Consider the following 72,089-nt stretch of genomic DNA (forward strand, 5'->3'; position numbering starts at 1 on the left):
GAGAAATCACAGGGCCCCGTGAGAGAAAGAGGGCATAGAGGTCCCTTTGAAAATGAAGGAACTTCATGAAGGAAGGGGCATCTGACCAGAGTTTTCGGAGTCAGTAGGCATTTTCCAGACGAAGATGAAAGGAACAGAAGAGCATGGGGTGGGGGGGGGGGGCAGACTTCTCTCCAGCAGAGGGAAAGACAGGCACAGAAGAAGAGGAAGAATGGAAGCAGCAGCACAAGGTGGAAAGGAATCTTCCAACCGGTGGACGTTCTTATAGTACAACGTTACAGAGGAGAGCCTGAAGGATCTTGTGCAGGTCTGCAGTGGACCCCTGCTTTTGTTTGTTTGTCTCTCTGTCCAGCGTCTTCCCTCTTTATTCTGGCAACGGTACTTTGAGTTTCCTCTGGGAAACTGCTGCTTCCTCACTCTGTACCTTTGTGGTTTGGGGCAGGAGTCTACCAAATTTGGGGCTCCAAAGGTAAGTGCACCACCATGTTTAGCCAGGCCCTCCTTTCTGGAACAGGAACACACCCAGTAGATTGTACAGGACAAATAACAGCAGTGTTGTAATAAACAGGCCCAGATCTCAGTGGTTGCTTTCTCTCACGTGAAAAATCCAACATATGTATTCCTGACGAGGTTGCTCTTCGAGATGTCTTCCCCCAAATGGTGACTTAGGAATCCAGGCTCTTTTTCCACCTAATAGCTGTGTCATACCCTGGGACCTCAGAGTCCCCTGGATCCCTGGTCACCTGCTGAAACCTCTGTACCAGCCAGCCAATGAGTGAAGGGGGAGGAAGTTAGAGGCTCCAGGCCTGGGGGGAGAAGCTTCACTCCTGCTTCCTCTTCATTGGTTGGGACTGGTCACATGGCCTGACCTAGATGCAAAGGAACCTGGGAAATATAGTTCAGCTGTATGCCAGGGAGGAAAAGAAGTAGTTTGGGGAGCCCATAGTATTAACTGATTCTGCCATACCCAGGCTGTCCTCTTCAGAGCCAATGAGCACAAGTCCTGAAACTGTTCTTCCCTAAAATTACTGGGAAAAGTTTTGAGGGAAGTGCAGGTGGGAAGGAGAGAAAGTTTGCTGAAGTGTCAGAATGAGGTTTGGAAGCTTCTGGGCCCTACAAGCCAAGAACTTACCTGAGAAGTCAACACAGAAACGAGACCTGAGCGATGGGGATGGACCAGGCCTTGACAGATGCCTAAGGCACAGTCACAAGAAGGCAAAGAAGGCAAGCGAGCTCCAGCTCTCGGGGCTCTGCAAGGGCAGGGTCAACAGTTCTGCAAAAACTGTTTGCCTCAAAGCCACCACCCTAGGCACCCAGCTGGCCTCACTCCTGACCCCACCCTGAGAAAGACAAATTCCTGGCAGTATTATTTGAACTCCTGGATCCATCTGGAACCAGACCCAGGCCTTGGAATTTTCAGCCACGTAAGCCAGTAAACACAGATATACAGTGTGTGTGTGTGTGTGTGTGTGTGTGTGTATACATATATATGTATATATATGTGTGTGTATATATATACATATGTATATATATTTTTTTTACCTAAATCCTTTTAAGTTACTATTTTGTGTTTTGCTAAAGTCCTGATAAATATGCTTTCATGTCTTAGGGACCTGGAGGAAGGTTTTAAGCAGGGCAGTGGCACAGATTTGTGCTGGGGAGAGGCCAGGGTGGATACACAAGCTATCAGCAACATATCCCAGATGTTGTCCCTGAAAACAGGCTGAGTCATCTCACCTCTCTGTAGATTTTTCTCTACATGATTAGTGTTCATTTTGCCATCAGTATTCACGTTTGATGCGAGTGCAAGTGCAAAAGATTTGTGTAAGGCAAGAGAGCCTTCGTGAAACTGTCTTTGAGGCTTCCAAGCTTCTTGCTTTCAGCTCAAATGTTTTGAAGCTGGCACTGAAGGCCAGGGCTCTGCTTCTGCAGCTTTTCTGCAACTCCCCCTGCCCGGGACCGAAAAGAGTTCAAATCTTGCAGCAGAAATATATGCGGGGATTTTAGCCTTAGGTCTTAGGGAAGAGGTTGACTGAAATGAATGTTTACCTTTGGGGATGAAATTGATACTGGGAAAGAACCCAAAAGTTTACATAGTCTGTTTGGGGGCACTGCCACTGTTGCTCCCATAGGTGGCCCCGGTGGGGCAGTCCTGGACGGTACCCTAAAGTCACTGTCACGGTAACCAATTTCCCTAGACGCTGATAGTCCCCGCCAGCATTTACCCTCTCTGCCCGGTAGAAAGAACATTTGGTGTTTGAGCATATGTCAAGACAGTGTCGGTGTTTCAGTCAAAGTAACAATGGCCTTGGCCTCGTTGGACACTAACAAGCAGGCGTTTAGCATAACAGTATTATTGTGACGCAGGCATGAGCTGGCAGGCCGTGGTTTCCATCACTCGGTTACTATGCAGATAGATCTGTGTTTACGCTGAACGTGTATGCCCTAGAACACGAGGATACATGCTGCCTTCTTGTTATCAAATACCAACATTTCTTCTCGTCAGCTATTTCTTCCTTTGGGAGGATGGAAAACAGACATTTCCCTTCAAGCTGCTCATGCTGATAAGTATCCCAGATCATCTCAAGAATTCCCACTTATCTTATCTCCTCGGCAACACTGCCAGGGCAGATGGCAGACTTCTCATTTAGAGAAGCCAGAAGGTCACTCGAGTTCCTGTAGGAGACGAGCAGTTTATATATTTTTTCTTCCACCTTGAAGTTTAGGTGCAGACTGTCCACGCAGGCACATCAATAGGGGATTTTTGTCTTTGGTGGCCAGAGTATCTCTCCATAGATCTGAGGGCGGCGTTAGGTGGATCTGCTCTCCTAGGTGAAAAATCCTGAAGTGATCTGTGTCTGATTTGCCCTGGCAGGAAAACCAAAGTAAAGCCTTTTCCTTGTCAGGATCTGTGAAACGTTTTGCTGCCTTGTCTCGTGGTCTTTATGAATTTGCACGGCATATATTTCTACGATAAAAATTCCCCATAATAGATTTCCCCACACCTTAGACTGCTTTATGAGAATTTTAGAGTCGAGCTATCATTCCTAAGGAGAACTCTTCTTTTTGTTCCAAGAGGTACATCCAAAAACTTTGTGCTTTGCATTATTTTTAATCATGATAATTCACCTGGGGATCCCTTAAAACTCTTTAATGAAGACATAATGAACAGTTATAGGTATAAGGACAACCAGAATATAAGTCTACACTAAACATACGGATCTGTTGTCATTAATCTAGGTATTTACCAGGCTTATCTCTTCTTTATTTTACCCCAAATACTACTTGAACTAATGGAGTCTACCTGCATTCAGAGAGAAGGAATTCTTCCTCCTTCATTGGAGTGATCAGAGCTTGGAAGAGGAGAAAAGCAGGGAAAATGAGCCCATTTTGGAAAAGAGTCGAGTGATGTTTACTCATACAAATTCCTAAGTATTTTGCGAGGTGACTTGGAAAAGTGGTGTTTACCCCGCTTGGAATGGCTTTCCTTCTCCCTCTGGGTTCTCAATAGGGCTGTCATCATAAAAGGCAGAATACCAGGCTGCTGTCATTCATTCATTCATTCATTCATCCAATATTTATTATTCTCCTACTATGGGCCAGGCCCTGTCTTATGCACTTGAGAGGCACTGGTGAAAAAAATCAAGAAAGTTGTCAGCCCTCATGATGCTTATCTTCTTCCCTGCAGCCTTTACCAGCCTTTCTTTTCTCTGAAGTGCTTCAACATTTAGAGGCTGAAACACTGAATTTAATTCTTACCTGTGTACTCTTGTGTGCAGTGACCTGTTTTTCACAAGCTAGACTTAGAGCATTGAGTTAAGTGCACACGCTCTGCAGTCAGGCCTGAGTCAGACTCCACCCCAAAGAGCCTCAGCTTGAGCAAAGACGCAAAACAAACTTCTCAACCCTATCTTCCTGGTTGGTGGAGTGGGGAAAACAGAGCTACAAGTCCACAGAGTGGCTATAAAGGATTATATGACATACTCATGCAAAATACTTGGCCCTGTGCGTGGCACCCTGGAAAATACACATTAAATGTTAGCTATTATTTGGTGTTGAGGATGAAACACTCTACAAATTCAAGTGGTCCGGAAATATCTTTACAACTGCCTAAAACTGCCCTCATCCCCATCCCACTGGGCAAGCTAGAAAGTCCCTCTCAGTCACTACTGCCTTCTCTCTCCCTAGATCTCTTAAGACTTGAAGAGTTTGGAAGTTGTGGGGAAGGAAGGTTCTCTCATGTCCCTTTTATTGCAATCATTATGGTGGCTCTCTGGTTTGGGGCCACCCACACATGTGCCTCCCTAGGAGCCCAATGCCGCCGCCACCATTCTTTCAGAGGCCCTGTGAATTCAGTGGGGTGCTTCCGGAAGACAATTCTTCTAGGTTCCTATTTCTCCAAGAACTCTACGCCTCCACCCTCTTCCTGGTGTGGGGGAAATCTCCGCTTCTCTTTTGTCGCCCTGAAGATAGACCACCATCAGTCCTTTGTATCAGGGACACCAGGAAAATGTCTTCATCAATCCAAGCTTTGACAAAAGCAAGGAGAGCCGAACTGCTTACTTCCAGAAACTTCACTTCCCTGTCGGGCCACGAAACTCCCCTGAGGCAAAGGAGCTGAAGGTAAGAAGAAGCCCCTGTGGAAACAGCGAGGGGCCTGGGAGGGGCAGCTATAGGGAGAACAAACTCAAACGAATATCTCAATACACTTCCTGCAACTTCAGATTGTTCTTGGCACTTGGGACCCTGTCTTGTGCCTTTTTGATATCACACATGCCACCTGACAAACAGCACCGAACACACAGGGATGAGCAAACCTATTCTGTGCACATTGGGGTAAGGTTTAAATGGTTGAAATGGAACTGGCTTACCTCCAGGACATCTTCTATGAGTCATAAACCCAGAGAGTCTCCTGTCCTGTCATTCCAGATGGCATTCCAGGAAAGGAATGTCTTGTCCATGGAGAGACAGTTACTGGAAGGGCCAGGAGGACTACTCCATCCAATAACAAGGTCCCATTGCTTGGACTCTTAGACTTTCTACCTTTCCTTTCATGCAAATGTGTGTGAGTAAATAGTATGGCTCCTATTTTGAGAGATACCGTGTCCCATTCCCCATCCTTGGACCACAAAATTCCACTCCTGACTGTAACGAAGTTCCTAGCCCTTTCAAATTTAACAATCACTGTTCTTTTTTTCCTTTTAGGTAACTTTTCTCCAATCTTTTTAAAATTCAAGAATAATTAACATACAGTGTTATGTTAGTTTCAGGAGTACAGCACAGTGATTCAACAATTTTGCGTTACTCAGTGCCCCTCATGATAAATATACTCTTGATCCCCTTCAGCTATTTCACCCATACCCCCGCCACCTCCCCTCTGCTAACCATCAGTTTATTCTTTATATTTCAGAGTCTTTTTTTTGTTTGTCTCTTTTTTTCTTTGTTCATGTGTTTTGTTTCTTAAGTTCCACATATGAGTGAAATCATACGATATTTGTCTCTGACTTATTTCACTTAGCCTTATACTTTCTAGCTCCATCCGTGTCATTGCAAATAACAAGATTTCATTCTTTTTTTTATGGCTGAGTGATATTCCACTGTATGTATACATCACATCTTCTTTATCCATTCACCTATCAATGGACGCTTGGGCTGTGTCCATATGTTGTCTATTGCAAATAAGCATAGGGGTGTGTATATCTTTTCAATTTAGTGCTTTTGTTGTCTTTGGATAAATACCCAGTAGTAGAATTACTGGATCATATGGTAATTCCATTTTTAATTTCTTGAGGAAAGTCCATGTTTTTCACAGTGGCTGCACCAATTCAATCTTGATAGAAAAGTTTCAGACTTTATCCTGGCGGGTCATGGAAGAAGAAGAAGCACATTCAGAATATTTGTTCAGAGGTGATAGAGAAGGAAAGATCACGTTCTTACCAAAGAATTTTTCCTTCATCGAGTTAGAAAGTATGCATAGGTAAGACCTGCTTGTGTTTTGAAGTATATGTTAGGGGAAAATATGCAGAGGGATAAAACGCATTTTGATTATAATCACACTGATTAAATGTACAGACTCTGTGACCAGACAGCCGGGTTAGAATCCCTGGCTCCTGCACGCCATCCCTCTGAACTTAGACAAGGTCACCTCCCGAGCCTCTGATTCCTCACCTGTCAGATGTGTTGCTATAAGTTACAGTGTTGCTGTAACTGTTGTAGCAGATGCTGGCTGTCCCCTTAAGCCCCTGTGGCACGCCTTCCTGTGAATGCCAATGTCTTCTTATTGTCGTCACCTGTGCAGAGGCTTTTTGGCATCAAGTTATGTTCCACTAGTGTGAGGCAGGCCAGAAATACCATGGAGTTAAGGGTCCCTGAGAGCAGTCCCTCTAACCCATGAAGGAAGGGGTGGGTAATAAATGTTCCGGCTTCCTTGCCTCGGTGGGAAGAGAAGGATAGCCCTGGGGCACCTGCTCTCCATCCTCTCTCAGAGGACCCCAACAGCATTGATCCCAACTGCCCACAGCAGTAACCACTCATGAAACTGCCGTAAGGCCACTATCACCTAGTTGTTTAGGGGAACAAACTACTTCCCCCAAATCCTAATCATAGAGAAACACAACCCAAAACAACTATTAAGTGATTTGTATTCTGAGATGTTTTGAACGGATTCTTACTCATGGGAAGCACTAGTGGTTAAAACAGAAAAACAAATAATAAATATGTAAATTATTTTGCCAGCCTGAGATAATCTAACTAGGGGATGGTATCCTCTACTGGCCTGCAGTAGGGAATCCAAGACTCCTACTGAAACTACTGCTACCTCAAATAACAATAACAATAACAATAATAATAATAACGCTTGAGAGCATCCGGCAACGGATAATTAGGCACCATTTTCGAGTACCTGTTATGTGCACAACATTTGAACTAGTAAGGGTGGAAGATGAGTCTTGATATTTTGCCTCCAGGCCCAGAAATTTCCTGACACGTACTCGCAAGTACATACATATACGCAGGTACAGATCTATAAATACGCTCTCAACACACACACTCACACACTACAGGCACAGAAGCACACATATATGTACATGCCTTCATTGGTGAGCAGTGCTTGGAAAGGCCATGGTCAATGGCAGAATAAGTTTCTGTGATAAACAGGGCTGACATTGAGTTGGTCCATGCGTTAAAAATACTGAAATATCACCTCCATACCAGTGGGTCAGTAGCCACTGCCCTGTATATTCCACTATTCACAACATTTAATTAGCAGAAAGCATAGTAGTAAATGTGCCATAAATGTGTGTTCTAATCCCGAGTCCAGAAATAACTGTCTTACATACCCATTAAGAGCAGATTTGCTAATGTTGTCGTGCTAAAATTAACCTTCAAATAAACAGCACAATTTTATAAAGTGACCCAGCAACCCACCATCAAAAATGATTTTAAGCCGGAGATCTGATAACCCTCAATTGGAAATATAATAATAAAATTGGAAATAATAATAATAAATTGGAAATAATAATAAAAAAATAATATAAAACCAAATAATGAAATTACCTTGAAATTAATTAACATCATTTTATAGTATGTCCTCTGTGTTCAAGAATTCATCACATATGCATATTAAAATCAACATTCGAAAACCTTAAATACAGAGCAAGCCATGACTTACATTTTTGAGCAATTAAATTCAATATTAATTAAATTCAAATTAGTTGCACTAATTTGATTTAACTTGAGCAAAACACCATCTATTACATTATCATTGTTAATCTGAATTTACAATATTATTAGAAGTTGACTTTGTAGTGCCATTTCTATTTAACCTGAGAACGTATTTTTTTTTTTTAACGTTTATTTATTTTTGAGACAGAGAGAGAGACGGAGCATGAACAGGGGAGGGGCAGAGAGAGAGGGAGACACAGATCGGAAACAGGCTCCAGGCTCTGAGCCATCAGCCCAGAGCCCAACGCGGGGCTCGAACTCACGGACCGCGAGATCGTGACCTGAGCCGAAGTCGGATGCCCAACCGACTGAGCCACCCAGGCTCCCCCTGAGAACGTATTTCAATTTTACAATTCCATAAGAGCCACAAGCCTAAGGTGGTAATATTTCGGTCTAGGTTCTTACATATTTAAGTGATATTATAGTAAAATTGATTTTCGGTGGTCTACAGCATTTTTCTTTTACAAAGGCTCAGAATCAGAGAAACAAGGGGGCCGTGGACTTTCGTGCCCACCAGCCCAAATTGGTACCCTAGACATGGGTCAGGCCCTTTGCTCACCCTTAAAATGGAGCTAGTCACTCCTCTGTCCCACTGCCCACCCCAACAAAACAAATTCTCTACGGGGATTTGATGGATGGTGTTGCTTATAGCCCAGCCTCTATCCATCTGGAAAAGGGCACTCAGTAAATGTAATTTCCCCTCTGTTTTCCCTCCCCTTTCACTGGAGAGATGGGTTCTTTTTTTATCAGCATTTTGTTTTGTTTTGTTTTGTTTTGTTTTGTTTTTAACCTATGAGCATTAAAAGGTGAGTCAGGTCTTTACCATTCTGGAATTTTGAGCTTTCCAGTCAGGGTCACTGCATAGTCTGCAGGCCCAGTACGAGATAAAGTTGTGGGGTCTTATTCCCAAAGCAGAGAACAATGCTGTGAAATATACTGAAACAGAAGTCTTTTCCATTCTTCCACAGTCTTTCTCCATCTGCCATGATGGTTTATGTTTCCTACTAGATGCTGTGCCCCTTGGGGCACTTGACCACACTAAGCCCCATGGCTACAGTTTTTCCCTGCCTTTTCCTTGGGCCCTCTCTCCAGGCCATCCTGCAACATCCCAGCCATCCCTATGTTTGTGCCTAGGGCCTGGCAGAGGCACTCGCTGGTTGGGATCAGGGGGAGGAGGAGGTTGGGCAAGACCTAGGGATCCAGAGGATGGAGAAGGAAGGCCAAGAACATGTCCCAAAGAGACAGTGGGACACTAGACCATGTATGAACCAACCTTTCAAGACCCAAGGCATGCTCCACTCGTGGTCCATCAGGTTTCATTTACAACACACACAGTCAAGACCATATTGCTAAGAGTTGCAAGATGGCAAGCACAGAATACTGAATTCTAAGAGCACCCCTTCTGAGGGCAGGGTTCTGTGCAACTTCATGACCAGAGATCCGTGAGGCCCATTCTGTTCCCGGTTACGGTGGCCAATAGCCATGCTTATGGTGATGGTTATTTCCTTAAGGTAGGGACTCTCCTAAGGACTGTACAGAAATCTGAAAATTCATTTCACACATGAAAAGTCTTGCAACCAAATGGGAGGAAATAAAAGGGTTGAAGAAGGGCTGAGAGTGGCAGAAGCCACCTCCTACACGGAACCCTCCTGAATCTCCACTACTTGGTGAATACCAGGCATGCTGTCAGCTGGCTCATCGCAGATCTGAGTAGGTCATTCACGGAGGCAGAGCTGGCTGGACCATGCAGGACAGAGCTCACATGGGGCATGTTTTCCTCCTGCTGCACATGGAGTTGTGGTACAACTCTCATGGAAGCTGCCCCCCTTTAGATACCCGGAATTTCCCTTGATGCTCTGTATCGAAGTTGGGCTCCATTGATCCATTTTTGGCTGTTTAGTTTTCTGTTTTGTTTCCATGCATTCTGTGGCTAAATATAAGATGATCCAGAACTTCTTCAAATATTCAATTCTGTTTAATCTTGCTTAGTCCCCAAAAAAGAAATCCAACGAAGTTCATGCTATTAACCACCAACGAGGCAAACTGAATTTTAGTCCAGAATCTTCTTCCCCCAGAGTGAAGACTTTGTAGCCCCAAGACCTAGTAAGGTGCAAGCACAGGGTACGCACCCAATGCATGTCTGTCAAATGAATCACTGAGTGAATGAATACACTGATCTAGGGCTTTGATGTCTGCTGTTGCCCAATTTCTTTCCCGTCACGATAACTAGGGAAAGTAAGGAGAGCAGGTATATTTCCCCATTGTGTGTATGAAGAAATTGAGGCTCCCAAGAGTTAAGTGCCTTGCCCAAAGTTATAGGGCTGGTATCAGAACATTGGATGTTTTGCTTCTCAAGTGAACAGAGCAAAATTCCACCGTCAGCCTGATCTAGGATGGCTGTGCCCACAGCCTACTTTTCTTACAAGGCAAACTGGCTGGTATCTTGTAAGTTTGGGCTTATTTATTTTGTCCTGTAAGTTTTGCCCTTCTGATGAGCCAGGACACATGTGGGGTGATCATGTTTCATTAGTTAGAAATGATGGTGAGCCCTCTCAAAAATAAATGATCATTGAAAAAAAAAATTTTTTTAAGGGTGCCTGGGTGGCTCAGTCAGTTGAGTGTCTGACTTCCGCTCAGGTCATGATCTCAGGGTTCGTGAATTCGAGCCCCTCATCGGGCTCTGCTGACAGCTCAGAGCCTGGAGCCTGCTTCTGATTCTGTGCCTCCCTCTCTCTCTGTCCCTCCCCCACTTGTACATTGTCTGTCTGTCTTTCTCTCTCTCGAAAATAAATAAACATTAAAAAAATTAAAAAAAAAAAAAAGAAATGATGGTGAGCCAACAAAAGTAATGCTTTAAGGTCATTGTCGCTGCCATCATCAAAAAGGCAGTTTTTAAAGGACATAATTAGCTATGGACTTGTCTCTCCACAACGTCCTAATGCAACAGCCACCAGAAAGGGCCCCATGTCTGAGAAGCACATGCTTAGAGAGGTAGGACAGGGCAAAATGGGGATTATATACCCAAGTTCTAGAACTAAACACACTGGAATTCCTGCTCTGCTACTTTTTAAGTGGGTGATTTTGGGGGAAATCACTTACTCTCTCTTGGCCTCAGTTTCTCATATGTGAAATCGAGGTCATAAAAAGAGAAAAGTTGAAAGCATGTTGTGAGCTAGTGCTGGTAAAGCACTTAGCCAGTCCATGGCATGTGGTAAGGGAATAATGTGCATTATCTTGTGCTAGTGAAGGCAGGTGACTGCTGGAAGGAAGGGCGAGCATTGCATTTAGACACAGATTAATTGGGGAATGATTCTCCTTACATACAGGTCATGGCGCAAAGGTGTGAGAACATTAAGAGATTAAATTCCCTTGCCCTGATGGCTAAACACTAAGCTAAATGTATCAACCCAACTGGAATCAAGGGCGAAGTTAGTGTAATTTTAAGCCCACCATGATTTGCTTCTCTGTGTTTTGCAAGACTCAGCCGTAAGGCATTCAACCTGCCCCTAGATCTCAAAACACAAGCCCTGCTGTGTTTCTTTTCTTTCTGTCTTCGAAAAATCAAAGTTGTTTTCTGGCCCTTTGAAAGACCATTTCAGAAAGTAAGTCTGAGATTGAGAAAGAAAATCTTTATGTTATTTTTTTTGCTAAATTCATCCCCAACTGTGACTGGAGATTTCACTGAAAACAAAAGGCCTCCAGATCATTTCTAAGGGGAAATTACACCAGGCTTCTGTTTTCTTAAATGTATGCATGAGATAGAGTCTCTTCCTACAATTTCTGAATGCACGATTGCCTTGCAATCGTTCTCATATTCAAACACAGAAAGCTCTTACTCCTTGTTTAGTTTTCCTCTTTCGAGTGATCATGTCACAGGGATGGTTAAAAGAGGATGGCGAGGGCCACCCAGCAATCTTGAGACAAATGGCATGGAACTGACACTTTTAGATCCACTCTTCCTACAAGCCTGGCTGTAGCTGTACGTGTGAGCCCAGTATTACCGTCACAAGTACACGTCCATGCAAACTCAGGCCTCACGGTGACTTTAGAATTAATTTGCTTGTTTCTGCTGTGTGAAGAACAAATAAAACTATCCAACCCTTCAGTCCCATTGTTTTCCTTTAGCGATAAAACCTGCTTATGGGTACCTACGTCTAAGGGCCCATTTGATTAACGTTAAACCTCTAAATAGTAAGAAACACTGGGGTATCTGGGGAAAGGACACCCTGATTTAAAAGGATGTTTTGTGATTCACTCAGTATCAACAGATATTGAGAACCTTCTGCTGTCCTAGGCTTTGGGCGTGGAGCCACGAACAAGGACACTGTCCCTTCCCTCTAGGACACTCAGGTTAATGGGGGAGACAGTAAACAGATTTTTTAGGAAACACATTTTCGAGGGGCGCCTGGGTGGCTCAGTTGGTTAAGTGGCCAACTTTAGCTCAGGTCATGATCTCACGGTTCATGAGTTCGAGCCCTGCATTGGGCTCCGTGCTGACAGCTCAGAGCCTGAAGCCTGCTTCGCATTCTGTGTCTCCCTCTGTCTCTGCCCCTCCCCCACTTGTGCTCGTGTGCTCTCTCTCTCTCTCTCTCTCAAAAATAAATAAATATTAAAAAAGATTTTTTAAAAAAAAGGAAACACGGGTGCCTGGGTGGCTCAGTTGGTTGAGCAGCCGACTTCAGCTCAGGTCATGATCTCACAGTCCGTGAGTTCTAGCCCCGCATCGGGCTCTGTGTTGACAGCTCAGAGCCTGGAGCCTGCTTTGGATTCTGTGTCTCCTTCTCTCTCTGCTCCTCCCCTGCTTTTGCTTTATCTCTCTCTCTCTCAAAAATAAATAAATGTAAAAAAAAAAAATTAAAAAAAAAAAAAGGAAACACATTTTGGAGACCTATGTGTCAAAACAAGCAAACAGAGCAGCAGCTGGTACGATTTAGCACCTAAGTCTTCTTATGAAGGAGGAACATGCATTGCCATATCACGATCATTGGGAATTAACTTAAACTTGAGACTCAGTTTCTTCATCGGTAAAACGAGAGTGATTCTACTTACAGCTCTGTGGTAATGCTCAGATGGTGAGCCTCAAATCTGCATGGTGAGCATTATGTTGGTCTGCAAATTTTGATGATACAAGCATTTACTGAGTTGCTATTTTGTATCATGCCGTAAACACAGCATTTTAACAGAAAATATCACAGCCAAACTTCACAGGACAGCACCGTGAAATTAGAACAACTTCAGATGGAAGAGTCTAGTACTGAGAACTGGTTTCACACAGACTTGTTGTCTTGGTAGGGATACAAGATTAAAGTAAGCAAATTAAGGGGCTCCTGGCTGACTTAGTTAATCTAGCCTGTGACCCTTGATCTCAAGGTTCTGAGTTTGAGCCCCACATTGGGTGTAGAGATTACTTTTTTTTTTTTTTTTTTTTTTTATTTATTTTTTTTTTTTTTCAACGTTTTTTATTTATTTTTGGGACAGAGAGAGACAGAGCATGAACGGGGGAGGGGCAGAGAGAGGGAGACACAGAGTCGGAAACAGGCTCCAGGCTCCGAGCCATCAGCCCAGAGCCTGACGCGGGGCTCGAACTCACGGACCGCGAGATCGTGACCTGGCTGAAGTCGGACGCTTAACCGACTGCGCCACCCAGGCGCCCCGGGTGTAGAGATTACTTTAAAAAATTGAATACATACATACATACTCCCAAATCAAATCAAGCTATTAACTTTTTCTTTCCCACATCCACTAAAATTGATATTTCTTCATTTCTAGCTCTGTTTATTTTTCAAGGATGTTGGAATTAAACCAGTTCTAATTTTGAGAGTTCTCTTTTAAAGGAAATGTTGATCCTCTTTGCTTCATACTTGAAAGCCTAAGAGTCCACTAAGATTTAAAAAATCAATTTAAAGTTAATACAGAGAAGCCTTAATAAACGGCTCAACTTTTTAAAGCCTGTGAATCCTTTTGATGGTCGGTGAATCACTTCATTTCAATTAACGTGGGAGACAGAAACAGGGGAATTTAGAATGTGGCCACAGTTAGGACTTGGCCCACATCAATAATGACATTGTCTTACTCAACGTGTTTTTTACGCTGTGTGTCTGAGTCTTCGCCCTTGTAATCATAGATACAAACAAGTTTTTACTTTTCAACTTAGATTATCAGTTAAATCACCTTTGAACAAGCAGTCAGGTGGTGTTCTATCTCACACAACATCAGCAAAATGTTGACGAGGCTACCTGGCTGCCAAGAGAGAAGCATCGAAGAGGGGGAAAAAAAAGCTGCAATCTTTGCATGGTCATTAAGAACGTCCAGGTCTCCTCAACTGCCCTCTCCTTCGTTCTGCCATTGTTATGTTCTAAACAAATTGCATCCTACACCCACATGCACACGCACACAGGTGCACACACAATGTCTCCGTGCACTTCAAATTTAATAGGCATAATTGCATATTCATGTTTTAGAATATAGTTTCCTAAGCCTATACTTTAGAGTATCAAGTTTTCTATATATTCTACCTCCCAGAACCTTATTCTTCAAGTTTCAGCTCAAAAGTTAGATCTCAGTGAGACCTTCTCTGATCTCCCCCAAAGACAGGTGGAATTGCTTCAGATTCTCTACCTCCCTGTTCATAGATGCCTGCCCTCCAGGGTGCTGGCAGATGGGATGCTGCCACAGATAGCCTGCATTATGGTTCAGACCAAATATAAGCCACTGCCTGGTATCCAGGAGCAGATTGACTAGAGTTAATGATACATGTTAACTAGACTGTGGCAGAACAGCATTGATTAGAGGTACCTCACCAAATTAATCCACATACTGATTGATTCACCACCCCCTCCGCCCCCAAGGTCATCAAGAACCCAGGGTCATTCGCTCTCTCTGTTTGGGCTTTCATGAATTCAAAGCCGTAATTTTAAGCTCAGAAGCAACTGTAGGGTAAGACCCAACACACTCCCACAAATGGCAGCATCCGTCTGCTTCCAAGCCTGCACCAACTCCCAGGGCAGGTGCTAACCAAATTCATTCTTGATCCCTAGTTCCTCCCACATCTACCATTGAGTTTTCAAGTTTCTGGTAGTGAGGACTTGTACCAGTGGGTCCAAAGTTTGCTGAGTTTTGAATCTCACAGCCACAGCCCGGGCATCTGATAAAAGAGGGCCATAACTTTCAACTAGTCTGGGTAATATCAGCACTCACCTTCTCTTGACTTCAAAGAGCTCCAACATTTTAAGAATTTGCTCATCAGAAGATGTTGGGTAAAACCAATTTTAGTTTGGGGGTGCCTGGGTGGCTCAGTTGGCTGAGCGACCCACTTCGGTTCAGGTCATGATCTCATGGTTTGGGAGTTCGAGCCCCATGTCGGGCTCTGTGCTGACAGTTGGGAGCCTGGAGCTTTCTTAGGATTCTGTGCCTCCCTTTCTCTCTGTCCCTCCCCTGTTCCCGCTATGTCTCTTTCTCAAAAATAAATAAACGTTAAAAAAAACTTTTTTAATAAATAATAAAAAAAAATTTTTTTAGTTCCCCAGTTCTCAAAAGGGTTTTCAAACAGCATTGTCATATGAAACTCACATTGCACCTCAAAAGTTCACCTTTCCTACATTCTATCATTAATCACAGACGCTGTCTTTTGCCTTCATGACATCTCTCTTCCTCTTATCTTCCTTATCACTTGTTGAATACCACAAGCTCACTCATCTCACACCACTTACTGTATTTGGTGATTAATTCCTATTCTAGTCTGTCTTTCACGACAAAGTACTGACAGACATGAACTTACCCAGAAACTTCTCTAGAGCTAGAGCTGCATGAAAACCCAGGAAGGTCTTTGCTTCTGACTTTGATGCATCTTGGCCTCGCATCTCTTGAAGAGTTGCTTTATTCCAATCTTCCCATTGATAAATCAGAATGACGTGTCCCAGTGTAAATTTACTCTGGGTTCATGCCAGTTATTTCCTGGTCTGTTCTCCCGCATTTTCTTGCACATAAACTGCCCTTCTGACCCATGAAGGATTTGGGCTGAATATTGTTCTCCTATGACAGGAAAGTCCAATTCCCACTACTTTGGGGGTGTTAGACCACATGACTCCCTTGTATTGTTGGGCACCTAGATCTTTTTTTCCAGACTAAAGAGAAAAACCTATCTCTACTTTTTCCTTGTTGTTATTTCCGTGAATATCTTGCATTAGTATTTCTTTAGGGGCGTTTTGAATTGAATTTCTTCCCATAATCTTCCAGCTGACTTGTTAGAGTTCTAACAACTCAGCTTCTGATAGAGAACAACCAATCGGTTCTGGAAAACAGTCTATTTTTTAAACCTAGGACACCATTTATAACACATCGGCATTTTGTGTACCACTAAGAAATGAAAACCTGTGATATGGCATTCAGATGCACTCTGAGTTCAGAGGTATTGAATTGCAAAATGTTTGCTTTTAGAATCAAATCAATGGTGCATAGTGTTTACATGTCTACTTTTTTGTTGTTATTTTGGTATTTTTAAATTTTTTAATTAGTTAATTATTTTAGAGAGAATGTGTCTGGGAGCGGGGGAGGGGCAGAGAGAGGGAGAGAGAGAATCTTAAGCAGACTCCATGCTCAGCATGGAGCCCCATGTGGGGCTTGATCCGACGACAAAGAGATCATGAACCGAGCTGAAATCAAGAGCTGGACGCTCAACCGACTGAGCCACCCAGCCTCCTCAATTTTGGTCTTTTTGAATGAGAAGAATATATGTAGGGTGCAAAATCCAAGAAGCACTGAAGGATATAAACCTCACAGTCCTCCTTTGCCCCTTTCCTCCCTCCACTGTCCCAGAGGCTGCCACTCCTACCAGGTTCTTGTATATTTAGTTTCTGTTGTTGCTGCTATTAATTCTTTTTTTAAGGTCTTTGTAGAGATATAATGTCCATTTAGTAAAATTCGGTCTTCTAGTGTATCGTTGGATGAGTTCGGACGAAAGCATACAGTTCCTTATGCTCCTTTGTCCTCACCCCCTCCCCAACCCCCAGCCATTGGTCATCACTGGTCTGTCTTCTGTCTCTGTAGCCCAAATTTCAGGTAGATGAGATCATACAGTCTACAGCCTTTTGTATTTGGCTTCTTTCACCCGGCCTCATGCACGTGAGATTTATGCATGTTGCTGCATATATCAGAAGCTCATTTCTTCCTATAAGTGTGTTTTCAAGGACAAATCTTCAGATGCTCTCTTAACCTAAGTTGTTCCCAGTGGATCTGTGAAAACTGTGGGGTTTTTTTTTTCTGTCTAAAGTCACACAGCCTGAGCACTTCCCATTGTAGGGCCCACCAGTCACCCACCATGCTAAACTCCTTGGCTTAATTATATTTTAAAGTGTCCACAGCAGGAAAAGTGCTACCTTTTGAGAACCCGAGAAGCCAAGAGTGGCTTTTAAGGAAATGTTTTCTGCCCTTTTTTTTCTAAGAATATTCATGATGTAACCTTGGGTTCAGGGTAGGCTGCAGGATGTGATTGAGAAGGACCCAAACAAGGCTTGCACATAAAAGTATTTTCTCCAATTATGTTTCTTCTCTACCTCTTTTTTTAAAATCTCTGCTTCTCTCTCTCTCTCCCTCCTCTCTCTCTCCCCTTTGCTCTCTCTCCCTCCAGCCTCACGCTCTCCCTCTTTATCTCCCTCATTTTTTTTCTCTCTCTGTCCCTCTTTTTCCTGGCAGTGTCTTCCCACCTGGAACAAACCAAAGGCAACTGGTACTGTTCCATTTGGATAGCCTCAGAGTTTGTAAATTTTTTTTTTTTTTCTGGATCAATTGCTGGCAATAAACACACACCATTAACATAGAGCATGTTAAGCAGTGGTAATGCTCTGAAGAAAAATAAATCGAGAAAGAAGATGGGGAAAACCTGGGGAAAGGCAGTCCCTAAGCCCCTCACCGACAAGCCACGCAGGTATCTGTGGGAAGCAGATTCCAAACACATGAAAGAGCCGGGGCCACAGCTCAGACACGCTGCTGTATGTATCTCTTTCTGTTTCGTTTTGCAGATCCTCTAATAGGTAAGATTTGGGGGGAAGTTTCTGACAACAGTAACTGTAAATCCTGAATATACTTTGGATCAAAAATAACCGTTTAACACAATAGGAATATCAAAGGCCACAAAAGCCCTACACTTTATTTTCACTGAAGTGGCTATAATTCTCTAGGACGATGACCTGGTCAGGTTCCTTTGAAGCAGCTCTAAATGACTACCTGTGACTCCAGCCTCTCAGGCTGCCTGGGGAGACTGCTGACCCCACCTTATTTTTTTTTTTTTTGACCCCACCTTATTTTTAGTTGAACCAAGGTTATTATGGATGCGCGCGCGCACACACACACACACACACACACACAGTACTTTGTGAATAACCCGCAAACTCTCGAAACAAAAAGTCAACTGGAAAGAATGCCTGGGGGTGTCCTATTGCAAAACCGAATAAAATGTGTTCAGGATTTACAGTTACTTTTGAAAGAGACAGTCTGGGATGTACTTTCTGCTTTTCCCTCTCCTTTCTTGCTGTCACTTCTCTGAAATCTTTCCTGCTTCTCTGACTTTCCTCCACCATTGTCGAGTGATCCGAATGGAAGATCTTCAGCTGGACCTCATAGTTTCACGACGGAGTTATTTTCCACGAGCGTTTGGTAAGAAATTCCTCGATGGGTCTCCTGTTAGGCCCTACCACACTTGAGGTGCCTTTGAAATAAGCAATATTTTGCATTCCTGAAAACCTCCATCTTGGGTAAAATTGTGCCCTAAAAATAACAGGCTTATGAAAGAGAGTAGAGGTAAAGCACTCAGTGTCTGTGCATTTCTGTATCCGGAGCACTAACAAAAACAATGCTTTGAACCTGTAAAGGTGTCATGGACTTTCTTGGTGGCAGATATTAAAGAAAAAACCAGCAGAGCGAACAGGTGGCAGCCATCGGATCCGATCATAGCTGCAGGGACAGAGACCAGGCCAGTGGAAGTGACCACTGCTAGGGTGGCTGAAAGAGTCACTTCAACCCATCTCGAGCCAAGAGCGGCACAGAGCGGGGGGCCCACAGCTTGGGAAAGCCTGAAGGCAGGAATGTGTTTTTAATTTTCTTCAAGCATTGCCGAAAAAGGCTCCCTCCATGAGTGCCATAGCCAAGTTAAGAGCTTTTCCTTTCCTGTGTAAGGTTATCATTCTAATATTTTGGGGGGTTTTCTTTGGCCTCCCTTTGTTCAGGAACATCTGTGTCTGAGCAAACGTGAATTTTTTGTCACCCCGGTAGATTTGCCTGTCTGCCTTTTGTTCGTGAGCTTTCGCACGTTACGAAACCAAACACATTGTGGGGGAACAGACTCTACTTGACCGATTAGAAATTGGATTCTCTTGGGGGGGGCCTGGGGGGGCTCAGTCAGTGGAGCGTCCGACTCTTGATTTCCGCTCAGGTCCTGGTCTCACGGTTGGTGAGATCGAGCCCCACATGGGACTCTGTGCTGACAGTGCAGAGCCTTCTTGGGATTCTCTCTCCCTCTCTCTCTCTGCTTGCCCCCCACCCCCAAATAAATAAGTAAACTTTTAAGAAAAAAGAGAAAGAAACTGGGTTCTCTTCAGTTGGCAAGAAGATTAGGCTGTCGGCTGGGCCTCAGCCTCACCACTGACAGAATAAGAATGGCAGGCAATAACAGGTCCCCTGGATCTCGTGCTTTCCGTGGGCCAGGCACTTCATGAACGCTTTGTAAATATTACCATATGGAATCATCAGGGTGGTCTTAAGTCAGGGAAATGTCCATCCCCATCTACACATGGCAGAACCAAATGGAGGGAAGTCGGGTGACTTGGTTGATGTCCCATACCCAGACAGGAATGCAGGACTCACAACTCATTTCCAAACCTCATGCTCTTAACCATCTCTTCCTTGATTCTGTGAACATTGAGCTGAGTCTTGAAATTCCTGTTGATTCAAAAACTGATTTGACACCAGGAGGAAACTACAAAACTCTTCTCTGGACGACCAAAACGTGTCATCTGTGTGCCTTTTGCTTCTGGTTCTCATTCTCTGTGCCCCAAAGGGACACCTATCCAATCTTCAAAGCACGTGTTGTGCCATGAGAGGAGTGTGCTTGACACATTGCTTGCTGCTATATTTTGCTAAACGCACTACAAACTGAATGCCAGGAAGGGTTCTAGAAGGCTGAAAGACCAGACGGGGGACATGGGATAAGATGCCAGGTAGACAAACAATGGGAAGGTTTAAAACAGCAAATTGTTCTTTGCCTTTGCTTGTATGTTACATTGAAAACAACACAGGGGCAAGTGGGTGGCTCAGTAGGTTAGGCATTCGGCTTCGGCTCAGTCATGATCTCACGGCTGGTGAGCTCAAGCCCCGTGTCAGGTTCTGTGCTGACAGCTCAGATTCAGATTCTGCTTCAGATTCTGCATCACCCTCTTTTTCTCCCTCCCCTGCTTGCACTTTCTCTCTCTCTCTCTCTCTCTCTCTCTCTCTCTCTCTCTCAAAAATAAATAAACATTAAAAAAAACCATAATAATACCTTGGAAAAAAAAGGAAACAATTGTCTCACAGTTCTGGAGGCTGGAGGTCTGAGCTATGTTTCCTCTACAATATGTAGGGGAACCCTTCCTTCCTCTTCTGACTTCTTGGTGTTCCTGGGCTTGCAGCCACACCTGCCAACCTCTGCCTCTGTCGTCACATGGTCTTCTCCCTGTGTCTCTGTCTTCACATGGTGTTCTTTTTACAAGGCCACCAGTCCTACTGGATTAGGGGCCCACCCAACTTTCATGACTTCATTTTACCTGAAGTAATTATATCAGTAGCGTAATTCCACATTCCGAAGCAGTCCACGTTCTCAAGTCCTGGGAGTTAGGACTTTCACATATCTCTCTGCGGGACACAATTGAACCTGTAACACATCATTGATTCTTTTTTTTTTTTTTTTTTAAGAAGTGGTTAAATTGCTGAAATTTTCATGGTATGGAATAATGCGCCTGAGACATTTCTCCCTCCCTTATTAAATCATGTATTGATACCTCTATTACAAGTTCCGAAGTTCATTGGACAAGTGCTTTTAGAATTGCTTAAATATTTAGATGCAGTAACTACAAAAACACATACCTTAAATCCCGGGGATGTGAGGAATCTGGAAATAAACACTACGGAGATCCATTCAGCGATGCAAAAATTAAGAAAATGAAAAATTAAGGCAAAAATGAGGAAAAATTATCAGGAGCAAATGGGATAATAGAAACGTTGCCACGGGAACACTAAGGGGTTCACCCTACCCCCTTCTTTCACCCCAGCAGCTGACTCTGTCTTCAGCATAAGCTGCCTTTCCAGAACATACTGTTCTTGTAACCCCCTGGCTTCCTGCTGCCATCAGAGTAGCAGGAATGACCAAAAGTGCAAAAAGGAGAAAGAAAGAATCTTGAAGTGATGGCAGAAAATAACTGCACTAGATCGACGATTTTGCATATGCTTTGTAAAGTAGAAACTGAATTTAATGTAAAAACAAATACTGTAATATTCTACTATCCCTAACTCTTAAGAGAAGTGGCTCTAAATTAATTTATGTCTTTAGAATACCTCGAGTAATTTCTTTAGTCATTCCATCAGCCAATCATTCTGCACTTAACCATATTCGTTTGTTTTCCCGTAGATTATGGAAGCGTTTCAACAATGGCGTGTATACGGGATCCCTGGAAACTGGAAGCAGACATCAAGAGGTTGATGTCAAGGCTCATTGTCTCATCATGGGGAAAAGTTTCAGGAGACCAACACAATTTTTAATGAAGAAACGAAATACAAAATAATGACATTTCTCTTCTCAAATGAAAAATTCTCATCGTTGTAGCTCAACGTAACATTCTTTAAAATCTTGGAAATTCGTCAATAATCTAGAAGTTACAAAGGAGACGAAGCCAAAGGAATCCATAATCTCACTTCATCTCGGCTCTCTGTTCTCCTTCTCTGTCTCCATATCCATCTGCTTATGGACAGGTAGAAAGGTATGAATATCCATTCCTATTCCTATAGGGTTCTTCCATTTGCTTTGTTTTACCCTTTAAATCTTGACTATGATTTTCTTTAAATGCTTCAATATCTTGTTAGCTTAAAAAGAGGAGTTATGAAAAAAACCCAAAGAGTTTGGAGAGAGAGATGCTAGAGTCTACGTCCAATTCCCTCTGACCCGAGCTTTCTCTTTTACCCTGCGAATGCTGTGTATGTTTGTCTATTCTCTTTTCTGTTTCTTAGGACTGCTTTTCTCTTAAGACTCATTAAGACATTAAGACACTAATTTACGCTTTTTTTTTTTTTGGTCCTGAGATAAGTGTGCAGGACTGATGTAATGTGTTACTTTCTTCTCCATCAGGTGTAAGCAACGGAAAGAGCCTGATTTAACATTTGTTTACAGAGCACCTTGTAACATATTCTCTTATTTAATCATTATCACAGCTCCAGGGATTAGACTTCTTTATCCTCTTCCTTCACTGTTCAGGTAGCAATTATAGACTTACTCATTCCTGAACAGACAGCTATACAGAAAAAAACTTTATACTGTCCATCTTTGGTTATGTCTTACAAAATTGCACTTTAAGACCAGCCCAAAGTATAGGCAGTAATATAATCAAGATTGAGCATTCTTAAATTTTTCCTGTAATACCGTGATTCAAAGATGGGACAGAGAAAGTTCACTACCTCATCCTCATCAGCTTTTCCTTATTTTCCTAGGTGTCAGTATACAAATTTATTCCGGTAAATGGTTCTCTTAACGTTTAAATACAAATCATTATTTTTCTTCGTAAGCAATTATAGAAAATTCAGAATCATAAATTTAAAAAGGAAAGAGAGAGTAAATGTATAATGTCCACAGTCTCACCACCTAGATAAGTGAAATGTTAACAGTAGGCAAATGTATTTGAAAATCTTTAATAGGAATGTGTGTGTTAACTATCAATCCATTATTGTTTCAAATCAGTTTATTTTCAAATAATATGCATTCAATAATTTGCATGTCAGTAAATAAATATCTGCGTTATCATTCTCACCGAATATTATTCCATTATACATGTTACAGAATTTATCAATTATTTGCTTCTTAAAAAATATAAGATATTGTATATCACAGCTGGGGATGGGTAAGCAGTACGGTATGTGAAAAAGAGAATGGACAAAAATATTTTATTTTTTAATTTTTATTTATTTATTTTTTAATTTTTTACATCTTTATTTATTTTTGAGAGAGAGACAGAGTGTGAGCAGGGAAGGAGCAGAGAAAGAAGGACACATGGAATCTGAAGCAGGCTCCAGGCCCTGAGCCATCAGCACAGAGCCCGATGCAGGGCTCGAACACACAAACCGTGAGATCACGACCTGAGCCGAAGTCGGATGCTCAACTGACCGAGCCACCCAGGTGCCCTCGGACAAAGATATTTTAAAGGAGAAGATGAAGGAGAAACATAACAGAATTTCAAGCCTATGATTCACTTGCATGAAAGACCACTGAATGGGCTCTTCAAACAGAGCTGACATTGAGGTCGCAGGGTCTCTCTGTGTTGTGGTTGGTGCAAGTGTGATGTTGAGGGTGTCTGAAGCCAGGATTTGCCAAATATCTATGGTTCCCTTCCATGTACATCCATGTTTAAGACAATCCAGTGGGTAGTTTTCAGCCTCAACTAGAAAAAAAAAATGGGATGTGTTAGAAATAACAACATTTTGGTATTTTCTCAAATATTTGACAACTAAAAAATTCAACTCCATTCTCAAGTATTTACCTTGTGCGCAACACTTGACATCACGTCACTGTAGTCTCCACTGATGATAAATTATGGTAATCCCTTGCTCCCTCCAGCCCTGCCCTCCAAATTCTTACCATCTGAACTCCACAGCTAAAAAAAGTAGAAGGAATTTTTGGATAAATTCCTTGCCATTCAAACAATTTCTGCTTCGTCTCCAAATTAACTCAGGTAAAGCTGCTTCCCTTGCTAGTCAAACTTGTTGTTAGCTGAGCGTTTGCTACCTGAACTAGGAGTATATGGGTTGGAGATGCGTACATCAACCAGCTCCCAAATGCATATTCATGGGGGAGGAGGAAGGCTGGAGCAAAACAGTGTAGATTTGAGGGAGGTTAGTAGATCTCTTTGTTTCAGTGTGATTTGGTGAGGGATTATAAATTAGGGAAATGATGTATCTGTAGGAAAGCTGAGAAATGACTTGGCAAATGGGAATAAGGAAGGAAATGTACGGAGCAGAGAAACTTTGGGATCACGTTCAGCTCACAAGATCCTTTCTACTTACTCTTTAATGAAATGAGTTTAGAATTTCTTGCTTTCCTTCCTCCCCTTCCTGCTCTTGTGTCTTCTTTTTGTCTGTCCATTTATTTATCAGATAATTTAAGTAACAATTCTCATCATTGTGTCTGCATAGCACTTTATTATCTCAATGCTTCGCTCAACCAGAGGCATAAATGAAAGCAAGGCAGCTAATGAAACCAGAATTCGCTTCATAAACAGGGAAACATCTGGAAGACTTTGGGTATTATTTTGCTTCTTCAGCTGGGGGTTTGTTTGCCCTTTGCTTCTGATCTGCTCCTAGATTTTCACATATGAGACCAAAAATACTTTGACTAAAGCAATGTTTCCCAACCTTGCTGGATTATGAGTGTCGCCTGGGAACAACTTGTTAAATGCACAGATCCAGACATCACTGAATCAGAATTTCTAGGGAATTGGCTGGGAAATGTGTGTTTTTAACAAGGGTCCCAGATGATTCTCATGATTAGACAAGTTCAGGGCTCACTGGACTAAGATGTGGACTTTTGTGACCTGATCTAAAAACAAGTCTATCCATGAGTCAACAGCACCGAGCCCACAGCATGTGTAAGTCGTGAACAACTCAATAAATTTGCCCCAGGACCTGAGACCTTCATTGACATCCTTAACTTTGGCACTGCTATTTACAAGGTTTAGTATCCAACAGTGATATAAACTGCCTATTCCCTATCCCGCTCCAAAAGATTCCAAATCTGGGGGAGCTCTGGGGGAGGACAAAGAACACTTTGAGAAGTACTGGTAAATCAGTGTCATTCATCATCTCTGCTTGAAGGCCAGCCTTAATGTAACACAATTTTTCTCAGTTATCTCTTCCTCCTTCCCTCCACTCCTCTCTCTCTCTCTCTCTCTCTCTCTCTCTCTCTCTCTCCCTCTCTCCATCTTACTCTTTATAAGGCCAGAGGTGGCCTTAAATTACCTCTCAAGGGCTTGGAAGCTCAGGCCCCATCCTTTCTCCCAGCGTTTCAATCCTTCTCACCATTTTAGAGTGCAAACTCTCAGATGATCCCTTCTGCCATCTATAGGCCCAGGTCTCCTTAAATTTCTCCAATCAAGATATCTCCCTCAAACTTCAGATATTTTCATTTGCAAAGAAAGCATCTAGATATTTGCCACCTGGCTATCCAAAGAGTACTTAAACATTTGGAAGTTTAAACCATAAGCTCTCATGCTGTGACTTATCCACTCACATGTCCAAGCAGACCCTGGACGCTGTTCTCAAGTCCTCATCTCCCTCCACCTTTGCCTCAACATCACATCCATAAGCGAGCCCTGTCACTTCTCTATCCAGCACCCCATTTGCCGAGTCCACTGTCATTGTCCAGATTCTAACACCGTTTCCTGGATTTCTTCCTCCCACAAAACAAAACGACAAACTAGCTAACAAATCCTTCTCCCAACTCTGGTTTCCCCATCCCAGCAAATGGTGCTAGCATCCGTTCCAGAATCTCAGGGGGAAAATATTTGGAGTCTACCTCCTTTCTATTCCTACCTGCATCTGATCCACAAGCCAGTTCTCTGAAACCCACCTTCAAAATAGATCCAAGATCTGAGCATTTCTCCCTCTCTCCATTGTCCTGGTCCTAGCCACATCGGATTTTGCCTCAAATACTGCAGTGACTTCCTTGCTTTTTGCCCTTGCCACCACCTGGTTACCATTCTCTATAACATAACCAGAGTGATCATCCTGAAGTGTATTGTATCATTCCCCTGCAGTGGCTTTCCACTCAGACTAAAAATCCAATCTCCTCTCATGGTCTCCTAGATCCTGCATTATCTGATGGTGCCTGTCTCTCCATGCTCATTTCCTACCCATGACCCTTTCCCCATTTTCTCTGCCCCAGCCACACACTTCAGTCCTTCTCACTGAGGATGTTTGCACTTAATGTTCCCTTCTCCCTGGCATCACTGTGCACCAGCACCTTCTCTTTAGGTCTCTGCTGACCACCTGCTCAGAAAGCCCTGCCACCTAGCTAGGTTCATCCTATGTCCCACTTAGCCTAGGGACATCCTCATTTATGCTTTTTGTCCTGGAATCCTGGAGTTTTTTGTTTGTTTGTATGTTTGTTATTGTTTTTAAATATTTACTTATTTATTTTGAGAGACACAGAGACAGAACACATGAGCAGGGAAAGGGCAGAGAGAGACGGAGAGAGAATCCCAAGCACACTCCACCCTGCCAGTGCAGAGCCTGACATGGGGCTCGAACCATGAACCTTGACATCATGACCTGAGCTCAACCCAAAAGTTGGATGCTTAGCCGGCTGAGCCACCCAGGTGCCCCTGTCCTGGCATTCTGTTTCATTTGACATTTGTCCCAGATTTAAACATTTTTAACCCAGTATTATTAGTAGCAGAAACAAAAACTTATCTAGGGTATTTGTGATTGGCCTCCATTTTCTTCTCCCAGCTTTTGCCATGGGCTGGTCTGTCTGGTAACCATTGAGGCTCAGGTACAATGAAGAAAGTTCTCACTATAATGTGCAATCAAATCTGAAAGAGCCCCCAGAGAAATCGTTCTCTTTTTCTGACCCTTTCTAGAAGCAACCTACCAACACCTCCATGTCAAGCACAGATACATGGTGTCCCTGATAAAACAAAGTGTGCTCAAGCGGCTAACTTCCCAGTTACTGGGTATTGATGGGAGAGATCTCAATGCTGGCTCCCCTACGAGCACTTGGCCAGTTGTACCTTGGTTTGTGTCCCGGCCTCCAGGATGCACAAGGCTACCAGGTCCACAGAATAGAAATAAAGGCAGGAAGTTCTACACTTGGCATGGAGGAGTGTGCAAGCACTGGCTTCTGAGCAGTCCTCCTGCAGAAGGGGGTAGAGAAAGATCCCCCATTCTTGCTACAGTTGTATCATTTATTGTATGAGTCCCATCTTCAACGGTGTGTGCACTGTAATATCTGGCAATACGTTTTTCTTTTTCAGTAATGCTTTCTGCAGCAATAAGCTCAAAAACCAAATTGATGAATTGCAAACTTACACAAAATATCCATGTTTCTCGTCCACCAGGGGTCAAAGTCATACCAATGGCCATTTGCAGAAGACTTCAGATATCAGTAATTCTTTTTAAGAGACTGTGAGGAGCTCCTGGGTGGCTCAGTCGGTTAAGTGTCTGACTTTTGGTTTGGGCTCAGGTCATGATTTCACGGTTCATGAGTTCAAGCCCCACATTGGGTTGTACACTGACAATGTGGAGCCTGCTTCTCCCTTGCTCGCTCACTCCCTCTCTCTGTCTCGAAAATAAATACATAAATAAACTTTTAAAATAAAATTAAAAATTAAATTTAAAAAATTAAAAAATAAAAGACTGTGAAATTGTGAATTATGTGCACAGCCAACCTTTCCAAGGTCATTTCTGTCCCATAAGTTTCTTAACTTAGTAGAAACAGTATTTTCGCCATGACTCTTTGTGGTAGGCAGAGTGCTGCCCGCCCCTAAAGATGTCCAGATCCCAATCCCTGAAGCCTGTGACTCTTGTCACCCTATCTGGCAAATGAGACTTTGCCAATGTGTTACAGACCCTGATATGGGGAAATAACCCTGGATTATCTGGTGGACTCAGTGTCATCACAAGGGCCCTTCTAAAGAGGAGAGCAGAAAATGACTGGATGATAGGTGTGGAGTAAGAGTCAGAGATTTTCAGGTGCCGCATCACCTGCTCCTAAGAAGAAGGAGGAGCCACAAGCCAAGGGATACAGATGGCCTCTTGAAGCTGGAAAGGGCAAACAAATCCATTTTCCCCTCGAGCCTCCAGAAGGAATATAGGTGTGGCAACTCTAATCTTAGCCCAGTGACATGTCTGACCCACAGAACTATAAGATAACACGTTTATGTCACTGTAAACCTAGGAAACTAATCTGTGCTCCAACCCAAATTTGAGTTGATGTTATCACTGCAAAACCAAATATTTTTATCTTTCACGTGGTACTTTTAAAGTGAATTTCAGGCGTACTCTCAACAGTGACAGAAGTTTCACCTGCAACAGAATGAATTTTAGAAACGCTTTACTTCGCGGCGCCTGGGTAGCTCAGTTGGTTAAGCATCCGACTGTTGATTTCAGCTCAGATCTCTCACGTGAGATCAAACCCCACATCAGGCTCTGCCCTGACAGTTTGGAGCCTACATGGGATTGTCTCTCTCCCTCTCTCTCTGCCCCTCTCCCCCCACCCCCGCCATCTCTCAAAAGATTAAAAAAATAATCTTAAGAACAAAGAAACGTTTTACTTTGTTTCCATGAGTTGGATAAAAAAAAAATCAAATCATTTTTGGAATTAACGCTGATTTTCTATTTGAAGTAACACCATCTACCTGTTTGCTCCGTTCTGCTAATGGAGCCAACTATGCAGGCAGGTTAAAATACCCATTTCCATAACAACAAGAAGAAAACAGTGGAATTGATAATATCCTTCATTTAACATGAGAGAGATTTTATCCCTCAGTTAGAAATATGATCATCTATGGATTTGAGATATTTGAAGATTTCAACAATTTCAAATTAATTCACCATAAATGCAAATTTGAAATGCAAATCCACTTGTATGGGTAAAAATAAGACTCTTTAACCAATCTCCAAAACTATTTAAAAACCACCTTTAGAAAAATACTAGTGACACATAAATTGAGATACAACATATCTAAGATGAAAGTAAATAAACATATTTCCAAGAACAATTTTGTTTTTTTAAGTTCACACCATGAATACAAAGACTTAAATTTTGACTTAATCTCTATGAGTACGTATCGTTTTAATTTTTTAAGACAGAATTCGCTTTTTAAAAATTGTTAGAAAAGTAAATACCTCCAAAATTTTATCATTACTCTCAGCACTGCATTTCACTCTCAAACTGTTTGGGTTTGCACAATACATTACAAGAGTATCATGGTACTGAGAGAGCAAGAGGAAGAGAGAACCGTTGGCCCGGTTGTGATCATGTGACATTCGCCAGCACGCACTACTCATACTGCGAGACATCGCTCGTTTATCAAGATAAAATGTATTAGAAATGTTTGCTCGTCTTGCGGAACACTCACAGAACAAGTTGCTCGGCATCCGAGGTTTCACTGGAAAGGGATTTTCAGCACATGACTGTTCAGATTGTCCAATAGTCGCCAATTAGCAATCTCTTTAGAGAAACCAACAATATACTTGAGATCAGCTGACTCACTTTCTTCGCACAGAGGCCTAGTATTACCACGACCTTCAGGGGCAACTTCTGGCCAGATGAAGGGATTTGCATGGGTGTATGTTAAACCCAGTCACCATAACCAGTGGGATTTTCCATGGGTATGATGTGATCATGTAATAAGTAAATACTAACATTTGGAAAATGATCATGATTTGATGAGGCTATAAACAACACCCGTTAAGAGCCAGGGGGTTGTAATTAGGCACTTGTGACTTGTCTATCTCAACTACCCACCTAACTAAATAAGGAACTAACTACATTCCCTTATGCCAACCTCACTACGCCTCAGTTCTCTCTTCTGCGAAATGGAAGAATAATTGCCTTTCCTCCTGAGGGCCGCGTGAGCATTAAATGAGATGTTACATTTAGAGCACTTAGTTTAAGACCTGGCACACAGGACTTCTTAAAGAAGCCCCAGATGGTGTAGAGTGACCATGTTACCTCAGTGATTTGTATAAAATCATTCTTTTTGGTGTTTTTCTCCACTTTGTTACTGTCAGATCTTATTATGGTTGCTCTACATTCTAGAACTCCAAGACCATCCAAATCCCAAGTACTATCCTTATCAATGTGATCATTTTTGTAGAGAAAAAATATATTTTAATATTCTCCACATCACCTTTTTAAAAAATTTTTAATGTCTATTTATTGATTTTTGAGAGAGAAAGAGTGAGCGAACAGGGGAGGGGCAGACAGAGGGGTAGACAGAATCCCAAGCAGGCTCCGTGCTGTCAGCACAGAGCCCAATGTGGGGCTCGAACGCCCGAACCATGAGATCATGACCTGAGCCGAAACCCAGGGTTGGACACTTAACCGACTGAGCCACCTGGGTGCCCTATTCACATTACCGGTTTCTAAGGTGAGTGTATGTACCCGGGGTGTAGTGAAGACGTTCTACTTGAACGAACAGAGAGAGATTAGAGTTTCTGTATCAATTTTCCTTCTTCTGTATTTGATTTTTGTATTAGTGCGATTGGATGTGTACAGAATTTGTAAGCACACATACATTATTGGGGAGGTATACTATTCTGGATGTACAATCACAGAGTTTTGGAAGCCATAGTTCTGGAACAGGAATTAGCAAACGACAGCCCATGGGCCAAATCTGGCCCACAGCTTATTTTTATAAATAAAGTTCTATTAGAACATAGCCATCTCAATTTGTTTCCATATCTTCAGTGGCTGCTCCTGTGCCACAATGGTAGAGGTGAGTAGTCGAAACAGTGGCTATGTAACCTACAAGCCGAAAATAATTACTTACTGACACTTAAGAGAAAGTGTTTGCCAACCCCTGCTCTAGACAGTGGTTTTAGAGGAGGAGGAGGAAAATAATGCACACTGCAACCTAGCTTTTATCACTTTTCATCCCACTACTATCAGATCCATTAGCCAACTCCAGAAGGTTCATGATGTTTCCCAGCCCTTTACTACCCGGAGACTGGTTCCCAGACCAGCAGCAACGGTAGCGTCGCAGATGTCGCAGAATCTGCCATTGAGCAAGGCCCGCAGGAGATACACATAGACGTTAAAATTTGAGAAACAGCAGGCTCACCTATACAATTCTTAGGTCAAATACTAGTGGAATCCTTAGAAGCTAAGGATATTAATTTTGGACTTCTCATTGGACATATATTTGCTTCTGCTTTGCACCGATGAACTGATTTGCCATATATAGAGAACCAGGGGAGCTGGCATGATCTGGCTCTCCTCCAGTTAACATTTATATATGGAAAGGCTAAGTCAGTTGTGTATAAGTTTTGGGGCCTCTCTCTTTCATCAAAAGCAAAACAAGGATCTTGCTCCTGAAGGTTAAACCATGGGGATGTGTTCAGTGATGGAGAAACACACGCACTGAGGAAGGACTAGTGATCTCTGGATTTTGTCGTCCGGAATGTTTTGGCTTTGAAACCAAAATGATGACAGCTCCATAAGGTTAAAGACCAGTTCCCCCACCCCCTCCACATCACAAAGAAGAGATGAATGGAGGATTCACTGAAGGAGCATGGTGCAGGACAGAATGTGCTCCCAAAGCAAGCAGGCTGGCATGTTGGGCTGGGCGGTCACACCAAAAAGTCCATCGGATCAGGCCCGCTATGCTTTCTGGGTCAGCGCTGGCCAACCTTTTCCTTCCTTGAGGTCCTGTCACAGGGTTTTCAGCTTTTCCTAATGAAGTATTAATGAGGTGGGTGTAATTTATTGAATAGGGCGAGGTAAACTCGCTGTGCCTGGAGCTGAGTTATGTTTCCTGAAGGGAGAAGCAAACTTATGAAATAAATCATTCCCTCTTTAATTAGCAGCTTTGGCTAGCCTACTTGAAGTGACGGAGCCAAATGGGAAAGTAAGCCAGCAATCAGTCAGAAACCCAAACACGGGTCTCATGTGCTGCTCACGGAGAGATTTATGCTGCTTGGGGTGAATGTGTCAGGGGACCCGAGTTAGTTACTTGGAGCACCACAATGAAATGCTCTCTTTCCGCCCCCGCTCTGGCTAAACCCCTGCCCCCTTCCCTCCCCAACAGGTTCCTTTACCTTCTCAGGCCACTATTATGTTCCAAACGAAAACAGCCAGCCAGAGAGAAGAGGAAACCATTTAGCGCATCTTCCAACGTGTCAGGTCGACTTTCCTGTTTGCGGATCTGTACCAGTGGGTTTTCGTTCCAAGTGCTGCTTTTACTTTTTCGGCACAGAGCGCCGCTTCTTTGATGTTAACAGCACGGGCCACTTGCTGTACCGGCGTCGAAGCCGGATGCGGAATGCTCCGTGTATGGCGACACATGTCATTTCAGTACAGGTCAGCATTCAGCAGGGCTTGCTAGGGGGCACCAGGCCTGCACAAGAGGGATGCGAGAATGATTCTCTGAGGCAGGGGATCATAGGCGACGTTAGAGAAGAGGGAGAGTTGGTGAAGAAAAACGACATAATTGGTCATGGAGAAATTTTCACTTTCCTGCCATCCTAGTCAGAGTCCCTTTACCTAATTTTCTCCATTTCACAACATAGATCACACGCAGAAGCTCCGAAGAACACTGGCCCCGTTGCCTCCCCTCAGTAACTACCCTCACCCTAAAGACTCAGCCAGTTAAACGAGCCTGGTGTCGATCCTGATGTTTCACAGCAGAGCCCGTTATATTTTTCCACGTGAGAGCCCACTCGTACCTTGAGACTTTGAGTTCCAGGTGGAACCTGGGCCTCCCAGGGTTCAAATCCACCTTCCGTGGCCAAAACTGGTTTCCTGTCTTGAACAAGAATGACTTAACAAGCTTGGTGGACATGCCTGGCCGAAACATTTTGATGAGCTAAAAGGGAACCAATCAAAAACATATGGATTATATTTTCTTGAACATACCCGCGATTTTCACAGAAATGGATTTGCCCCCAAGCATTTTGTTCTCCAGAACTTTCTGTCTGGACTCCAAACCTTACCATGATGCCTGCCAGGGGCAGAGGGACGCTTGGCATTTGCGGGCCGACCATGCAGATTTTATTAGAATCTGTAATTTCTTTCCTGCTTCTTGTTTGAAGATTTTGTGAGGGTTCAGCCCAGATGAGCCCACTCTTAGCTTCTCAGATATGTCTCTCCCCAGATGGTCTCCCCCTGCCCTCCTCTCCACCCCCACCCCTTCCCTGCAGGCCGCTTGCTAGAAACTCAGAAGAAACAAAGACTTCTTGCACTCTGAATGGGAAAGGCTCGTTCCCCTAACCCAAGCCTTGAAAAACAAAACTATCCCCTCCCCACGCCATTTTAGAAAGAAGAAAAGAAAAGGGATCTGACAATTTTTCTCCTGCTACAGGGCTGTGAGGATGAAGTTTGTAGAGCTCATGTTTTCTCTTTACTTCCATCCTATTCACCTTTGCCAGCTAGTAAGACTTTGCATTCCTGGAACCCAAACCGCGATATTCCAGTCTCTTTGCTAAGCCTCCATGTGGAAGAAAGAAACTGCTTTCCCAGAAGCCAAGGTCTTCTTGACTCCCGCTGCTTTGCCCACCTGCTGCGGAGAAGGCACAGGCCATTCGGCCGTGGGCGTGCCCTCTCTGAGCGGGAGGCGGGGGCTCATTTGAGGAAGAACAGACCACTAATAAATTGCATGGTCATTACCCTTTATGCATACTTGTTCTAATAGGTGTCGCAGATTCCTGCCTCCTAATAAGGAAGGGAAGTAGAAAAACACATAAATTCTCTCGAGGGAGTCAGACAGCCCCAAGCCACGTTCGACAGCTGCGAACGTTACCATGAGCACAAAAGCAAAACAGGGCTTACAAGAGTGATACATTGCCAGCGATTCTGGCGCGATTTCCTTGGATCCAGACTCTGTTTTGCACTGTTTCAGTTGAAGAGTAGCACTCCTGCCTGCCATATGTGATGGAATTTGGAGCTTAAATAAACAATGGCATTAATTGATCTAAAAGGGATTCATTGGAAGCATCCCAACGTTTGCCTTTATACCATAGATTTGTTTGTTTAGTTGTTTATGTTAACTTTTCCCCCTTTCTTTTGAATTTATTTTTCAATGTTGATTTATTTTTGAGAGACAGAGAGAGACAGAGCATGAACAGGGGAGGGGCAGAGAGAGAGAGAGAGGGAGACCCAGAATCCGAAGCAAGCGCCAGGCTCCCAGCAGTCAGCACAGAGCCCACCGCGGGGTTCGAACTCATGAACCATGAGATCATGACCTGAGCCGAAGTCGGACACTTAACCGACTGAGCCACCCAGGTGTCCCTTTTTCCCTTTCTTTTTAATCTCAGCAGTTTACATTTTGGCACACGATGGAGCTTTCTGGCCCAATGCCCGGTGTCATTAAATCTAATTTTTGAACTTTTGAAGGGTCACTCAGGTAATGGTTCTCCCTCCCTCACTCCCTTCTTCCCGTCTTCCCTTCCTTCCTTTCTTCTTTTCTACAGTATACTTTCTCTGGGATGGCCTGGAGATTTGACAGAGATGTGTCCCATTTCTTTACAGTGGCTGCAGAGGGGACATGGAGGTGCCTACTGAAGAGGCCATTAGTCTACCCCCCTCCCCCCAGCCCTGCGGGTTTATGGGCTTACTAAGAAAATCCATGAGAATATATAGGACCAGAGTTCACCCAAAAGTCCAGGGCAGCAGATATGAATTTCTGGTTTATTTTGATTTGTTCGAAATTTGTTTCTCCGTTTCATTGATTCAGATGGAGGCTTTTCCAAGAGCTACAATTAATTTTTCACAAAGGATGCATTCCAAACTTAATTCCACAGCAGCTCTTCTATCTTATCTAGTCTTGTTCACATCGACCTTTTGAAGTTACTTTTGAGAAGAATGTGTGATTTGATTTTTTAAAAATTTTTTAATGTTTATTCACTATTTTTGAGAGAGACAGAGCATGAGGAGGGCAGAGACAGAAAGAGAGGGAGACACGGAATCTGAAGCAGGCTCCAGGCTCTGAGCTGTCAGCACAGAGACCGACATGGGGCTGGAACTCACAAACCGCAAGGTCATGTCCTGAGCCAAAGTCAGGGGCTTAACCTACTGAGCCTCCCAGGCACCCTGTGATTTGACTTTTTAAGCAATTTATTTCATCTAGTTTTGTGTAAACTGAGGCTGGGACACTATGTTGCTGGAGGAGCCCTTTATCATGTGAGATGGAGAAACCTACAGGATTGAATGTCTTCATGGCAACCAGAAAAGGCTTTCTTCCGTTTCCTCCCAGTATTTTTTTGTAATTTATTTTTTTTAATGTTTATTTATTTATTTTGAAAGAGAGAGAGACACAGACAGACAGACAGAGGAGGAGCAGAGAGGGAGAGAGAGAGAATCCCAAGCAGGCTCTACCCTGTCTGCACAGAGCCCTACTCAGGGCTTGATCTCACGAGCTGTGAGATCATGACCTGAGCTGAAATCAAGAGTGGGATGCAGGTGCCCCCTTCCCAGTAGTTTTTTGTAAGCTTGTATTGAAATAAAGTACAAGTAAAGGTTGCTTTTACCCCCTTATAGCTATTTCCATTTCCAACCAAACGTTTAGTCCAGGAAGACAGGAAGTCAATTCTGCACTTCATTTTCTAGTACACAGCCAGGCATCTTTCTTTATTTCTCCATTCTTTATTACAGACAGGGAATGATGGTATTTTACAGCATTCACATTTAGCTAAGGACACATGGGCAACTATGGAAGAAAAATAATGCCCCAAGGCCAGTGGTCTTCAAAATGTTCCAGGAAACTCCAAGATTCCATAACAATGTGTCAGATGTAGAAATCTTCAATTCCAAATAAAAAGCTTTTGGGAAACCACCTGGCAATATCTATTAAAATTAAGAATATAAACTAGTATAGCACTATATGTCAACTACACTTCAATAAAAAAAGAAGTTGCAGAAAGAAAGAAAAAAGGACACCAAATATTACCCAAATTCAAAGAAATAAAGGCAGTAAAATTTCAAAAATAAATAAATAAATAAATAAATAAATCAAAATAATGAAATCAAAATCAAAATACACGTAGTGCTTGACCTAGTTCCTAAACATCGGAGGGATCTTTCCTTTAGAAATAAGTGCCACAGTATATTAAGATATACATCTATGTCTATCTATCCCTCTATCTCTCTGTCTAATCTGTCTCTACATACACACACACACACACACACACACACACACACGTGCTTATTTGAGCCCCGCTTATAGAATCAAGATGTTAGAAACAATCTGAGTGGCCAGCACCCTGAAATAATGGCACATCCTTGCAGGACATCCCTGGCCAATGATTAGGTGACATTCTTATTAAATAAATGGCACAGCTGTTAAAAGACTCCAATCATCACCCACAATCCCAGATGAAAAGGCCTTTTATCAAGCATTTGAATTGTTTTTATGTATACTGGTAAAATTTTGCTTTGGTGTATTCCACATAAATGAATTATGTGTCAGATGGAATTAGAAAAAATATGTCAGAGAGTGACCCCTCAAAGAGAAAGAAATGCAGCTGGGGTGGGGCCATGGGCATCTCATCTACATTTGTACTGTCTTGTTTCTTAAGGTGGATGGTTATTACAAGAGGAATCATTATGTTATTTTTTATATTCTTTTGTATGTCTGAAACATTTCAAAAACGTTTAAGGAGTACTGAGCTGTTTCAAAACCAGAGGCTGGTCGGTCATTACATAGTATCATAGTCACAATGGCAAATACTGGGTGAGGGGGGATCCAGAACCGTATCTCCTCCGAATATCACAGTTACCTCTCCCGCTAGGCTTTCCTGCTGCCCCTATACAAAAGTACTCCATAGTATCATGACATTCCAGAGAAAGGAAACATTTACTTCTAAACACATGACCGTATGTCTGTCATTGTAGTACGGGAGTTAGCTATCGTGTGAGTTGATCAAAGGTGGATTTAGTTACGGTTATTGTGCGACATAGGTCACCTTCCTACTTGCTCACGTAAACATCATCACGGTGTATCACTATAGAAACTACAATGAACATCCTTTCATGGAAAGGCTTGCTGTCACTACTGGCCGGCCTGTTAGATGTGCTGTCCCCACAGTTCTACCGGTGGGGGTAGTGGGGGTAGTTCTACCGGTGGGGGTAGTCAAGTGGACTTGACTCACCGGCTTCGGAGGTAGAAAAGATGTCAGATTTGTCTGTATAATCCTGTCCCTTTGCTGGGATATTAAGGGAGTAGATGCAGAGAGTATGGATGCCCCCACTTGAGTCCCAACTTTCTGTGTCTTTTCAGCCTATCACACCTCACACACACCACATATCGGAAGGCCACGCCCAGCTCACTTGAATGAAGTCATCATCCTTAAATGTCAACTTGCTGAATTATATTTATTTCCCCTAACTTTCTTCTGTAGTGGGACACAAAATGCAAGTGGATATTGCTTTTCTCTTGTAAATATCCGAGGAGCTGTACTGGAGAAATACAGTAAATATCTATTTCTAGTCAGAGGAAGTTACCTCAGAGGTAGCAAACCAAGGCCATTGGCCACCAGAACGAGCCATCTATGGCATTATAGAACATCTAGAATGTGTTGCCCCTCTTTTCTTAAAGACTCAGAATACTACTCAGAAAGTTGCTCCAAACAGTTTATTGCAATGGTCAAATCGTCTCAGTGTTGCTATTATACCTGCTACGTTATTTTAATCTTTATTTATACACAACAATTTAATTTTAATTAACACAGATGTGTTGTGTTGTAAAATTCTCTAACTTCTTATAGGAGGCGGAGAAGGAAATGATAGTGCTAATGTGCATGAAAGCCATCAGCAGGAGGCAGGTTGATATATGTCAAGATATATGAAATGACAAGGAAACGTTTGTTTTACCTTTATTTTCCTACCTGAAAATCTAAGAGAAGTATAAGCCTGCTCACTCCCTAACTATGTCCCTAATCGTTTCTTCTTGAAAAAGCAACATTGATGTTCTCAATCAAGATATAAGATTGCCTTAGGAAGCAATTATTGGTTTCTTTAATGTCAGCTTTACTGAGATGTATATGCACTTATAGAGTATATATAAATATTAATATATTTATTAATTAACATTAACAGCAGCGCATTTATATATAAAAGATAGATGATAGATACCATAAAATTCACCTTTTTTTTAAATTTCATTTTTTATTTTTTAAATTTTACATCCAAATTAGTTAGCATATAGGGCAACAATGATTTCAGGAGTAGATTCTTTAGTGCCCCTTACCCATTTAGCCCATCCCCCCTCCCACAACCCCTCCAGTAACCCTCAGTTCATTCTCCATATTTATGAGTCTCTTCTGTTTTGTCCCCCTCCCTGTTTTTGTAGTATTTTTGTTTCCCTTCCCTCATGTTCATCTGCTTTGTCTCTTAAAGTCCTTGTATGAGTGAAGTCATATAATTTCTGTCTTTTTCTGACTAATTTCACTTAGTGTAATACCCTCCAGTTCCATCCACGTAGTTGCAAATGGCAAGATTTCATTCTTTTTGATTGCCGAGTAATACTCCATTGTGTGTGTGTGTGTGTGTGTGTGTGTGTGTGTATACATATATATGTGTGTGTGTGTGTGTGTGTGTGTGTGTGTGTATATACCATATCTTCTTTATCCATTCATCCATCAATGGACATTTGGGCTCTTTCCATACTTAGGCTATTGTTGATAGTGCTGCTATAAACATGGGGGTGCATGTATCCCTTCGAAACAGCACACCTGTATCCTGTGGATAAATGCCTAGGAGTGCAATTGCTGGGTCGTAGGGTAGTTCTATTTTTGGTTTTTTGAGGAAACTCCATACTGTTTTCCAGAGTGGCTGCACCAGCTTGCATTCCCCAAATTCACCATTTTTAAGTGTACAGTGGGGGGCACCTGGGTGACTCAGTTGGTTAGTGTCCAACTCTTGATATCAGCTCAGGTCATGATCTCATGGTTCGTGGGTTGAAGCCCTGTATTGGGCTCTGCGCTGTCAGTGTGGAGCTTGCTTGGGATCATCTCTCTCCCTCTCTTTCTCTGCCCCTCCCCTGCTCATGCACATGCTCTCTCTCTCTCTCTCAAAAACAAAAAATAAATAAGTGCAAGGGTGATATTATGTTCACAGAATTGTGCAACTATCACCAATATCTCACTGTGGAACATCTTTATGACCCAAAAAGAAACCCTGTACCCTTTAGTGGTCACTCCACTATCCACTAATCCACTTATTGTCTCTATAGATTCGCATGTTCTGGATATTTCATGTAAATGTAATCATATAACATGTGGCCTTTTGTATCTGGCTTATTTCACTTAGCATAACATTGTTAGGGTTCAATTATGTTATAGCACGTATCTGTACTTCATTTCTTTTCATAGCTGAAAAATATTCTATTGTATGGATTGCCACACTCCATTTATCCATTCCTTAGTTCAAGGATATTTGGATTGTTTCCACTTTTTGGCTACTGTGAACATTGCTGCTATGAAGAGTCATTTACAAGTTTTTGTGTGAACATGTTTCATTCAATTCTCTTGGAAATATACCAAGCCATAGAATTGCTAGGTCATAAGGTAATGCTACGTTTAACATTTTGAGAAACTTCCAAACTGTTTTCTAAAGTAGCTGCACCATTTTACAACCCCAGTAGCAATGTCTGAGGGTTCCAATTTCTCCACATCATCGTCAACACGTGTTACTACCTATCCTTTTATTTTAGTCATCCTCAAAAGTGTGAAGTTACATCTTTTTATAGTTTTGATTTGTGCTTCCCTAATGGCTGAGGATATTGAGCATCTTTTCATGAGCTGGTTGTATACACTCTTTCAAGAAATGTCTTTTCAAATTTTTGGCTTATTTTTAAATTCTATTGTCTTTTTTATTACTGGGTTTTATGAAACTATATATTATGCATTCAAGTACCTTATCAGATATATGACTTGCAAATATTTTCTCCCATCTTATGGATTGTATTTTCACTTTCTTGATGCTATTAATTGTAGCAGTACAAGTTTTTTATTTTGACTAAATCCATTTTATCATTTTTTTTCATCACTTGTCCTTTCTGAGTCATATATAAGAAACGTTTGCTTAATGTAAAGTAATGACTATCTATCCCTATTTTTTTCCTAAGAGTTTTAAAGTATTAGCTCTTACATTTGAGATAATTTTTATATGGTGTGAGGTAGGGGTCCATCAACATTCTTTTGCACATGGATATCTAATTTTCCCAGCACCACTTATTAAAAAGACTGTTCTTTCCCCCATTGAAGTGTCTTCCTATCCTTGCAGACAATCAATTGACCATAAATATGACGGTTTATTTCTAGATTCTCATTTTTATTCCATTGAACTATATATCTATTCCTATGCCAATATATCACTATTTTGATTGCTATGGTTTTGAAATGAGGAATTTTAAGTCTTCTAACTTTGTTTTGTTTTTTAGCCTTGTTTGAGCTATTCTGGATCCTTTTCCAGTTTTGTGTGATAAAGAATTTGGCTGGCCTTTATCCCCAGTTTTTGGGAGGTAATCTTTGAACCCTTGGAATTTCCTGAGTGAAAGGAGTGTCTTTGTTATTCATGTTGGGTCCCTTGGACCACACCCAATAGTTTATGCTAATGACATGAACCATAGTGGTCCCCTACATAGTTTATGCTAAGGAGATGATTCAAGATGGGGGCTGGTCATTCCAGAGAAAACCAACCATGTGATTATAGTGTTGCGGATTTGAGCCACATATCAGCTCAACTCTTAGAAGAGGAGGGGAGTTGGTGATTAAATTTAACTACATACATTACATAAGTAATGATTCAATCAATCGTGCCTACGTAAAGAAATCTCAGTAAAAACTCTGTGTATTGTTGCTTGATGAGCTTCTGTCGTTCTCCGAGTATGATCACATTTTGATGTTAGGATGGTGCTACATCCCTGAGGACAGTGGGCAGTTTTGCATTTGCAACCATCTCAGATTTTATTCAATCCTTTTGGCTGATTCTTATTTGCAATTTGTTGCTACAAGGAAACTGTAGTCCCAAGTACAACACTTTTCTGAGTTCTGTGAATCATTCTGCTGAATAATTAAACCTGAAGATGGTCATGAAAATGCCTGAATCTATAACCAGCTGGCCAGAAGTGAGGATGGTCTTGGGGATTCCTGGACATTTGGCTGGTGCCTGAAATGAGGACAGTTCTTTGGTGAACCGTGCCTTTAACCTTGATTTGGTTAGCTCCAGGTAATTTCCATACGAATGTTAGCAAGAGCTTGTCAATTTCTACAAAAAAAAAAAAAAAAGCTGGAATTTTGATAGGGATCACATTAAATCTACAGATCAGTTTAGGGGGACATTGCCATCTAAACAGTATTAAGTCTTTTGATCCATGAACAGGCAATGTCTTTGCATTTGTTTAGAGTTCATTCTTTCAATAATATTTTGTGATTTTCAGTGTACAATTTTTTCCTCTCCTTGGTTAACTTTATTCCTAGGTATTTTTTCTTTGTGATGTTATCATAAATGAAATTGTTTTCTTCATTTAATTTTTGATAGTTCATTGTTAGTGTATAGAATTGATTTTTGGATATTGATCTTGTATCCTGCAATCTTGTCAGAGTCACTTATTAGTTCTAACAGCTTTTTAGCAGATTCGTTAGGATTATATATATATATATAAGATTATGTCATCTCTGAATAGAGACAGTTTTTACCTCTTCCATTCCAGTCTGGATATATTTTTATTTCTATTTCTTTTTATTTCCTAGTAACTCTGGATAGAACTTCTAATACAACCCTGAGTGGAAGTGGCAAGAATAGAATCCTTGTTTTGTTCCTGATCTTAGGGAAAAGCACTGGCCATGGTTTTATTCACAGATGACCTTTATTAGCTTGCAAAAGTCCCTTCTCTCCCTAGATTGTCGAGCGTTTAAATTAGGAAAGGGTAACTATTGTTTTGTGGACAGCCAAGAAAAGATGAGTGACAAACCCTGTGAAACAACACATGTGAGATACTCTTCCATTCTGCTAGTTCCTGATTCTGCATTCAGTTGTGACTCTTGAGGACAGAACCCCTGCATCAGAGGCAGGAACCGAATGGGCTGCCCTCACCTTTGTACAAAGAACGTGAGGAGGTGTTTCCCTCCTTGACCTGCATCCGAATCATGTCATCAGGAAAGCATCCGGTTAAAGTGCTCCTGAGTTAAGACTTTATTAGCAGCAAAGGAACCCTGAATCAGGAGTAACTATTTTAGAGAAGGACCTTTCTAGTGCAAAGAAAACTCCTGCTTCTTAATGGAAAACAAATTGTCTCTTATGGGGATGTTTTTTTCAATTGTTCTTTCCCCAAATGGGAGATACTTCAACAACAACAACAATAACAACAAAGGGCAGGGGATTGAGAATGGAGGTTCCTTTACTCCCGGTGGAAGTTTGGTCAATGCTCCCTGCTATCCATGAATTCTCCGAAGCATAGCCTTTTGTAGTCCTCTGACCGCCAATATAGAAGGAGGGAATTTATTTATTTATTTTTAAAAAATTTTTTTAACGTTTATTTATTTTTGAGACAGAGAGAGACAGAGTATGAATGGGGGAGGGCCAGAGAGAGAGGGAGACACAGAATCCGAAGCAGGCTCCAGGCTCTGAGCGGTCAGCACAGAGCCCGACGCGGGGCTCGAACTCAAGAACTGCGAGATCATGACCTGAGCTGAAGTGGGACGCTTAACCGACTGAGCCACCCAGGCACCCCTAGAAGAAGGGAATTTAAACAGGAGATTCAGAAAGAGGAACTGTACCAGAGACAGCAATGACCAGAACATTCACTTTAAAAAGACAACTCTGGGGGCACCTGGATGGCTCAGTCGGGTAAGCCTCTGACTGGGTTCATGCAACAATCTCACCATTCGTGGGTTCGAGCCCTACATTGGGCTCTGTGCTGAGAGCTCAGAGCCTGGAGCCTGCTTTGGATTCTGTATCTCCCTCTGTAAATAATGTGCTCTCTCTATCTCTCTCTCTCTGTCTCTCAAAAATAAATAAACATTAAAAAATAAAATACAACAGTGGTTACCATGCAGTTGTTTGTGTCATCCTAGGTGCAGGATGAAAACCCCATTTGTGCATCCAGACTGATCAGGTGGAGGGGCCAGCTGGAGAGGCGGCATCAGGGCTCAGTGACACAGAGTGCTGAGATCAACTAATGATGTCTGGCCAGGCCAGGGGCCTGAGGAGGAGTGCTGGCCTGCCTCCATGGTTTCTCCTAGATAATTCGTAGTAAACCTCCCCGCAGAAAGCTGGTGGGACCGTCGCAGAGGAGACAACAGAAGGAAATTGAGGAGACATGCTTCCTGTTCCAGGGGCAGATCGATAGAGGGGCAAATGCCCTTTAAACCCTGCTGCGACCTAGAGAAGAAGCAAGGGGAAACGTAAGTATCAGAAAGAGCTGCGAATTGACTTTGATGTTTAGCTGGTCCACAGTTACAGATACTCCTGGATAAAATTCAAGAAAAATATATTTGTTTTTCAAGATCTGAGAGATTTATCGTGACAAGTGCCTTAATTCTGATACCCTGTCGTGCTGTGAATACCACTGCTGCATCCTTCTGAGCAGAGAGCAACAATGGTTCAAGACCTTGAAAAATATGGGGTTTGAGTGTCTTTCACACACATCTAGAACCATCTTTGGGACAGAAGGCCTACAAGTAAAGCCAAGTTCTTATTTTTTTCCTCTGACCACTCCATTTTGCCCTGGTTGTAAAAGATGTTAACGATTGGAAAGTTGAGGTCCAGACGGAAACCAAGCAGCACCTCCCAGCTGGTGCCAAGATGGGCCAGAACTCCCAGGAACACGCCATTAGCCATTGCGTGAGCAAGTGTCGGATGAGCCCTTAGACAGCACTTCCCAGCTGGTCTGCCACGGAGGGAGGTCAGGATGGGTGATGGGAAAAATAAAAATATCAGGCCCTTGCCATGGAACCCGTATGTGGAGGTTCTGTGAAGCGCATACTCTCCAAAGACAGCCAGACGGGAGTTCAAATCCCAGCCTGGTGCATGCAACGTACAAGGCCAGTGACAACGTTTTATTTCCCCTTACTATTTCCTCATCTGTAAAAAAGGGATCACGGTAGTACCTGGGTCACAGGATTAGTGGAGGAGTAAATGAAATGATGTAAATAATGTGCTGTGAGGTGTGTGTGTGTGTGTGTGTAACATTTTTGCATATATGTTATGGCAGCAGGGTTAGAAACACTCTAGTATCGATTACAGTTTATTTCTACAATATCAGGTTTTGCAATCTAAGTGTGAATTGAATGTACATCAGGGAGAAGACTAACTCCAGGCTGGAGAGAAGCGACACAGACTGAGGCGCCATGAGAGGGTGAAACAAAGCAGGAGAAACAGGGAAATGTGCTTTTTCTTCCTCGGCAGCTAGTGCCTGCCTCTGACTGAGGACTCACCTTGTGGCATCAGCTCCCATGCAGGCCTCCAGCCCGAGGAGTGCCCATTGCAGAAGTGAGTGGCCCTGAGTCCTCAGAACGTTGGATACGTTCCTGCTGATGCAAAAGACCATACATTCACGCACTTGCTTGGCTCCTAACTTCCTGGGCTCTACTCAGCATTCGTGGAAGAGTCATTTAATTGGCTTTGGTTGCAAAACTGAAAAGATAGAGCCTGGGGGCCCTGTCCCCAGTTTCAGGCTGGGCCAAAACTCCCAACCTTCAGCTAGAAGGAGCTCTCGACTTACAATTACACCAGGATGGATTACCTGAAAACGCAACCTTCAGGCAAACTGTGATTAACTTGACCAAAGACATCTGGGAGAGCCATCGATGGCCTGAAATTATGACCTTAGTATTCTGGCCCGAAACTAGACACGGCTGGCACGGCCTTCCTGCAAGACTCCAGCACAGGGGCCTTTGTTTGCTATTCCAACAGCCTTCTTTCCCCGCGCCCCCCGCCCCCCCTTGGAACAGTTCAGTTAAAAACACCTCCATAAAGGTCCGCAAAGAAACAAGGATAACTTCCCAGCTTAGCAGAAGTTGCTTTTTAGAAAATAAATTCCAGGGGCGCCTGGGTGGCGCAGTCGGTTAAGCGTCCGACTTCAGCCAGGTCACGATCTCGCGGTCCGTGGGTTCGAGCCCCGCGTCAGGCTATGGGCTGATGGCTCGGAGCCTGGAGCCTGTTTCCGATTCTGTGTCTCCCTCTCTCTCTGCCCCTCCCCCGTTCATGCTCTGTCTCTGTCTGTCCCAAAAATAAATAAAAAACGTTGAAAAAAAAATTTAAAAAAAAAATAATAAAAAAAAAAAAGAAAAGAAATTCCAGCTTTCCCGAGTCCTGGGAGCAAAGCAGTGAATGCTTCGATGACTCGCAACTGCTGAATAAGTAGGTTTATCAGAGCCTGGACTAAATATAAAACACGGTGCCTGAAAAACATCATACGCTCACAATTAGCTGGGCTCTCCCGCTGGATACTGTAACGGCACAACACGCTGTCAGGATTCATTTTCCGGTGCTGTCATCAGCAGTGAATAAAGGTTGAAGTAAAATGCGAAACAGACTTACAGGTGCTAACACAAGCAATTTATCAGTGTGAGGCAGGCTCCCTTTTGTTCTCCAAAAAGGCTTGGAAACTTCAGGAAACTTTGGTGCCTTCTTTTGTGCTGAGGAGTTGATGATCCAGCAGCAGCAACAGAAGTGGGACTTAAAAAGAAACTTTCTTCTTCTGGTTTGTTTGGGGTTTTTTTGAAGTTTATTTATTTGTTTGAGACAGAGACAGCGTGAGCTGGGGAAGGGCGGAGAGAGGGAGAGAGAGAGAAAAGCAAACTCCGTGCTGACAGCACAGCGCCCGATGCGGGGCTTGAACTCATGAAACCGTGAGATCAGGACCTGAACCGAAACCAAGAGTGGGACACTCAACCGGGCCATCCAGGTGCCCCAGACTTGAAAAGAAACTTAATTTTTTTTTTTCTTTTTAAAAACGGCTCCCTTATGCAAACGTGCCTTTCGAGAAACTATTTGAGGGTAAAACTAAAGTTACAGAGATCCCCTAAATGTTTTCCTTCTGTCCTTTCCTTTCTTTCTCTCGGCCATTATATTGCTCTTTAATGTGGGTCTCTTGGTCCTGAGGGGATCTGAAATGATTTTTGGAGGGAATGGGGGCAGAGATGTCTCTGCAAAACTCCATGGCAGTAAGGGCAGGAGGCCTACAGAGCGTATGCCCACATGCTCAGGGAATAGCCCTCACATGGTTGGAAGAACAATCAGCAAATGCATCTACTCCCTTTCTACTTGGGGGAACCTGGAGAGCACAGCAAATGGGGGAAGTAGCAGTATCTAGGGCTATAAAATCAAAACAACGTTTAAAAGAGGGCAGGGATAGTGAAGCAGGAGAAAAGACAAAATCATCTGTATCCCTGACCTTTTCCAAAGATGTGGTTGTGGAGTCTTTTCACATTTTAAAGGCTCAAACTCATCTCTCAGAAGAAAGGAAACATATTAGGAGACCGTATGGATCTCCCAAGAATAATGGCGAGTATTAAATGGCTTTGTAAATGCTGGAAATTTTACTGCGTGCCTTCAATGAATTGGAAATCTGGTCTTTGAATGGAAAAAGGCAAATGGACATGGTGGGTAACAAAGAGCCTCAATTCGTGGAGGGTGTTCTCACAGAGCAAAGGAAGAAGGGCAGAAGTTGTGAAGAGATCAGCCCAAAGCCCTTTGCAGTGTGCTCATCAATTCAGTATTTCCCTTAATTTTCCCTCTAATAATTTAATTCTTAACATACCTTTCCCAGTATTTAAATTTCCTTCCCAAAAACCAAGCGCTATTTTTAAACATGAAAATCTATTTTTGAAATAAAGATCTGTTTTTCTATGGGATTATGAAGATTTTTGTGTAAATAATTCAAATGAACACATTCGGTTTGAACCCTTAGAGGGGTCAATAACTTTCAAGAAATGACCCAGAGGAAAAGCACGGTTGAAATATAGAAACTGACAAGGGCGAACACATTCCCAGAGGGAATTGGTGTGGTATATACTTTAAAGAATCTTAACTTCGAATCACAGATTGTCAGTAAATTTTGGTGATTTTTGAAAAAAACATGTTCGAGCATCATTTCTCGGAAGTTTATTTTGGGGGCCACATGTTGGGATTCGCCTAGTCTTAGTCCTTCTGTAAAGGACCCAGGGATCTACACTGACTTCACTAACTTAGGCATGAGCCCCTCCCCCTTCCCAGTGCAAGACAGGAGGGGCAGGGCACTTCCTGAGCTGCGCTGGCAGGAATAAGGACAAGGACAGACCCCTTGATGTAAAAGGAAGACAGTTGTTTCTGCGATTGCTTACGGCTGTTCTCTCACTCTTTAAATGAAGTTTAAAAAAGGTTTTTAGGTTTTAAATCTTAGATGATTCCTAACTAAAAATTTGTGACACAATTTGGTGTTATAGTAAAAGAGGGGGTTTAGATTTTGTTTAAAATTTTTTTTAATGTTCATTTTTGAGAGAGAGAGAGACAGAGAATGTATGGGGGAGGGGCAGAGAGCAGGGGAGACACAGAATCTGAAGCAGGCTCCAGGCTCTGAGCTGCCAGCACAGAGCCCGACACAGAGCTCGAACCCACAAACTGTGAGATCATGACCTGAGCCAAAGTCAGATGCCCAACAGACTGAGGCACCCAGGTGCCCCTAGATTTAGTTTAAAGTCGTTTTCATTGGGCACATCACCATTGTCACTGCAATTTGCCCATCTACAACCTGGGGATCACACAGATTATTTCACAGAATTGAAAACATCCTCTGGGGGTACCGGGTGGCTCAGTCAGCTGAGCTTCTGACTCTTGATTTCTGTGACCCTTGATTTCTGCTCAGGTCATGATCTCATGGTCGTGGGATTGAGCCCCTTGTAGGGCTCTGTCCTGAGTGTGGATCCTGCCTAAGATTCTCTCTTTCCCTCTACCCCTCTTCCCCACTCACTCATTCTGTCTCTCTCTCGAAAAAAAAAAAAAAAAAGTCTTCTGAAGGCACCTCACAAATTGAAAGTGTCATCCAAACAGAAGTTGTCCTCTGGGCTATTTGCAAGGCGCAAGTAAAAAGGGCATGTCAGAGTTCAATTCCAGGAACAAGCAAAACTGAGGAAGTTGGATCAGAACTCCAGATTCTTCTTTGCAACAGACCTTGGGTAACTCCAGCTCTCCTAGAGGAAGAGGGTGGTCCCTACCAATATGGGCTCCCTCTTTGCTAATGTGGCCAAAACACAGATCCTCAGTGAACGTGCAGTTGGTTTGTTATTTCAGGTTCATGCGATTTTTTCTTCTCGCAGGAAGTCCATGGGTGACAAAGGTCTGGGCATCTTACTGTAGTTCCTTTACCTCATTCCACATTCTTGCTTTGGAGGTGGCAGGCCTCGCAGTCAATTGGCACGTGTGAGCCCATGCATGTGCGCACACACACAAAGGCCATACCCTTTGTTCAGTATTGAAATATTGACATAATGGTCGATGCAGAACAGTCACTTCCCTGAGCCCCACTGAGCGCTTCCCCTGACTCACAAACCTAGTGGCCCCAGACCCAAGTTGTGGCAAATAGGGCGACGATGTTATGCTCGGCATCCTTTTCTGATGATCAGTACCAGCTGGTTAAAATTTTTAATTTCAGCTGCGGGGCAGAGGACCTTAGTGTTTGACTGAAGGTCCTTACCCATTTCCAGTCCTACAGTCAGCTGTGTCTCCCCCTGTCCTTGGACCCTATTCCTTATTCCCCTCAAAGTGCTGTCCTCTCTCTATGGCCTCTGTTGCAGGTGTCCTCAGCCATTCTCTGTTTAGTTGGATTCCCCTGAAGAATTAGGATTGTGAGGCATTTTGCAGAGTAGCCACAGGTGGAGTATCCAAAGGCAACACAGTCCTGCAAAAACTGAAGACTGAACTTCTCAAGATTATAAACATTATATCACCCCAGATAGTGTATTCCCTTCCTAGCCTTCAGATGCATTCCAAAGCTCCCAATCGATTACTTTGGCTTAAGCAGGGATGGCCCTAAAGAAAAGGCACTTTTGAAATACAAAACCTGCTGTGGTTCCCTGGATGCTCACATAATGAAGGGGTTATATACTGACAAATGTCAAGTTCAAAACAAAATTTTAAGATGCATTTACCTAGACAGAGTTGATGTCTTACTATGTATAAAAGAATAATTATATTTTCGTCAGACATTCTGTAAATCAGTGAAATGTTCCTTCCTACTTCTCTTGAGTCTACCATGACTTAGATGTTGTGGGGGGGGGGGGGGGATGCCATGGGAAGTAGGAAGTGACCTAGTTTGCGGCCATGGGTAGCCTTACAGCAATGCCCCATCTCCCCTGTCTTCTAATTCTCTTCTAATAGGTTGGGGGATAAGGAAAGAGGGGAGATGATGTGTTTCCTTGTGGGTACGAAAGGTGGCTCCTGACTTGTGCTCTTTCCCATGGCACTAAAAGAGGGACGAGTCTTTTCCATGAGTAAAGACAGAACCTAAGGCTGGATTATAATGAGGACAAGGCAAAGTTGGGGAGCTTCTTACAGATTACACTTTTGTTGTTCCTATCGTATGACCCAATATCTGTTAAGATAGAAAATCATTTGTGTGATCATGGCTTCCTCAACTTACAACGAGGTTATGTCCCCATAACCCACTGTAAGTTGAAAATATCACATATGGTAAGTAGAAAATTCATTAAATTCACTTAATTCATTAAATTCATTTAATTCATTTAATAAACCTAACCCGCTGGGCTTAGTCCAGCCTACCTTAAATGTGTTCAGAGCACTTAACAGTAACCTCCCATGGGGCAAAATCATCTAACACAAAGCTTATTTGATAATAAAGCATTAAATATCTCATGTTATTATTGAATTCTGTTCTGAAACTGAAAAACAGGACAGCTCTATGGAGACAGAATGGTTGTGAGCATATCAGTTGTTAACTCTCATGACAACTGGCTGACTGGGCGCTGGGGCCGCCTCTGTCCAGCATCATAAGAGAGGATCGACCCACACTTCCCTAACCTAAAAAAGATCAAAACTCAAAACTCAAAGTACAGCTTCTACTGAATGCGTATTGTTTTTACGCCATCATAAGGTCAAAAAATCATAAGTGGAAATCTCATGAGTCAGGGGCCACCCATAGTTGGAACTACCATTAATAGATGTTAAATGTTCCTAGAAAGCTAAAGAGCCATTAAACTTGAACAAGATAGGGCCTAACTTATAATATTTAATCAAGCTTAATGCTGATGGAGTGGAGGAACCCCAAATGTTTTTTGTTTTTTGTGGGGTTTTTTTTTGCCACTTTGATGCTAGCAGAGATCTATAGGTATCACAGCTTAGTACATGTTGCTATTGAATTAAGTCACTAGAGTTTAATATAAGACAAAATCATTTTAAATTAGTGGGGACCATTGTGTTGTTTTAAGAAAATAATGTTGCCCATTCATTTGAATAAAACAGTTAAATACCTCACACTATATATATATATATATATTTAATGTTTATTCATTTTTGAGGCAGAGGGAGACAGAGCGTGAGCAGGGGAGCGGCAGAGAGAGAGAGAGGGAGACACAGAATCTGAAACAGGCTCCAAGCTCTGAGCTGTCAGCACAGAGCCTGACGTGGGGCTTGAACCCACAAACCACGAGATCATGACCTGAGCTGAAGTCGGACGCTTAACCGACTGAGCCACCCAGGGGGCCCCAATATCTCACACTATATTAAAAATACTTTTCAGACAAATGAAAAGGGCTAAATGTAAAAGCCAAAATTAAGAATCTATTAAAGGAAAGTAAAGGAGACTCCTTACATTCTTGATGTGGAGAAGTTTTGCTAAGGAAGATACAAAACCCAGAACCAGAGGGACAATAAAATCAGACTTGGTGACATTAAAAGGAAAATTTCCTGCACAATGAAAGACCATATGGACAACATTAAAATACAAAAACAAAGAAACCAAATACAGCCTGGGAGAAAATATCTGCAAAATACGTAACTGTTAATGGAAAGGCACATAGACCACACAATAGAAAATTAATCAACAAGTATTAGTAGCTGATTCACAGAAGTACAAATGGCCAATGAACGTTTGAAAAGATATTCAGCTTTACCGGTAGTTAGGAAAAGGCAGATTATAAGAAAAATGTGATACTGGTTTCTGCCCACCTGATCGGCAAAAATGAAAAAGGTTGTGGTTTTGTGTGTATCGTATTGCTTTTATTTTTAATTTTTACTTTATACCATTGACTCACTATATTCCCTATGCCCTGCCTTTTATCCCCATGACTCATTCCTTCCATAACTGAATGAGAAGGTTGTTAATGTCAAGCGTTGACGTATGGAACACTCCCTTGCAGCGTGCCACAGGGAGTGCACATTGGTAAACTTTTGTAAGTGAATACTGTAGTGTAAAACATGCGAAGTACTTTCCATCAGTAGACAGATACCTGTAGCATTCACAGCCATGGAGCTGGCGAGACGCAGAGGGGTGAAAGCATCTAGAACCTGGGCACGTCGGTGGGGCCTAGCAAGAGCCATGACATAATGGGTGGCGGGCTGTGGGGATCTCCAACAGTGGATGGCTTACAGAGGCCTGCGGGAAGGACAAGAGAGTTAGCAGGAGGAGCCTTCAAATGACTATGGAGGGTCCTAATGGGATTGCTCTGATGGCACAGCCCATGTTTGGTTGTCCATTGCCTCAACATTTCCACAAAGCAGCAATTGCCCGCGACTCTTTGGTTGGCTGCACCAGCACTATTTACCCCCTATGGTTTACACCTGGCCAGAGTTACACATTTATGTTATTGGACTGGCTCCTATAAAAAGCTCCAAAAATGTTTTTTCTATGTCCTCTAGATTAAGTGCCCGACATTTGTAATATAAGAGAACAAGATAGTTAGACCTGGGATGTGAACTCATAGCCTCCCTCTCCCCCTCTTCCCCTTCCTCTACACTTGTACAGGTTTGAGCAAGTACCTGAATCCATGTGGAGCCCAGAAGGTAAAATAATATCCCAGATACAGAGGCAGAAACCCGAAGGTCAGCACTATCCCAGATAGAGAGGCAGCCCGAAGGTCAGCACTAAGACCATCCTGAAGAATTGAAGGAGAGCTGGATAGCCCAGCATGAAAGCTGGGATGCTCCCCAGTGGACCAGGAGAACTTTAAGCTTTGTCTTATTAATTTTTATTGTATTTTATTAATTTAATTTTTATTATGTTTTTGTGACATCCTGTGAGGTTTACAGAACATAGGACACTGGTCCTTGCCTTCTGGAAGTTTCCCATCGAGTCCTAGAAACAAAAGAAACACAAAGTCAGTGGATGGTTTAAGTCCACCCTTCCTGTCGCTCTGTCCAAAAACCCTCGGGTTGTCTCATTTCTATCTCCTCTCTTCATCTCACACAGACCTCTAGTTCATCAGCAAGCCCTGCTAGCCCACTTTCAGATGGACTCGGTCTGACCACTCCCCACCACTTTCCCTGCCACCGCTCTGGTCCAAGTACCTACATCAGGATCACTGCCGTCGCTTCATACCCTGTCCCCCTGCCCACCTGCTTACCCTTACCCACCTCATTGTCAACCAGGCAGCCGGGTGAGTCTTTGAAGACAGGTCATGCCCGTCCTTCTTTTAAGATCCTTCAATGGCTCCTCCTTCAGAGTGAAAGTCAAGATCACCACGGTGGCCTAGTAGCCCCTATATAAAACGCCCGCACAAGGATCTTTCTGACTTCACCTTCTGCACCAGCCTCGCCCCCAGCTTCTGAGCTGTTCATTGACCACCTGCCTCTCCCTTTCTCCCTCCCTCCTTGGGACTCCTGCACCATTTGTCCTGCCTGCTTGGGTCACTCTTTTCTCTTGATGAACCCACTTTTCCTTTCCTAAGTCTTTACTTGAAGTCATCATCTCAATGAGACTGACCAAGGACACCCCCACCCCCATCTAAAATTACAGTCTGCCTTCTCCTAATCTGCCCCTATCCTGTTCTATGTGTTTTATAGGACCTAACACAGTGCATATTTTATTTATTTATTATATCTATTCTGCACCCACTAGAATTTCAGCTCCACATGAGCAGAGATTTTTGTTTGTTTTATTCTCTGGTGTAATCCAGAGGACATGAGTGAATCGATAGACAGATGGATGAATAAATTGGTCAGAAACAAAGATCATGTTTGTTTAATGTCAAACATGAGCATAGATTCCTGCTAAAAAGAATTGAGCAAAATGGAAATTTCATATTTTCTTAAATACATATCCTTTGGTACAAGAGGACCTAATCTGAGGAACATTTTGTCCTTTCGGGGTGTATTCAGACAGTTTAAGGACAAATGAGTTCCACTGAAAGACAGCGCTCTTCAAAAGTAAAGACAACATCCAACTTTCTGACCCTCTCCTGAACTTGGACATTTGTTTATTCAAGCAATCAACTGGCTCTTTAGACTTCAGTATGTTGAATTACACTTCAGTAATTCATAACTGCTTTTAATTACTGTGGCGATTATTTAAGGACAAAATAAATTGCAAAAAAAAATTAAATAGGTCTTAAGTACTATTTAACAGTGGATTCAGATGCTGTCAGACTCAAGCCATGCATTTTCCAGTTGTTTTCAGTCTCGAAGCAGAGCTGAATCTGTCCTGAAAACTGCAAAGATTATTAGCACCAATTGGGAATACTCAGGTCGGCTCCCAACTGACTAATCTCAGCCCTGCTGCTCCAGGAAAAACCGTTTTCCCATAATTACAGGAGATTGCAACCATGGAAAAATGAAAGGAAGGAGAAATGGAGAAGAAGATTCTCTGGAAACATAATATTAGTTCGAGAGAGAGAAATTGACTAACACAGAGAAAACAAAGCTATATTCTCTTATCTACAAATACAATTTAGTCCTGCTATTTCTGTGAATATCTGAAAACGAGATAGTAATTGTTTACATTTTTGATTTGAACACAATTACCATTTGTGATTTCTGGCACATCTGATCTGTTTAGGGGTTGTGTCCATGAATGCATACTTTTTAAAAAGTATTTTACTGTGTTCGGGGTTGGGGTACATATTTTAACATTATATATGTTTTCTGGTTTAAAAGAAATACATGCTTGGGGCACATCTGGGTGGCTCAGTGGGTTAAGCTTCCAACTTCGGCTCAGGTCATGATCTCACAGTTCATGAGTTCGAGCCCCGTGTTGGGCTCTGTGCTGACAGCTCAGAACCTGGAACCTGCTTTGGATTCTGTATCTCCCTCTCTCTCTGCCCCTCCCCTGTTCATGCTCTGTCTCTCTCTCTTAAAGATGAATAAACATTAAAAAAAATAATAATTAAAAGAAATACATGCTATTGTAGAGAATTTATAAAGTATACACAGAAAAAAAATGATAGTACCTATAGTCTCACCATATTGTTAATATTTTGACATTCTTTCTTTTCTTTTTTTCTCTGCATGGTTAGTGACTCCAACTCTCCTTTCCAATTTTTAAGAGGCTGTCTTTCTTCTCTATCCAAGGACCTCCAAACCTTGACATGACCAAGAGATCAGCCCCCTTTATCTAACATCCCTTTCCCTGAGAGAAAACCAGGACTTTTAGCCATCAGTTAAAGGGCTCCTTTCTGGGGACTGCGGCCTTTGTTGGGGCCAAGTTCAGGAAGTCTGGAGCCAGGCCAGTGCAATGCAAGAGACATTTCAGGGAGGGAGGCAGGGGCTGCAATCAAGTAAGAGAGTCTGGTGGTCTAGAACACCCACCACCACAGAAAACGTGAAGTCTCGCTCCCAAGGTCACTGCCATGCTGGTAGTTTATCTGGAGGCAAGCTCGGAAGTAAAGGAAGCTCCTTCCTGGTTGTATTGCTCAGGCCATCCAACTGCAGTCTGGTCTTCCCCTGGTGTCACGTCACCCTTTCTGTTGACACACCCCATCTGTGAGACACCCTGGGTTTCTGTCAAGGCATGCCCATGTGAGGTGTTTGGGTCAGGAGGGGGCTAAAGCATCCTTGGTGTTGGGCTCAATCTAAACACAGCCTTGTTTGCTCCAGACAGAATCTATCAGTGGGTTTTGCCGTAGGATTATCAGAGGTGTTATCACATCATATCCTTGAAAACCTGACCATGCAGCAAGTGGCCATATCACTGGGAATAAAGATGAATGCTTTCTCCATTTGTCTTGCAACTACCACCGACTCCTAGCTTTCAGGGCACTACAGTGTCAACCAAGGTCTTCGGTTCTCCATCTTTACTTATTTGAAGTGATTCAAAGCAGATTGCTGAAAGGGAGTTATGGTAAATTGTTTTCTTTATTAAAAAAACAGCATTAAAGGCCATATTATAATTAGACAGCAATTTTTAAAAGCATCAAGAGGCAGGCTTTGAGGGAGTATCATTGTCAGGACCGTTGTTTTATTATCAAATGGTGTTTAACCACTGATTATTCATGATGGTATAAATAGTGCCTTTACTGGTATGATCATGTGCTCCTAGCAGAAAAACGTTTTGAACATAAGCAAATTTTAGTTGCCAAAAAATCACTAAGCAAAAATGTGAATGTGTTTGAAATATGTACAAAATTAAAAAGAATAATATTAAAATAGGCATATATATATACATACATATCCATATCCATTTACATTATGTATAAAATACATACAGGTACATGTTTGCACACGTATCTGAATAGATGATGGCCATTATTTGCTTCTACATCTTAGGGCATATTGACATATGCCTATTTTTGAAAGCCATTCACTTAAAAATGTATTTTCTACCTTGGGCTTTCTACAGCTGAACATGGGCATTACTGACACAAATAGAAGAGAATAATTCTACAGAGAACATTAAATCATTCGTGCAAACAGCAGCCACAGCCGTGAATAAAGAAGCAAATGAAGAATGAATACAGCTTATGAACAATGGCTGCCATGGTGGATGTCATGACTAGAGTTTCTATAGAAGAAAAAAAAGAGAGAGAGAAAGCTTGTTTTCTTGTTCAGGGAAATCATAGTGCTTCAAGAAGGAAGGAGTGGAGGTTTGGGACAAAGCATGGCTGGGATGGAGCTCCTGGCATGAAGGAGTATGAGGGAATACTTGATCTTGAATATAGACAACCACATGAACATATAATTCAAACACCACCTGGCCTGAGAGGGAGAGAGGGATCTTGCAACTTCTAGAAGAGGCAGGACCTTTGCAGGGCACTACAATCCCATCATCTTTCTAGATTACTGAGGGGGACAAAAAATCAAGTTTCAATTTATATTTGTTCTTTATATATTACCTTCAAGTAATACTGCTTTAGAACAATTCTTTCAGAAGGAAAACACACACATTTGTTATCCCACAAAGTTAAAAAAAATTTCCACCAGTGACTTCCTTCCTTCGAGGGAAGGAATTACCTGGGGAATGAAACAGCACAGACATCATGGTATGTGATGCATTAATAGTCTTGCAAGAAACTTGAATTTCCACAGTAGTGATAGATGACATCAGGAGTTTTTTAAGTATTTTGAAATGGTTGGGAACAACTTTGGGAATTTTTCTACCCTAAATGAATAATATGACTCTTTGTTCTCAGTGCTATTTGTCTCCCATCTTTGGTCCCAATTGAAGATGTTGCTCTCATTATCCCAAGATATTCTTGCAAACTATTCCTGGAGGGCATCGCTCCTTCTCCTGGGTTCTATCTTTCCTCTTTCCCTCTGGACAGAGTCCAGCCAAGATAGTGACCAGCACCAGGTCTCCCTGGTCCTCCAGAGAAAGATGGAGGAAGGGCACAGTTCCCATGACACACATGAACTTCATCGGACTTCTAGGAGTTTTTCCGAAATGTTTGCACTTTCAGCACCTGGGGCACATGGACTTTGCCTCTTCGACGTTTTCAGTTTCCTTCTGCTTAGTGGCTGCTCTCTCCACCCCACTTCCTGTCTTGGGTCAAGACCAATGATCACTAGGAAAATAATTTGGATCTCTGAGGTTTTGAACGCTAATCTGTGCTGTCTAGTCCAATGCATTTAGGTTTTAAGGGAGCTCATTTTACCCCGACCGTGACTTTTTGTCTTCTGCAGCTCTGTATCCACGTGAACTATAAGAGTCCTCTGAAAGCTTCTTGCTGAGAGGTATCTCATGGTACCTTTTTTGTATTCATCTCTTCTGTATCACTTCATAGAAAGAGGACTAAAGTGGACTTTTGACCCAGCAGAGAAGAGAATGGACACTTGTTCATTTTATTCTGTAGAGCCTGCCCTCCTACATTGGCCTGCTTTACTCCATCTCTTATGCAAAGAAAGCATCCAAGACATCTCAAGATGGCTTTCAGCCCTCAGCCCTGGTTTAGATATAGGAATACTGAGAAAGCAAGGTAAGTAGTCAGTTTCCAACACGGCATGATCTAGGGGTTTGGAGACATCTTCTTTATCTATCACAGTCCTTAGAAACATATCACTAAATATTTATCCTTTTGGATTAACATTACAGTGATAACATATTGCAAATCTAAAATTGGGACCCAGGGTATGACTCTGAGAACATATTATGCTAGAAAAAAAGAAAGAAGAAATAAGAAAGAAAGAAAGAAAGAAAGAAAGGAGAAAAGAAAAGAGAAGAAAAGAAAGGAAAAGAAAAAAATAGAAATGATCAAAGGAAAAAAGTGTCCCTATTCTAAAGTATGAACACACCAGCTTTACCCTGATGTGAATTAGTTCTTATTATGAAATCACTTTCCTGCTCTCAACTAGTTGCAATAAGAGAAAGGACATTTTTTTTTTTTTCGAAATGAAGAGAAGATAATCATGAAGTATGGAGCTTTGTCCCCAACAGGCTTGACCTGGACATCTGGGTAGATGATAGTCAGGGGGTCAGGAGGAAGGATTTGCCAAAAAAGTCAAACCCTGCCTTCATGCCTGTAGACCATATTCTCCAGGAAGCAGGAGAATCAATCACCACGTGGCCGCTGAGGTCCCAAGGGAAGTACTCAGAGCAAAATCCTGAGTTTTTGACCAGGAAAACTTGTCCTCCCCCTGGCAAAGTCTTGGCCCAAAACGTGGTCTCTGAAGAGTCTCAGTGCTTTCAGAGACTTTCTGGTTGGAAGTGGCTGCCTGTTGTGGACAAAAGGTGAAAACAAACACCATAAAAATAAATTAAAGGTGCCCCTTAATCACTCAGCTAGACAACTAGTCAACACCTTTGCAAACCAATCGTGGCTTAATAGACTTCTTAAAATTACTCTTTTTTTTTTTTTTGGTTTCTTTAATAAAGTTGAAAATACAATGCAGTTTTACAAGGCATTTTTTTTTTCTTCAATCGTGTCATTCTTTGTTTCGCTTAAGGGGTAAAAGTCTTTTTCACTCTGGCCAAAAAGAAAGTCGGAGGAGGGCTATGAAGGAATGTTATATTTTTGATTCTTCTCTGGATAAGTTAAAAGACCTGGCAAAATGATATCGGAATAATGGCAGGTAGTCCCGATGGCCCCATGTTGGACTCTACCTTGAAAAGGCTGTTTGTTAGATTATACGGGGCTCTCGAAAATTCCCAGGACTCTAACTTTGACGAAAATTTTTCCATCATCTGGTTAGAATTCCTGGGGTTAGCTCAGACCTGCTATTTCCTCCCCATGTGTTCTGCAAACCACGGAGGAGTGGGTCACTGTTTTGCAGGAGTCAGGAGTGAGATGCAATTATGGAGCCTGTGCGCAGGACGGATGATATTGTCCCCCAAGCCGACACAGAAAGCTGCCGGCCTGCATTCGGGGGCTGCTGATTGGATTTGGCCTGCAATATCCTATGAAGGCCTTGTCGGCCAGCTCTCCCCGTCTGTTTGTTTAGAAAGAAACCACTGTGTGATGTGGTTATTCTAACACGGCCTGCAGAGCAAGTGCTGCCTTTGACGTGATGCATCTGCAGCGTGCACGTGTGTGTGCCCACATACACACACGCACACTCACTCTCACACTCACGGGCCTGGAGGCCTTCCTGCCTGGTACATGAGGAGAAGCCTCAGATGTGAGCCTGCATCTCTGAAAATCAAGCAGATAGATTTGGAGCTGGCCAGGGGATTTGTTATCCTCGGTCTTAACCCATAATATTTGGGGGGACAGTTTATATTCAGAAATCCAGTGTGTTGGAATGCTAGAATAACAGCAATTTTTGGTAATTTGCTTGGGTTTGCATTTGTGCTTTCTTTGGCCTAATCTGTTTAATTGAGACCTGAACTCTGGCTGGCTGCCAGCATTTACAGAGCATGTGGGCACCAGATTGATTTACCTCTATTTCTGTCGACTAAAAAAGTGACATTCTTTTTCCTCTGTTAGCCTCTCACCCTGGGGAAAGTCATACATTGAGCCAGCTTGCCTGAAAATAAATTTGAATTTGCAGTAAGCAAAGACAAGGATTGAACATACCAATTTTCACATTCACCCTTCATTCTATAAAGATCGAAACGTGTGTTAACAAAGGGAAGTCAATAGTGGGCAAAAAACGGATTCTTATTGACCAGAAGAGGCTTCACCTTGAATGAAACATTCAGACACATATTGGTATATCTGCTGAGCAGCAAACTTATTCCCGCAGCCCTGGGAACTCCAGACAAAGTCCCTAGACCTTACTTAACTCTAGAAAAGCGGAGACATGTGCTCAGAGGCCACCCATATGAGACAGTATGAAAGAACGGTTTTAGTTATAGAAGAAGTGTACTCAGAGAGAGAATTCTTTTCTTCTGGGAGGCGTGGAAAGAAGGTGCGTGAAGGAGGCCTCCTTTGTACTGAAACCCTCCCGCACTTACTTACACACGGACATGAATGGCACAAAATGGAACACGACTTTCACTTCCCAGTGAATCGGAACATGTTCGTATATATGTACCTATGTGTTTGTGTGTGTGCATGTGTGTGTATAGATAAAAGCAGAGAGAAGCAGTTGGGCTTTTATTTTATTTTATCTATTTTTTAAAATGTTCATTTACTTTTGAGAGAGAGAGAGAGAGAGAGCGCGTGGGGAAGGGGCAGAGAGAGAGGGGGATAGAGAATTAGAAGCAGGCTCTGCACTGACAGCAGCGAGCCCAATGCTGGGCTCGAACTCACAAATTGTGAGTTCATGACCTGAGCCAAAGCTGGATGCTCAACCGACTCAGCCACCCAGGCACCCCATCAGTTGGGCTTTTTCAATATTAACCTTAACATTGTTGGGGCTCTGATAAATTTATGAGACAAAGCATTCAGTCTATGGAGAGAGATATGTATACTATCTCAACTATTTTTGCACACAATAAGTGTATTGGTATTGTATTGCTATACTGTATGCATAGGTCATTTATATTTCATATGCTGTCACTGATTAAGCTTATCTTTTAATTGAGGGAATAGACAGTTTTTCAGTGTGATAAGGGAAGCTGTTAGCTTTCTATTGACTCATATTTTTTTCTTTCAGCAGCACTGCTACAAAGGTGGCCAGCTTTACTTTCAAATAACATGGCTGGAAACATGGCGCTCCCTCTAGCTAACAATATCTGCAATTCAATATCTGCATAGTAAGTACAGTACAGCCAGACACAGTGGAATCTAACTTCCCTGGCTCGAATCCTGACTTGACCCGGTCCACTGTGGTTGATCTCAAAGTTACTTTAAGCATGAATCTCCTCCTCTGTAAAATAAGGACGATGACCATGTCCATTTTGCGGGGTTGTTACAGTTCTTCAGTGGGACAATATATGAAATGCTGAGCACATTCCTTGATACAAAGGGAGCATTCAATAAATTTCACCTATTATCATATACATAGCATAATAAATGCACACGGCACCAACTTAAACAGTAGAAGTGTTTTAGTGAGAGTGGTTTTACTGTTTCACTAAGCTGAAAGCATAATGAAATTATTAGAATATCATAGAGAAAGTGATAGACCAACACTCCCTTTCTACTTCCAGTATTGATTTTATTTTGTTCTGCCGTGATTCTACTCTTGTTAATTTAAGTGCTGGGGATTTGTAAAAGCCAATTGGGGTGGCCATTCCTAGTTGCTGTAGCTCATCAAAACAAAAGTAGCATCAGTGTGAATAGTATTTTGAGGGTTTCATTGTCCATAATGCTTCTGTCTGATGAATCACAGTAAACAGATCCCCGTAACTTATATATCAACAGGCCATTCATGTAAATTCAATGAAAATCAGTCATTACTGGATATTTTGGTTTGTAAGCCTTCTCCACTAGACCATGCCCTCATTGAAGATGGTCATATTTATCATAGCACCTCCCACAGCACATGGCGGCATGTTTGGCCATGATCAAGGATGAAACAACATAGCTCTTTATTCCTGGGTGCAGGTCACATGACATGAGACTTGGTCAGCTTGATTTAATGGCACAGAATTACATGGACTTTGCCTGCTTACAAACCTTCAATGACTCTCTGATCAAAGAATCAATCCCAAACTCTTTGATCTATGTATAAAAGGATGAAATTTGCAGTCTTTCTGCAAGGCAGTAGGTTAGGCTCTGAGAACACAAATAATAACACAATATTTGTGTTAAGAAACAGTGTTAGTGCCATAGAAACCGGCACTGCTGTTGTACAGAGGTCTTTGAGAAAGAATCCAAACCTTCTGAGGAAAACAGTATAGATGCTCATAGCAGTGAGAATAGGAGCTATTTTGTTACGAAGCGTTCCTAAAGAAGTTCAAATATTCAGTTAACAAATGGTCCATTCAGTTCTATACAGTTTCAAAAATATTGCTATCCACATCATGAAGACTTTCTTGATCACCCTTGCCTCTGATTGTCCAATTCTCAATCTTCCAAATTCCTGAAGCAATGATTGTCTGTGTGCCTCCCCTGACATAGGACACAGTAGACTGTAGGGTTCCTTATGCTTTCCGTGTAAATTCACCAGCTCCCATTCTTGAGTCTAAGCTGGATCCAGCCCTGGACTCCTATTTGTGACTGACCATGACCCAATTGCCATGAACACCTTGCCATACCACAGTCTTTTGCCAAGTGAGTGGGCCTTTGATATGTAGAGTTTTTATGTTTCTTGACTTCTGCAGGGGTGATAATGCTTGGTTAGCATCATGATACTGAGCTTTATTTCTTGCTCTGTAAGAAATTTCCCCAAACTTGTAGAAGAGCCTTCTTAAGCTGAATGCCAGACAAGAGCCCCCTGAGTTACTCAAGCTGGGATACCACTGTCTGCTGTGTGAATATTCTGCCCAGGGGCTAATATGAGTAGGAGTCTCTACAGTTTATGCTTTATGTACATAAAGCTGCGTGGCCAAGCAAAAAAGAGATAATGAAAATGACTAGAAATTAATAACATAAAAAACCAACACACAAATAACAAATGTGTGAATAGACAACTATGTTGTAGGAAAGTTGAAAAACACAAAAGTGGGTTATTTGAAAAAACTAATAAAACTGACAAACTCCTGGTGAGATTGAACAAAAAGTTCATTTAAAAAAAAAGAATAGAGGATTGGGCTTCTACCTTCAGCTAAGATGGAGTAGCAGAAACGGGATCTACACAACCACTTGAAACCACAAACAAATGCAACAGAAAAAAAAATACACAAAACAATGGTTTTCAACACACTGGCATTAAGCAAGAAAAGGCAGGGATCCCTGAGAGACAGGGGAGAAATCAGATAAGGTCTAGGGTTTCTGTCTTGCAAGAGATTTCGTCTGTAGCATGGGGATGGGGAGTGCAAGAGAGCCTCCAAGTTGAGGAACCAAAACTAAAAATCTGGATAGACCAAGATGGCTGGAGTTTGTTGGACAGCATACCAAAGAACGTAGCTGAACAGAGAGAGAACTCCAGAGATTGGTAGAGATTTCCCTTCATGTAAACAGAGTAGTGAGAGAACTACTTATGGTTGTGGAAAGATCCTCCCAAAAGACTCAGAGAGAGCAGTGCCTTCTACCCACAGAAGGCTGGCAGTGGTGCTTGCTGCCACCCCCAGAAAGAAAACATCATAATTCATCTAGTTTGGGGTAGAATATTCAGAAGTGGGGGTAGTTAACATTAAACACTGCCCTGGTGCCTCCTAACAAATCTTAAAATCAAAACCTAAAAGAATCAACTGTCTCCAAATATCTCAACAACACCCTAGGAGAAATATCAGGAATATTTAAAGTGATGCAAAAGTATCCAGCACCCCAAAAATGTAAAATTCATTGTCTGGCATCCAATCAAAAATCACCAGGCATGCAAAGAAGCAAGAAAAATGTGAACCATAATAAGGAGAAAAATCAACCAAAAGATTATACATTGCAAAAGATAACGTTGGTAAACTTGAAACATAGCAAAAGAGATACTATCTAAAGTAAAACAGGAAGGAAAAAAAATTACTTAGAACAAAACAAAATAAAAAAATCCAAAAACAATGAACAAAGTATCGGTAGGGTGTGAGATCACCAAGTGGCCTAATATAACAAGGAATATCCAAAGGAGAAGGGATGGAGAATATTTTTGAAGAAATAATGTTTAGAATTTCTCCAAATAAATAAAAAAATATATAAACCCATAAACTATATAAAACTATAAACTTAATCTTGGATTAAGATCCAAGAATCTTAATGAACCTCAAGCAAAAGAAACATGAAGAAAACCACACCAGCATATGTCATAATAAAATCACTCATAAAATCAGTGAAAAGAAAAATTCTTAAAAGATTTTCACTGGAAATAATACACCCAAGAAGACAGTAGAATAATATCTTAAAAGTTACAAAATCAAAAATTGTCAACATAGAATTCAATACCTAACAAAAATATTTTTGAAAGTGAAGAAACTAAAGACTTTTTCAAATACACAAAATATTATTCAGCAACACGGTCAAGGAGAAGGAAAATGATACCAGATGGAAATATAGATCTACACAAAAGGAATGAAGAGTGCCAGAAATTATAATTATGTAGGTAAGTATACAATACAGTATATTTTCTTATTCAAATCTCATTAAAATATCGTTGACTGTTTAAACAAAAATAACTGCAAAGTCATATGATGTTTATAACATATGTGGAAGTAAAATGTATGACAATCACAACACAATTACTGGGAGGGGAGAAGTAAAAGTCTATTATGATAGAGTCCTTATACTGTACATGACATAATATAACATCACTACAAGATAGACTGTGATGACTTAGAAATGCATATTATAAACCTGAAAGCAAACACTAAAATATCAAAACAAAGAATTATAACTAATAAGTCAACAAAAATATAAAATGGAATAAAAAATACACTCACTACAAAAGTAGGCAAAAAATGAGGAAAAGAGTAAAAATGAGGAAACGGGGAACAAAGAATAGGAAAAATAGAAATCAAATTGCAAAATGGTAGATAAATTTAACTCATACTAATAACCACATGAAATGTAAATGCTCTAAATACCTTAATTAAAAAAGCAAAGATTATCAGATTGGATAAAAATGCAAGACCCAGGACACATGTTGCATTCAACATATAGCATATATACAATAGCATACAATACACATATCTTATTTATGTGAATATAAACATACACTAGTTAAAGGAAAATGGGTGAAGAAAAAGGTATGTCATGCTAACACCAACCAAAATTGCAAGTAGAAACAGATAAATTCACAGTTATAATTAGAGATGTCAATACCTCTTTTTCACTAATTGATAGAGGAAGTAGATAAAAAAATCAGTAATAAATGAAAGACTTGAACAACAGTATCAACTAACTTGCCATACTTGACATTTATAGAACATTCCATTCAACAATAGTGGAAAATACATTCTTTTAAAGGTTCAGGAAACAATCACCAAGGTAGACCATATTATGGGCCATAAACAAATTCTCAATATAGATAAAATGATGCAAGCCATATAAAATATTGTCTCTAGCCATAATTAATTTAAATTAAAAATAAATAATCAAAAAAACTCCATATTTGGGGAGAAGGAGGATAGAAAAAGAAACATAACTTCATATTCTGCTGAAATTTAAAAGGCAATAAGGCATGATGCATGAAAGAAATAATTGATAAGCTGGACTTCTTTAAGATTCAAAAGTTCTGCCTTATGGAAAACACTGTCAAGAGAATAAAAAAAGACAACCCACAGACAGGGAGGAAATATTTGCAAAAGATATATCTGATAAAGAATTATTGTTTAAAATACACAAAGAACTCTTAAAACTGAACAATAAGTAAATAAACAACCCAATTAAAAAATGAGCCAAAGATCTTAAGAGGCATCTCACCAAAGAAAATATACAGATGGCAAATAAGTATATGAACACATGTTCCACATCGTATGTCATCAGAGAAATGGAAATTGACCATGAGATACCACTACAACTGTTAGGGTGGCCAAAACCCAGAACACTGACAACACCAAATGCTGGTGAAGATATGGAGCAACAGGACCTCTCATCCACTGTTGGTGCGAATACAAAAATGCTAGAGCCATTTCGGAAGACAGGTGAGTGGTTACTTACAAAACTAAACATACTCTAATCTATGATAAGTGTTAGCATGATCCAGCAATCATGCTGTATGGTATTTACTCAAAGAAGTGAAAAATGTGTGTCCACACATAAAAGCCTACATATGGATATTTATAGTAGCTATATTCATGATTTCCAAAACTTAGAAGCCGCTAAGATTTTTTTTCAGCAGGTGAATGGATAAACGGTGGTACAGGGGAATATTATTCATTGTTAAAAAGAAATAAGCAATCAAGCCATGAAAAGACATGGGAGAACCTTAAATGCTTATTATTACTAAGTGGAAGAAGCCAACCTGAAAAGGCTAAATACTCTATGATTCCAACTAAATGGCTTTCTGGAGAAGATAAAACTATGGAGACAGTAAAAAGTTCAGTAGTTACCAAGGACAGAAGTAAAGAGGAGATGAATAGGCAGAACACAGAAGACTTTCAGGGCAGTAAAACCGTATGATGCTAAAATGATGGATACGTGTCATTATGCGTTTGTCCAAATCCACAGAATGTACACTATCAAGAGTGAACCCTAATGTAAACCATATACTTTGGGTGATAATGATGTGTCAATATAGGTTCATCAGTGTACCACTCCGGATCAAGATGTTGATGATGTGGGAGGCTATGCATGTATTGGGGCAGGGAATAAATGGAAAATGTCTGCACCTTCTTCTCTATTTTGCTGTTAACTACTCTAAAAGAAAAAATAAGTCTTAAAAAGGTAATAAGAAATGATCAGATCATCTTTAAACTAGAAAATTTGAAAATTTTAATGAAAGAAAAAATTTCTAGAAAAATAAACTAGACTTAACAGAAATAGGATTTACAATTTAAAAAACTGAATCATTTCAAAATCTTCAGTCAAAAATCTCTAGGATTAACCAGTTTTACAATAACATTAGCAAAGTGTTCAAAGAACAAATAATTCTAATAACACATAAGGTATTCCTATAGAAAGAAGAAACTTTTCTCAACTTGCTTTATGGTCACTGTATAATCATAATACCAATCAGTCAAGGATACTACAAGTGAGCCTAGTACAGGCCAATTATTAGTAAACCTGTTTATAAAAACTATCGTGGCCAAGTTAACCTAGAAAATACAAAGTTGGCTTAACACTCAAATACTAATCAAAGTAAAGGAAAAACTACAGTAACAAAGCAAATGAGTGGTTTCACTGGAGCTCAGTAAGGGTGGGTACTGACTGCAAAGGGGCATGAGGGAACTGTCTGGGGTGCTGGAAAAGTGCACACATTTACCAAAATTTACTCAATTGCATAATTTAAAGGAGTGAATTCTATTCTATATAAAATACATCTCAATAAAACTTATTTGAAAATACCAACCAGAAGGATAAAACCTCCTAACACATTAAAAGAAAAAAAAACCACACAATCACCTCGAGAGAGCTGTAATAGAGTCAAACTGATAAAGGTTAGCATCCATCTATGAGAAAATCTCAAACGGAAAATAGAATATTTCTTAACCCCATAAAAGATATTTTCAAAACCATTAGAGCAAAACACCTAATTATGAAAGACTGAAACAAGATAAAAAGCCAAAGTTCAGATTATTGCAAATATTGGAGTCTTAAGGAGAAAGCAAGGCAAAAAAAAAAAAAAAGAGAGAGAGAGAGAGAGACAGAGAGAGAAAGAAATGAAAGAAAGGAAAGAAAGAAAAAAGAGAAAGAAAGGAATAAAAGAAAGAAAGAAAGAAAGAAAGAAAGAAAGAAAGAAAGAAAGAAGGAAAATTTCGATTTATGACAGAATCAGCATTACAGTTCAGTGAGGAAAAGGATGGACTTTTCAATAAATAATGTTACACAATTGATTCAATTAATGTGGAAAAAAGATTAAATTGGACTGTGCCTCAAAACATACTCAGAACTCAGTGCCAGGTATTTTAAAGCCAGTTTTAAAAGGTAAAACTGTGGTAACTTTAGAAGACAATATAAAGAAAACTATTTCTCAAATAAAATGCACATGTCAGAAGGCATACGGAAAACTGATGTATTATTAGAATATATTTGTAAATATCCGTCAATCAAAAAGTGACCATAAGAAAATGACAGAAAGAAGTCAAAAACTGAGAGAGAAGACGTCCATTGCATCGACCGCTGAGAAAGACCTAATATCCAGAATATAAAATTTATATAAATTTATATGAATAAATAATAGGCCAAGCTAGAAAAATAGGAAAAGATGTAAACAGGAATTTCATAGAAGAGGGAACGTGAACAGTCCGTAGGAATAGGACGCGTCTGATCTCGTTACTAACGGAAATACACATTAAAGCCCAGTGAAATATCACTTCTCCCGTCCCAGATTGGCAAACATTGAGAAAGGCAGACAATACCAAGTGTTGAGGACAGGAAGCAACGGGAACTCTGATACAGTGCAAGTGGCAGTATGATCTGGTTCAACCACTTTCAAAAGAGTTTAAATGGGATTTTCACATAGGGTATGTGCACGTGTATATTCACATGCCCGTTGGCCCTATATATGCATGTAGGCGTGTCTATAGGGAATATACACATCCCTACGACTCAGCATTCCATTAAGAATCTATACCAGAGACCTTCTTGTATATGTGTATCCAAAATCATAACAAGAATGTTCACAGTAGCTTTATCCAAAATAGCAAAAGCTAGAAACAACACAAATGACCATGGACAATAGATTAGTTAAACTGAGATGTATTCATACCATAGACCATCGTACATCAATCAATGTTAATGAACTTCAACCACACACATCAATATGGATGAATCTTACAAACATAAGATTAAAAGAAGGGAACACATTGCCAAAGAATTCATCCCCATGGTTTTGTTAATATTGGGTCCAAAGGAGACAAAACAAAATAATTAATTTTCTTTTTTTTTTAATTTCTTTTTTAACATTTATTTATTTTTGAGACAGAGAGAGAGCATGAACGGGGGAGGCACAGAGAGAGAGGGAGACACAGAATCGGAAGCAGGCTCCAGGCTCTGAGCTGTCAGCACAGAGACCAATGCGAGTCTGGAACTCATGAACCACAAGATCATGACCTGAGCTGAAGTTGGACGTTTAACCGACTGAACCACCCAGGCGCCCAACACCAAAATTTTTAATATTGGTTCTTGTCACTGTAGAGACAGCCTCCCTTAGAAATGGAGAATTTATGTGACACAGTTCCTTCTGGTCTATTTTATAAATGGATCTTAAAAATCCAAAGATGTAGCTTGCAATGATGAATCTGAGTTTTATTTTCATGTGTTTTCTTTCTCTCTCTCTCTCTCTCTGCCCCCTTCCTTTCTTATTTTTCTATTATTTTTCAGTACAAGTATGATAAAAATTACCCACATCTGTTATTTATCTTTTCGTCCAGGGGCAAGGCAAATGTGTATAGTTCGCTCAGGATAACAGGAACCATATGGAGCCTGTGGAATTATATGTATTATCAGTTTACAAATTCAAACTTTTCCAAAGATTGTCCACAAGCAGCTCAGGGTTCTTGGGTGCAAGAGTTTGCACTGCAGTGTTTATATTCGGCAAACATATTGGTGTAAAACCTGCTTGCAGCTGGTGCCTCCTCAGAGAGAAGGGTCTTAAAGTAGTCCCAGTGGTTCTCAAACTTTGCTGTGGATTAGAATCGCTTTGGGGTGCTTTTGAATATCCCTATTCTCACACCACACTCCATATCATTTAAATTAGAATCTGTTGGCCAGAACCAATGGCATCAATATTTTCTTTTCTTTTTTTCTTTTCTTTTCTTTTCTTCTTTTCTTTTCTTTTCTTTTCTTTTTTTTCTTTTCTTTCTTTTCCTTTCCTTTCCTTTCCTTTCTTTTCTTTTCCTTTCTCTTCTTTTCTCTCTTCTCTTCTTTCCTTTCTTTTTGTTTTAAATTCGCTAGGCTATTCCTATGTGTAGGTAGGTTTAAGAACCAGCAAGAGCTTAGGGTGGGGGATGGGGGGGACTTATGTGGCTAGAATAAGGGAAATGCTAAAAGACCAAAACACATCTTCAGTCGGAGCCAATTTTTGCCATTAGTTCCGGTAAAAATTTCTTCCTACTCAAGTTGCAATTAACACCCCCGAAGTACTATATATCTCAAGAATATCCTTCTCAAAAACAGCAAGACTTATTTGACTAGATCCAGAGGGTTTAATCTTTCTCTCTTAAAAAGAGAGAGAAGAAACTCAATCCATTCATTCAATTTTCAAGTCAATCGCTATTCATGCGACAAGTTACATCCTGAGCTTAACACAAGTTCTGTGTCTGTTACGCTTAATCACATACAGTTGGCCTTCAAACAGAGATCAGAAGGTGACATACAAGGTACGTTCCAGGCACCAGCTGTCTCCAATTCAGCGTCTTGGAAGGAGCCATGCTGAACAGTGGGTCAATTTTCAGAGGATGGCCCACCGGACGCCTCTCAGAAGACAATTTGCTTTGATCTCCAAGGGCATTTGCACTCTCATGAAAACCTCTGGGTCCCGCGGCCCCCTACAATGGTCTCAGTGTCTACAGAATCCTTTCCCAAGTTGTCTTCTTGTTGCAGAGAAACAATGAGGCACTCGAATTTACTATGAAGAGCTGTGTTGCCATCAAGAACTGGATCCTTTATCTTGTTGCTGTTATTTCTTTTTAATAGAAATAGTATTTCAAACAATAGCTCCCCGTTGATAGGTACAGTAGCCTTGCTGCATAGAACCGGTTCCTGATTGGTTCAGGTGAGTGATTTGAGCGATTACAGATTATCTGTAAAATGAGGGACGATGCTTTGAAATAATGTAATCTCTAAAGCTGCTTCTAGGTAATTCTAAGATTGTCTGATTTTGAGCATCTAGAATTTGCCTTATATAGCACTGAAGTCAGACCAAGGTTCAAGCACCAATTTCATAACTTATATTGAGCAATTTACTTATCGCCTCTGGGTCTCAATTCCCACACCTCCAAAAAGGAGCTTATTATTATACTTGCTCCCTTGGATGGATAAAAGCGTGGGTCCTAGAACCAGGCAACGCTGTCTGAACCCCAACCCCAGCAGACTTAGAGTAAGTTCCATAACATCCCCATGCTTCATTTCCTTCGCTTTCTTACTTTTCTTCCACCCAGAAATTCTAGGAATCCGCCTAATGGAATAAGTAATTAATTATAAATAATATAACCAAGTAGAGCCCCATCTTCTGCCCACAATGTGGTCATCAGAGGACTTTTTGTGGGGATCACAGCTGCCCTCCATAGTGTCAAAGTAGAACATCACATTTTTACCTTGCATATTATAACTATATCATCCATTTCTGGGTAGAGGAAAAGTAAGAAAGTAACTCTGGGATCTCAATGAAGCGTGTGGAATGCACACACTTACCAATCCCTCACCTTCAGGTCCCCCTTGGAACTGCCAAAGCAACGCGAAAACAGAGGAAAACGTGTGTACAAGAAATGATTGAAGAATGTCACAGAGAATAGAAATCCTGAGGAATTTCTATAAGATATAGTGCAAGCGAGGCAGGTTGAAGACGAGGTCGACTAAGTCTGCAGGAAAAGATGCATTTTGCCAAGAAGAAGCCCCCAGTCTCTACGTGCCGGTGCTAAGGACACGCTGGGGCACATCATTTGAGGAACAGTTTCATCCTGTCAGGCACCGAGTGCCACTTGGAGTAAGGAGCCCATGAACATGCTTCTCCCACTTGCCCTGATGTCTGCAAGCAGGCAATTCCAGGGCGCAGTTTTTAGCAAAATAAAGTTAGAGGAAAATCTCATCTTTGCCTTTTCTCTTTACCTAAGCCACTCGTTGCCTAAGAAAATCTTCCTTAGTTTTTCCAGAGAGCTGAAATACAAATTTCCTCTGCCAGAAGGAGCAAATGGAAAAAAATGACCAGATTTGCTAAAAGGCACAGAAATTTAAAATGTCTTTTAAGGTTCTAAGGAGTCAGAAACAAGGTCCTCTCAAGAAATAGAACTACTATGTGAAATATGTCAGCAAATGAGCTCAAAAAAGCCTGTAATTCATACTTTTTATAGGATTTAGGAAACTATTCAATAGAGAATAGACAATCAGCAAAAGGGAAAATTCAATTTGAGAGAATGGTAGACTTTAAATTATGGGTATATATTTCGATACCTATAAATATATATCCATATATATGGATTTGAAATCCATATATATTATAAATAAATATAAATATATAAATATATATTCATATGTATTTCTTTATATAAATTTAAAGACCAAGTAATGGCAGTGAGAAGCTAAGAGTATATTGCAGCAAAGAAAACCGGTGATGCACAAACCCACTTTAAGAAAATTTTCTAAGGGTGCCTGGGTGGCTCAGTCGGTTGAGCATCCAACTCTTGAATTTGGCTCAGGTCAAAATCCCAGGATCATGGGATCAAGCCCCGTGTGGGATTCTGTGTTGAGCATGCAGCCCGCTTAAGAGTCTCTCTCTCCCTCTGCCCTTCTCCTCAGTCATGGTCTCTCTCTGCCTAAAATGAAAGAAGATAAAATACAAATCAAAACTACGATGAGATATCACCTCACGCCAGTCATAGTGGCTAAAATGAACAAATCAAGAGACTATAGATGCTGGCGAGGATGTGGAGAAACAGAAACTCTCTTGCACTGTTGGTGGGAATGCAAACTGGTGCAGCCACTCTGAAAACGGTGTGGAGGTTCCTCAAAAAATTAAAAATAGATCTACCCTATGACCCAGCAATAGCACTGCTAGGAATTTACCCAAGGGATACAGGAGTGCCGATGCCTAGGGGCACATGTACCCCAATGTTTATAGCAGCACTTTCAACAATAGCCAAATGATGGAAAGAGCCTAAATGTCCATCAACTGACTAATGGATAAAAAAGATGTGGTTTATATATACAATGGAATACTACTTGGCAATGAGAAAGAATGAAATCTGGCCATTTGCAGCAATGTGGATGGAACGAGAGGGTATTATGCTTAGTGAAATAAGCCAGGCAGAGAAAGACAGATACCATATGTT

General features: G+C 41.5%; 1 long non-coding RNA gene across 1 annotated transcript; it reads right to left on the reverse strand.

Annotated features, from left to right (window-relative positions):
* Positions 1 to 22,973: 22,973 nt before the first annotated feature.
* Positions 22,974 to 33,234, reverse strand: LOC131491971 (uncharacterized). Its single transcript, XR_009251744.1, has 4 exons — positions 33,088 to 33,234; positions 32,395 to 32,534; positions 31,768 to 32,066; positions 22,974 to 23,390 (listed from the first exon to the last, which is right to left on the reverse strand). It is a non-coding gene; the product is annotated as an uncharacterized LOC131491971 (long non-coding RNA).
* Positions 33,235 to 72,089: the final 38,855 nt, after the last annotated feature.

The sequence above is a fragment of the Neofelis nebulosa genome, chromosome 12 (assembly GCF_028018385.1).
Source record: "Neofelis nebulosa isolate mNeoNeb1 chromosome 12, mNeoNeb1.pri, whole genome shotgun sequence".
Taxonomy (NCBI): domain Eukaryota; kingdom Metazoa; phylum Chordata; class Mammalia; order Carnivora; family Felidae; genus Neofelis; species Neofelis nebulosa.